Here is a 72,089-nt window from a genome sequence, read left to right as displayed (position 1 = left end):
CCGACAATAATTGAGACTTCATACTACTTTGAAGGACGTTGTTCTATATGTACATAGCAAACATCATATGTTAAGAGACTGAAAGAGAACGATTTGTATTAGCAAAGAATAAAATGGTCACGACTAGAATAAATTTCGGTCACGGTCAGAACGAGGTTGATATTTGCCTTAACCGCTGTCATAAACAAGAGCAGAAATCAGTGAGAAATGAAAGAAATAAAGAAATGATCCTTACCCATCCTGAACCCATTGTAAATGAACCGATAATTTTAAGTAATACTAATTCAGAGTATTCTCTATTAATGTTCCATATTCCATGAGTTGACGGAGAATGGCAAATTCCATTCAATGACTCCCATCGTGAGCGATTCTTGACAAACAATTCCACGGCACAGTGTGATCCACGAACCAATGTACAATGTGTGTAAAATACGAAGGAATATTACCACGAAATAAACACGACCCTGTTGAGCTTGTAGAGACATTGAAAATTTGGAAACCGTGTGAAAGAATAATGAAAATGTCTTGTCAATTTCATAGTTTGTAAGCATTTTAGGATTTTAGGAATTTCTATGTATATGTATTTTCTTTTCTCTGTGACAATGCCTGTCATCTCCACTTAATGTATATAGCTCTTTATTGTGAATAGTAATACTTTCCATGTTGATGTCGATGTTAAGAAACCCTGTGACCAAAACACAGATGCAGATGAACTGCACAAAAACAATTTTTACTAATGATCTTGTTGTTGTTGTTGTTGTGGTCTTCAGTCCTGAGACTGGTTTCATGCAGCTCTCCATGCTACTCTATCCTGTGCAAGCTTCTTCATCTCCCAGTACCTACTGCAACCTACATCCTTCTGAATCTGCTTAGTGTATTCATCTCTTGGTCTCCCTCTACGATTTTTACCCTCCACGCTGCCCTCCAATGCTAAATTTGTGATCCCTTGATGCCTCAAAACATATCCTACCAACCGATCCCTTCTTCTAGTCAAGTTGTGCCACAAACTTCTCTTCTCCCAATCCTATTCAATACCTCCTCATTAGTTACGTGATCTACCCACCTTATCTTCAGCATTCTTCTGTAGCACGACATTTCGAAAGCTTCTATTCTCTTCTTGTCCAAACTAGTTATCGTCCATGTTTCACTTCCATACATGGCTACACTCCATACAAATACTTTCAGAAACGACTCCCTGACACTTAAATCTATACTCGATGTTAACAAATTTCTCTTCTTCAGAAACGATTTCCTTGCCATTGCCAGTCTACATTTTATATCCTCTCTACTTCGACCATCATCAGATATTTTACTCCCTAAATAGCAAAACTCCTTTACTACTTTAAGTGTCTCATTTCCTAATCTAATTCCCTCAGCATCACCCGATTTAATTTGACTACATTCCATTATCCTCGTTTTGCTTTTGTTGATGTTCATCTTATATCCTCCTTTCAAGACACTGTCCATTCCGTTCAACTGCTCTTCCAAGTCCTTTGCTGTCTCTGACAGAATTACAATGTCATCGGCGAACCTCAAAGTTTTTACTTCTTCTCCATGAATTTTAATACCTACTCCGAATTTTTCTTTTGTTTCCTTTACTGCTTGCTCAATATACAGATTGAATAGCATCGGGGAGAGGCTACAACCCTGTCTCACTCCTTTCCCAACCACTGCTTCCCTTTCATGGCCCTCGACTCTTATAACTGCCATCTGGTTTCTGTACAAATTGTAAATAGCCTTTCGCTCCCTGTATTTTACCCCTGCCACCTTTAGAATGTGAAAGAGAGTATTCCAGTCAACATTATCAAAAGCTTTCTCTAAGTCTACAAATGCTAGAAACGTAGGTTTGCCTTTTCTTAATCTTTCTTCTAAGATAAATCGTAAGGTTAGTATTGCCTCACGTGTTCCAACATTTCTACGGAATCCAAACTGATCTTCCCCGAGGTCGGCTTCTACCAGTTTTTCCATTCGTCTGTAAAGAATCCGCGTTAGTATTTTGCAGCTGTGACTTATTAAACTGATAGTTCGGTAATTTTCACATCTGTCAACACCTGCTTTCTTTGGGATTGGAATTATTATATTCTTCTTGAAGTCTGAGGGTATTTCACCTGTCTCATACATCTTGCTCACTAGATGGTAGAGTTTTATCAGGACTGGCTCTCCCAAGGCCGTCAGTAGTTCTAATGGAATGTTGTCTACTCCCGGGGCCTTGTTTCGAGTCAGGTCTTTCAGTGCTCTGTCAAACTCTTCACGCAGTATCGTATCTCCCATTTCATCTTCATCTACATCCTCTTCCATTTCCATAATATTGAAGTACATCGCCCTTGTATAAACCCTCTATATACTCCTTCCACCTTTCTGCCTTCCCTTCTTTGCTTAGAACTGGGTTGCCATCTGAGCTCTTGATATTCATACAAGTGGTTCTCTTCTCTCCAAAGGTCTCTTTAATTTTCCTGTAGGCAGTATCTATCTTACCCCTAGTGAGACAAGCCTCTACATCCTTACATTTGTCCTCTAGCCATCCCTGCTTAGCCATTTTGCACTTCCTGTCGATCTCATTTTTGAGACGTTTGTATTCCTTTTTGCCTGCTTCATTTACTGCATTTTTATATTTTCTCCTTTCAGCAATTAAATTCAATATTTCTTCTGTTACCCAAGGATTTCTATTAGCCCTCGTCTTTTTACCTACTTGATCGTCTGCTGCTTTCACTACTTCATCCCCCATTCGTCTTCTACTGTATTTCTTTCCCCCATTCCTGTCAATTGTTCCCTTATGCTCTCCCTGAAACTCTCTACAACCTCTCGTTCTTTCAGTTTATCCAGGTCCCATCTCCTTAAATTCCCACCTTTTTGCAGTTTCTTCAGTTTCAATCTGCAGTTCATAACCAAGAGATTGTGGTCAGAATCCATATCTGCCCCTGGAAATGTCTTACAATTTAAAACCTGGTTCCTAAATCTCTGTCTTACCATTATATAATCTATCTGATACCATTTAGTATCTCCAGGATTCTTCCAGGTATACAACCTTCTTTTATGATTCTTGAACCAAGTGTTTGCTATGATTAAGTTATGCTCTGTGCAAAATTCTACAAGGCTGCTTTCTCTTTCATTTCTTCCCCCCAATCCATATTCACCTACTATGTTTCCTTCTCTCCCTTTTGCTACTGACGAATTCCAGTCACCCATGACTATTAAATTTTCGTCTCCCTTCACTACCTGAATAATTTCTTTTATCTCGTCATACATTTCATCAATTTCTTCATCATCTGCAGAGATAGTTGGCATATAAACTTGTACTACTGTAGTAGGCATGGGCTTTGTGTCTATCTTCGCCACAATAATGCGTTCACTATGCTGTTTGTACTAGCTCACCCGCACTCCTATTTTTTTTATTCATTATTAAACCTACTCCTGCATTACCCCTATTTGATTTTGTATTTATAACCCTGTAATCACCTGACCAAAAGTCTTGTTTCTCCTGCCACCGAACTTCACTAATTCCCACTATATCTAACTTTAACCTATCCATTTCCCTTTTTAAATTTTCTAACCTACCTGCCCGATTAAGGGATCTGACGTTCCACGCTCCGATCCGTAGAGCGCCAGTTTTCTTTCTCCTGATAACGACATCCTCCTGAGTAGTCCCCGCCCGGAGATCCGAATGGGGGACTATTTTACCTCCGGAATATTTTACCCAAGAGGACGCCATCATCATTTAATCATACAGTGAAGCTGCATGTCCTCGGGAAAAATTACGGCTGTAGTTTCCCCTTGCTTTCAGCCGTTCGCAGTACCAGCACAGCAAGGCCGTTTTGGTTAATGTTACAAGGCCAGATCAGTCAATCATCCAGACTGTTGCCCCTGCAACTACTGAAAAGGCTGCTGCCCCTCTTCAGGAACCACACGTTTGTCTGGCCTCTCAACAGATACCCCTCCGTTGTGGTTGCACCTACGGTACGGCCATCTGTATCGCTGAGGCACGCAAGCCTCCCCACCAACGGCAAGGTCCATGGTTCATGGGGGGGGACTAATGGTCTTAACAACGAATATTTTCTCTATTATGGAAACTTCATGAAACGTCAAGTGTATAGCACTAGACATGCATTAAAAGCCACTAATATTACGAGTGACATGAGGACGGAAGTAATACCTACGGTATTACTTCCCCCCTCCCCCCTCATGGGAGGCAGTGTAATATTAGTATCTGTTTCGATAGCTTAAATAAACTTACATTCGATAATCTAACCATGCAGGCTCATAAAAGCCATGAAATTTGTGTAAAAGTTTCTTAGATCGTCGCTGAGCAGCGACCACCCCATATTGCAAAGAATATCTATCTTACGCGCCACGGCGCAGAATACGAATTGTTCATAAATTCTGTCGATAGCGATATTTTGTGTTTCTTATTTTTTGACAGCTGAAGAATTGTAATCCTCTTCTGTTGCCACAGACGGCGGTCCGCAATCACTAATTAGTTATTATAAAATATTACTATTGTTCAATGATATGTAAGAATTTATGTGTGTATCTAAGATGAAATATTGACGTAGAACAATAAAACTGTACTGAGCCTATTGTTAGCAATACTGACTAAGGTAATTAAACTGGTTATTGTGTTCTCAAATGCTGTAGTGCTGTTTATTACTTAAAAGTATTTTTGTGCTATCCGTCTCCTATTAATGGCAACACAAATAACGGTGTTTATAGTTTTGGTACAGCTACCAGGGACCGATTGCATGTCAGCTAACGTCGTAGTTAAGGCAGAAGGCGCATTGCCATTTACCTTGTTTGTGATTTAAATGCAATTTCTTTAAACGTGTGGTGTAGTATAACAAAGAAAATTTCCAGCTCTGTCTGGTCCCTTAGGTTTCTCTGTTCGTAGTTGCTATGTCTCATATCCGGTCGTAGTCGAACATGATCACGTCAAAAATAAATTAAGTGGCAATGCGAACTCTATTCTTGATCTTGAGAACGCTACGCCTTCTGCAAACGATTTCAGGTGACATATAAACTATTACGTACAGTACTTAAGTTTTTTGAAAAGTCTTTGCTCTTCCCGCCAAGAAGTGGTGCAAAACTCACAACAGATTTTGAATTTTCGCAAGAGAATAATAATATAATCAAAATATAAATAATTTAAAAAAACACAAACACCGACTCAATTGAGCCTAGTCAATTCTTGGCGGCATTGAAATCGAAAATTATGGGAATTGTCAGGCATAATCTAAGAATACATCGCGGATTGAAAGTCGATTTTAAACTTTTTTGTGAGTACCAGATGCAGACAGACGGAAATGTTACAGAATTTCAGTTCCAGACAGAAAACTGTAGGGTTACAGATAAAGGAAAGCTAGCTAAAAATTTTAGGGTCGCTAAACGAACTATATTGTCAATAATGGATTATTTTCGAGCTCGCGGATCGGGATGCTCACTAAACAGAACTACTGGACTTCAATTAGGAATTAACAGATATTTTCCATTGAGAGGATCATCGTACATCGAGTTATAGGATATAATCAAAAATTAATGATCAGAAGTGTTTCTGTGGGCTATAACATCTGCGCTTTATACTGTAGGTAAAATTCAGAAAGGGTAATCAAATATAAAAATGTCGGCCTTGAGCTCGATCAGAAGCTTGAATATGTTCAATTTCCTGTACTGGTTAATCATATTCCAAAAATCGAGAGTATAATCGTCGTGTCCATCAACATCTATTCGTTTGATGACAACTATCAGGTGTATCCATTAAAAATTACGAAAAGCAAGAGAGAGAAACACGTAAATCTGCTTTATTTCAGGGATGGGGACAATTCGAATTATTGTACCATAAAAAATTTATCTCGGCTTCTGCCGAGTCAAATCAATAAACATGAAGAAGCAAAATTTATTTGTGGCATGTGCTTGCTTCACTTCACCAACAAGCGGAGGTTGCATGAGCACACACCAAATTGTTTAGTTCACAAGCCATTAAAAGTAGAAATGTCAGAGAAATGATCATATGTTAATTTTAAAAAATTGTCAGCACACACAGAAAGTTCCTTTCGTTATTTATACCGACTTTGAAAGTTTACTGTTGAAGATGGATAGGCCGGCCGGAGTGGCCGAGCGGTTAAAGGCGCTACAGTCTGGAACCGCACGACCGCTACGGTCGCAGGTTCGAATCCTGCCTCGGGCATGGATGTGTGTGATGTCCTTAGGTTAGTTAGGTTTAAGTAGTTCTAAGTTCTAGGGGACTTATGACCGCAGCAGTTGAGTCCCATAGTGCTCAGAGCCATTTTGAAGATGGATAACTGTCAGCCAAATCCGGAAAGCTCGAATACGATGAAATACCAAAAACACGAGCCAAGCGGATTCTGCTACTATATCAGATACGTAAATGGACACACAAAGACCCCGTCGTGTACAGAGGACCGAACAGCCATAAAAAATTCATAGAATTTATTAAAAAAGAGGTCGAAGAGATTGGAAGAATTTACTCTGAGGCTGAAGAAATGGACCCGTTGACTGCTGAAGAACGGAGAAGACACGACGAATCTCAAGTTTATATACACTGTGCGCATACCACTAAACGAGCAAAAATAAAAAGTCCTTCATCATGATCATTTGACGGCAAAATACGTCGCTCTATTGCGCAATAGTTGCAATCTTCAGCTGACACATCCGAAATTTGTAGCGATTTATTTGCATAAGTTATCCGGGTACGATTCCCATCTGTTTGTGAAAGAACTTGGCTATGACAAAAAGGAGATAGACTTAATACCACACAACGAGGACGGATACATCAGTTTTGGTAAAAGGACAGAAAGTCTGAAAATGAGATTTATTGACAAACTTTCATCGAATTTGACTAGACAAAAGCTGAAAAACATCAGAAAATTCTTCCCGAAAGAACTGTTCAACTTGGTAATCAGAAAAGGCGTATATCCATACGATTACATGGAAGAAATTCGAAGAGACAGAATTACCACCAAGAGAAGAATTTTACAACAAACTGAACGACTCTGAAATAAGTGATGAAGATTACAAACATGCAAAAATGGTCTCGGAAAAATTTAGCATGAAAAATCTTGGCGAATATCATGATCTGTTTCTTAAAACTGACGTGTTGTTACTGGCTGATGTATTTGAAAATTTTAGACACACTTGTATAAAGGCCTATGCTTTGAATCCATCTTGGTATTTTACTGCATCGGGTTGTCTTGGGATGCGATGTGAAAATTACCAGGCAGCCGCTCGATTTCTTACATGACTTTGACATGATTTTGATGGTCGAAAAGTGCATACGAGGAGGAATATCGCAGTGTTGCAAGAGGTACGTCAAGGCGAGCAACAAGTGTATGAAGGACTTAGATGCTAACAAGACGTCAAATTATCTGGCACATTTGGATGCAAACAATCTGTATGGTTGGGCCAGAGTCAAAATCTACCTTATGGTGGATTCGAGTGGGACGATCCAAAAAGCTTTAATTCTGCAAAAATAAGTGAGATGTCAAACACTTCTCAAGAGGGATACATATTCAAAAAAGACTTGAATATACGAAGGAGCTGCACGATTTACATAAAGATTTGCCACTTGCACCTGGAAATAAGGTTGTACCTGGAACTAAAGGAAGTAAGTTGTTGGCCACGCTAAATGACAAATAGAAATATGTGGTTCACTATAGAAATCTCAAACAGTGCCTGTCTCTGGGAATGAAACTCACAGAAATACACAGAGTTTTAAAATTTGAACAATCAGATTGGTTGAAGAAATACATTGATTTGAACCCGCAGATGGGGACCAAGACTACAGACTACTTCGAGAATTACTCCTACAAGCTGACGAAAAACTCGGTCTTTGGCAAGACGCTGGAAAATGTACAAAATCGAGTGGACATAAAATTGGTTTCAGATGAAGAGAAATGTGATATACTAGTAGCAAAGCCAAACTTTAAAGGAAGAACAGTATTTAATGAAAATCTGATTGCCATCCTCATGAACAAGACAAAAATCACATTTAATAAGCCTATCTATGTTGGAATGAACACATTCGATCTGTCTAAAGAACTGATGTACGACTTTCACTATAGCACAATGAAGCCGAAATACGGACAGAACATTGAGTAGTGCTACCAAGACATGGACAGCTACATATACTGAAGGATGAGATCAACAGAAGAATTATAGAAGAGTTCTGTGGTCTAAGGGCGAAGATGTACACTTACAAAGTTGGCGACAAGGTGGAGAGGAAATCAAAAGGAGTTAAGAAATGCGTGGTCAATAAGAGAATCAGCTTGGAAGATTATAAAGACTGCCTGTTCAACGACAGAGAACAGTACAGAAGGGTTAATATGATTCGAAGTGAAACACACGTTATTTGCACAGTTGAAGTAAACAAGAAGGCGCTGAACCCGCATCACAACAAAAGACATGTCCTGGAAAATCGAGTAGAAACACTGCCGTACGGACATTGCGCAGTCTGAGACTTTAGCCGGCGCTGCTTAAGCAGTCGCTGTCATCTTCTTCATAATCAGAATAGTCAACATCTTCATGATCATCGAATTCGTCTTCTGATTCAAAGAATGACCATAATTGAGGTGTGTTGCATATCATTTCTGCTAGCTCTTCGACAGTTAAAGTACTGCCATCGTCTTCTTCTTCAGGCCTGTTTGCCAGCTCTTCAACAGTGTTGTTGCCTGGGTCCATTTAAGACATACAAAAATTATTCTGTATTAAAAAATTTTCTATGTAAAATGGAGACTCTCATCAAAAAGCTCAACAATGCAAGCGGCTCGAAAGAGATTAAAAAATTGAGTGAGCTAGAGGCAGACGTTTTATATAACATTACTGGATGTGAATATCTAAACACCAGATACGGAGAAAAAACATGTGTAGAGCTTAATGATGATTTTTAAGTTATTTTGCCAGACAGATACGTAAATTGATTTCTAACTGGGATGTTCAATTTTTTGATGGTGGACAGATGAAAATGAGATGTAAAGGTATGAAGAAGCATAAAAATAAAAACAATGAACTTCACGATCTGGAATTCAGTATGTGAAACTTTTTTTCTTCTTCCACCATCGAGGCAGGATGGCGTGTTTCAGCCCGAAATACTGGTACACTGTTGCACTGACGTACATAACGCAGAGGCCTGAGTGGAAGGCGTTCGATAGGAGATATTTTGCAGTTTTTTCATACATTCACCTAGGGAAAAAGAGTCAAAAAATGGGTCAAATGGCTCTGAGCACTTTGGAACTTAACTTCTGAGGTCATCAGTCCCCTAGAACTTAGAACTACCTAAATCTAACTAACCACACACATTCATGTCCGAGGCAGGATTCGAACCTGCGACCGCAGCGGTCGCGCGGTTCCAGACTGTAGCGCCTAGAATCGCTCGGCCACTCCGGCCGGCCAGAAGAGTCATTTACTCTCGTTCACCCAGATGAGTGAGTTAGACCTGAATATTGGGGGAGAGTAGCTGTTTATTTTTTTTTTGGCTAATTATCTCGATTTTTGCATTCGTTACCATCTATTTATTTGGTGAACAATGGTGAATTTTGAGCTAAAAAATGGGTTAAAGTGTAGGTTTTGCAAGGGAAATGACTCCCTTGGTGAACGTAAGAAAATGAAGAGGTGAACGACGGTGAATTTTGAGTGAATTTGAGCTGATGGTTCAAATGGTTCTGAGCACTATGGGACTTAACAGCTATGGTCATCAGTCCCCTAGAACTTAGAACTACTTAAACCTAACTAACCTAAGGACATCACACAACACCCAGCCATCACGAGGCAGAGAAAATCCCTGACCCCGCCGGGAATCGAACCCGGGAACCCGGGCGTGGGAAGCGAGAACGCTACCGCACGACCACGAGATGCGGGCAATTTGAGCTGAAAATTGGGTTACAGTAGGATAATTCTGTAGGTTTTGGGTAATTAGCTCGACTTCTGGCAAAACCGAAGGTTGGGCCAGGAAGTGAGCTAGTGAGCCAGAACTTGAAGAATTATCCTGCTTACTGCTTGTGGCACAAAACGCTGGACTTCATATTGAACATGCCTTGCGCCAGCCTCACGACGGAAAACGGTGTCATTTTGCTTGTTATGCGGTTTTTGGCCTCAGTACATATAAAAACTCACTTTTCCCATGCGATGTGGTAGGGCCCTGCCTTGGTAGATGGGCTTACCTAACTAATAGTACCATAACTGTTGACCTCCGAACTTGTGCGGTTATGCACATGGAACAGTGTGGATGGTGTAACGCGCTTTCAAACCATGGCCGTCGTATTACAATTCATCTGTCGTTTGTAGCGGAACCCTTTTGCGTTTAAACGATCACAACATCATGCACTGGTAAAATTGTCGTTAGGCTTATTTTGTTCCATGACGTTTCCCCCAGTACCAATGACATGCTGTTCAAATTGGATGCCATTCTGAGCAGTGGTTCTCTTTCTACATCGTTTTGAAGCTGGAATTATGGACGCCTTGTGTATTCAGAGTCGGCCGCACACCGGTTCCCCAAGCCAACGAAATTGAGCTCTGTCAGGGTTGCCTAGCACTTGGATGGATCACCGTCTTGGTCTGCCGAGCGCTGTCGGCAAGCGGGGTGCACTCAAAATCATGAAAACTGTGCCGAGAATACTTAATTTGAGGCTTCTCACCACGGACAATGGTGCATTACTTTCTGGGAAACCCTCGTATTTGAAAGCATACACTGAGGTGACAAGAATCGTGGGATATGTCCTGATGTCGTGTCAGATTTCCTTTTGCCCCGTGTAGTGCAACAGCTCGATGTGGAATGGACTCAACAAGTCGTTAGAAGTCCCCTGCAGAAATACTGAGCCATGCCGTCCATAATAGTGAAGGTGTTGCCGGTGCAGCAGTTTGTACACGAACTGACCTTCGATGAGGTCCCATGAATGATCGATGGCATCCATTTCTACAGATCTTGCTGGCCAAACCATTCGCTCAGGATTACCCAGAATGTTCCGCAAACCAAATACGACTAGCTGCGTCCTGGTGACATGATATCGTTGTTTGGGAACATAAAGTCCATGAAGAGCAGGAAGTGGTCATTAAGCAGCCAAACATAACAAAATGGTTCAAATGGCTCTGAGCACTATGGGACTCAACTGCTGTGGTCATTAGTCCCCTAGAACTACTTAAACCTAACCTAAGGACATCACACACATCCATGCCCGAGGCAGGATTCGAACCTGCGACCGTAGCAGTCGCACAGTTCCGGACTGCGCGCCTAGAACCGCGAGACCACCGCGGCCGGCGCCAAACATAACAATTTCCAGTCAATGATCGATTCAGCTGGGGATGACCCAGACAGCCCACACCATTGTGGAGTCACCACCGGCTTTCTGAGTCCCTTCTTGATAAGTTAGATCCATAGCTTTGTGGGGTTTGCGCCACACTCGTACAATCTGTTCTTACCATCTCAGATCAGGGCTCATCTGACCAGGTCACGGTTTTCGAGTCGTGTAGGATCCATCCGATACGGTACGAGCCCACAGACCCTATGCTGATCCTTTCCGCCAATTTGCCGATCGGTTCGTTACGCGAGCACACCGAACGGTCTTGTTTTCGAAACAGAGCCCCAACATTACTCAGTACACATTTCGAAAGTGATGCCGAACGGTCCTAGCGAACCGAAACGCTGTTGCCAGTTCTCCTGGCGCCATCTAATGAAAAGCAATCTGCCTCAGATCCGCGCATGCGCACTGCAGCACTACAGGGTCACGAACTCGAAGAGGCTAGCAGATGACACAAGCATGTCGTTCTTCACAGTACCGAAAAGTGTGGTTAGAGTACGTAATACTGTTCAAATTTCGCTGACCACGGACTACCGCCGAAAACAAAGCTACGAATGCGAAACATTACATATGTATTGTTTGAAGTCTTCTGAGTGAGCGGGCTAAGTTTCCGCCATTTCCGACAGATAGCGTAACTGCAGGACCGTTTCAAAATGGCGCCTGTAGGTGATGTACGTTACAAGCCATTATTGAATTTCCCACTGCAGAGAAAGAAATTGTGAGGAATATTCAAAAACGCTTGTGCCAAGTCTATGGAGCATCTGGTGGCGACAAAAGTACAGTTAGTCATTGGGCACGGAGGGTGAGGTCATCAGAAGGCGGTTCGGCGGAGCTCCACGATTTGCAGCGGTCGGGGAGACCATCCACGGCTGTTGCACCTGACATGTTGCAGCGAGCTGATGTATCCATTTGCGAGGACAGACGCATTCGTAGAAAACACTTTGAGGAGGATGAGGAGGTGATTCGCACAGTGAAGCACTGGCTCCACCGCCGGGACAAGGGTTTGTACCGACAGGGCATAGACGTTCTTGTTTCGCCTTGGAGGAATGCCATAGAACGGGATGAAATTACGTGGAAAGACGAGATGTGTAGATAAAACACCATTCTTTAGTGTGTATAAATCTCATTATGTTCAATAAAGAATTGTTGAAGAAAAAAATGCAGCGCATTACTTTCTGGGTAACGCTCATACAACGGGTGATTCTAATGTTGTTGATGGAACAACAAGAATGTGGAGTGCAAGATAGGCAAATAGTGCAGTTTCTAGACTTAAACTGACAGCCTGTAGAAAATAAATTGATGGTAAATCACATTGAGACAAAGTTTTTACAGTTTCAAACGCGCAATTCAACTAAAACTGGCTTAGTGATTACACAGACAGGGCATGTGATTAGTTAGTCTCATAAGCGTAAATTCCTAGCTATTCAGATAGCTTGTTATTGAAAACCCATATTCACGAATATGTTCAAAAAAACTGAATTCTGCTATGTTTACCATTAGAAGAGTATGTGCAATAAGTCAGAGCTCAACTCGAAAATTAGTTTAGTATGTTTACTTACCACATACGACATGAACAAAGGGCATTGTTGGCCCACTAGCGGGCAGTTGGAGTAATATGTCGACCCTTGTTCAGGAGTATGGGAACTCCGACATTGGCCTCACAATACATGTTTTCTTTAATGGTGTTTGTTGTTAACAACACGAGCTTATTTCCAAGAATAAGCAGTTTTGATTCAGTTAATAGTAGGCAGAGATCCAGTTGTAAGTAAGCTGTTTAGGTTTTCATGTTGGTAACGCCACGTAGTGCTCTGTATGAAAATTACTGACTGTGCTGTGTGTAGTCTGCGGCTGGTTGGCATTGTTGGAATATTTGCTATTGTAGTTTTGGGCAGTTGGATGTGAACAGCGCGTAGCGTTGCGCAGTTGGAGGTGAGCCGCCAGCAGTGGTGGATGTGGGGAGAGAGATGCTAGGGTTTTGCCAGTGGACGATCTGGACGTGTGTCTGTCAGAAAAGTGAAATTTGTAAGACTGGATGTCAAGAACTGATATATATATATATATATATATATATATATATATATATATATATATATATATATATATATATATAATGACTTTTGAACACTGTTAAGGTAAATACATTGTTTGTTCTCCATCAAAATCTTTCATTTGCTAACTATACCTATCAGTAGTTAGTGCCTGCAGTAGTTAGAATCTTTTATTTAGCTGGCAGTATAGGCGCTCGCTGTATTGAAGTAGTTTGAGTAACGAAGATTTTTGTGACGTAAGTGATTCATGAAGGGTATAGGTTATTGTTAGTCAGGGCCATTCTTTTGTAGGGATTATTTAAAGTCAGACTGCGTTCTGGTAAAAAAAAAAAAGTATTGTGTGTCAGTTTACTATGGATCAGAATAAGTAAAGAGAGAAATGTCTGAGTACGTTCAGTTATGCTCAGCTGTTTGAAAATCAAATAACGTAGAGGTTTTCCAGCACTGTCATTTATAAATTTTTCTAAGGGGATGCTTCACAGTCTGCATTTGCATCGCACCTCTAAGACTCCTGTACAGAAAAGTGTGCAGTATTCTGCTACACGCGTTTCCAGTAAGATACCCTAAGATTTAAAAAATCTTAGCACTACTCCTATCACTTCCAAGTTTAAAATGAAGACTTCCTCATGTCTCCAATGGCTCACTCATTCTATTCTGTCGGAGAATAACCGGGAAAAATTAACGAGGTCCATCTGTTGTATTGTTAATTATACTACCACATACCCACCAGCTTGACATTATTCGAGTGAATTTTAATTTATCTATTATTAATTTTTCTTACATTAATTTTCATATACTGGCCCATTCCATGACCCTGCTCCTCAATTTGTTACAACCGAGGTACAGGTCTAAAATGACAACGAGTTCAGCTAACAGAAAAAAATAAATGGTCTTGGTTAAGGCGAAAACTTTCGCATATGGACCCAACAGATGGAGACCTGTGTTTCCGTAGTCTCTCTCTCTTAGTCATCTCTATGACAACTGCCAGCACTAGAGATGGGACAAACGATTATTTCAAAGTATCAGTTATAACGGTTACGGTTTTTTTTTTCGAGTTACTTTTAACAATTATTTATAACTATCAGTTATTTTTACTATCGAATTCGCCACATGCGGGTACAGTTAAATAAGTGAGCAAGTGGAAACCTTCAGTTTAGTTTACCGGTATGATTAAAACTCTCAGGAATGTCGGCTGAATCGTGCCATAACATTAGCCACTTAACTATCCATTACATTTCAGCTGATGTTTGACGGGTTATTGGTGTTTCATGTTACGTTTATGTAGGTTATCGGTCGCTTTCAGAAATTAATTCTCGAAGCTGCTGCAGAACCTGTAAATTTTGCCACAGAACTATCCAAGGTGAAATGTTAAAGACGGTCTTTTGCAAGTGTGAACTAATGTGTGAGCTGAATACGGTAAGCAAAATTCGAAGATTAATCTGGTGCTTCTTCACTCACCGCATTAAGTGTAAGGCGATGAAACACAACTCAAAAATGAACTTAACATCACAGACTCCTTTACACCAGTGCAACATGTTCCGTTTAAGAAAAGTGAGAGAGTGGTATTAAAGTTTTACATGAGATTTGAAAAACTGCCCGATTTCTGCAAAATTTCTTCGGTTACCGAAAGTTTTTTTGTGTTAGATGGACTAATTACGTTTCTCAAAGCCTGCAGATTAGACTTGGCCACTGTTTCTATGTTTCGATACAGTGTATCGATACGTGGAACTGTTTCAGTGTTTCGGAACGGCTGTGGTTCACTGTTTGGAAACAGTGGTGTTTCATTCCGTCCCTGTCTCGGATGACCGGACCAGATTCGATTTCGAGCCAGACACAGAAACTGTATCGTTGTTTCAAAATAAAGCTGTTTAAGTCCACCTGTGCTTAGAACGGACTAATTGTATCGAAACAGTGATGTTTCATTCCGCTCTGTGTCGGACGAGATTCGGGCTCGGCACAGGTACTGAAACACAACATACCACTTCATTAAACACTTTCAAGAGTGTCGAAATCTTTTTGACAAGCAATAGCATGAAGCTTAAGATATCCGCAAATAAAGCTTCGTTTCTAGCTGACTCTCCTATTCCGAAATGGGATAACATCTGCTTTATAAACACTAACCAAACAATAAAACAACGCATATTATTCACATTCAAAATAATAAATGTGAAAATCATTCAGTTAAATTACACCTTTTTTATAACATACGCTTCTCTGTTCATGTACAGTAATCATATTGAGAAACGCAAGTAAGCCTACAACATTTTGAATAAAAAAAGGCGTAGTTTGAAAGTTATTAGACATATATATAAATTTGATGTAGGTATAATTGCAAGCAATCTGTTTGACATATCACTGATAGTGTAATGGTGAACGGGAAGGGCTCGGAAGCATGGTGAATTTTAAGTAACGGCTCGAAACACCTTGCAAGACAAAATCTTTTTCTGTTGTATTTTGTTATTTATTCGAATTATTTGGCGTTATTTGTGAGTCTGTAGTCACTGTGCCTATTATCCACAATGATTCCCTTTGTGTGCATGGAAATCAGCAGGATGGGTATATTACCCATATTAACGGAATATGGGAATCCCAGTACCACATCCGTTGCTCCTGCAGTTTGCTCCCATTTCCAGTTCCGTTCGTGGTGGTTCTTGTGTCTTCAGCTATGGCTGTCCTCAGCCAATTGAAAAGTATGAAAGTCAACGACACGAAAGCACAGCATTTGCTGCAGGAAATACGAAACTGCCAAGACGCCTAAGTGATAGTTTCATTCTTTCTGCGATATGATTAGCGCTCTCGCACCTCATTTGTGTTTATATGGACATACTTATACAGCAGACATTCAAGATGATAAAATGTGTAGGTTTATTAGATTACAAAACACAAACTGTTTCACTGTTTCGAAACAGCGTATCGAAACATTACATTGTACTGTTTCATTTGTTTCGAAACAGTTACGTGTTTCAGTTTGCCCATCTCTACTGCAGATCCAGCAGAAGGCGTGTGCCAGTTATACTAAAGGAAGGTAAGGGCCTGCTACTGTCTCACACAATACGCGTCCTCATTACTCGCAATGTGTCGGCAGCTAAACGTTGGTTACTCAGTTGGTAACACTGCGTAAGGGACTTCACGTCACGCCCGATCGGCCTTGAGTCAAACTGTGGCGCGAAAATGTATCAGTCTGCGACCAGCTGTCGGCGAGTGCGTGCAGATCTGACTCCTCCTCCGCGGATTGTGTTCTTAATTCAGCCATACAGCAGGTAGGTCTTATGTTTTGTGTTTGTAAATGTCAGCTGCCCGTTGGTTTGTTGAGAGGAACCGGGAAAAGAGCGGTGCTGTTGTTACTTATGTACACAGAGCACGGGACATAAGGAGGGAGTCCCCTATCGAATCCTGAAACTACCATACAAGGTTAACTTCACAGCGGATTCGCTTAGCCGCTTAACATGAATGCTAGGATGGTTTCTTTACACAGGTCTCAACCGATTTTCTACCTCAAGATATGTGCTTCACTGCAGGGAAAAACGAGCAAGTGCATTTACCGTCACCATACACAAACTGAGTTTTATTTTCGTTCTTTGTTCGTGATTTAATAAATTAAACTATCAATTGGCACGTAAAATATTATTTCGTGCTATTCACTTGTGCTGCGGAAACGACCAACACAAGAACTACGGGCAAAATATATCTTTAACTTAGCCATAAAATTTTGCCATTAATAAAAATGTAGAATTACAGAAAATCTGAAGGTTTACTTTACTATTATTTTCAAAATAACAGTGGCCCACAGTGTACCTGGAAACCGTTTGGTTTAATTCTCTGACCGCATAATATTGCGTTAACTCTGTTGATCTTAGAAAAAGACGATCGGACTTCGAAGCAAAAGAAAGTGATTGCATGTTCAATTGTAATTAATGGCTGAAAGATAATATATCTGAACTTGGCAACTACAGTTAATTCCTATACCATACGAAAAGCTTCCGTATTTAAATATTTCATCTTTGTTTGACTGTTATGAACTTTTCTCTTTATAACAACTCACATGACGGCAATCTCGACGGCAAAGGAAAATCAGTTGAGAAACACACCAATAGCGAGACAATACAGCAATGGCCGATTTCACCACTGACTCGTCTTCATACAATCCGTAATGCATGAGGATCTTTGTCTTCTTCGTTCTCATTACAGTGATACTAGTACAATGTTTATAATGATCACTGGTCTACCGCAGACGAAAAATATCGTACACATTAATTATTATTTCACTTCGTGCGTACATGACCCTTTCATGACGACATTAATAATTTCAATGAAAAACAAAGGAAAATTCCTTTAATTTTGGCTGTAACGCTATATGCTCGTGGTGTTTTAGAGTCCATGTTTACTAGACTTTTTCCCTTTGAATGGTCGTTCCTGCCACATCTCGGAACACTGACCATTCCTGCTTGAACGCCCTGTATACATATATACGTTCTACGACTTCTAAACTGACTTACCCCGCTAACTGAAGGAGGACTAACAGTTTAAAATAGAATGAGAATCACATTGCAACCTGCAATTTTTCACGTTACGACGCAAGCGGCAAGTTACGGGACAAGTCCTGGGATCAAACGGGGATGGAACCCTACTCATTAGAGTTCGCAGCCTGTTAAACTCACTGTGATGGTTTGAAAGCATTACAAACATACGAAAATGTTTCGCACTGTGTGACATGAATAGTTGTATCATCACAGCTGATACTGCTCAGCAGTCTTATCGCGTTTTTTGTTTGCAGCTGGCGTGCGAAATGTTCTCTCCACAGTATCGTTTGTCTAGTGTTTGTGCAATAATTTGAAGTGTAGTTTAAAATGTAGTTGGTCATTGTATACGATGTATCATAATGTGTTACTACCATTCCATGCCTGAATGATTAATAACTTCAAAATAAGGTAGCCGTACTGGGCAGGGTAGACAGAATGAGAGCGAAGGTAGCATGACTGTTTTGCAGTCACAGTGTGTCACCATAGGTAATGTGGTGTCACCGCCAGACACCACACTTGCTAGGTGGTAGCCTTTAAATCGGCCGCGGTCCGTTAGTATACGTCGGACCCGCGTGTCGCCACTATCAGTGATTGCAGACCGAGCGCCGCCACACGGCAGGTCTAGAGAGATTTCCTAGCACTCGCCCCAGTTGTACAGCCGACTTTGCTAGCGATGGTTCACTGACAAATTACGCTCTCATTTGCCGAGACGATAGTTAGCATAGCCTTCAGCTACGTCATTTGCTACGACCTAGCAAGGCGCCATTATCATTTGCTATTTATCTTGTGATGCATGTACCGTCAGACCGGTGTTTACCAATTATGGATTAAAGTTAAGTATTCCAGAAGCTACGTACTTTTTTTACTAGACTCAACTCCTTTAACTGTTCCAGACCTCACGCCAGCCTGTGTGAGCTTAAACGCGTGCCTTTCGGCTATCTCATAGTGGCTGGGCTGTCTTGCCAAGTCACAACAGGTAACATGACCTTTTCATTCCCCCACGCACACACACACTTGTTTAAAATTAAAGATCGTAAATGTTTAGTTTAATTCTTCAAATGATTACAAAGGTAATTTCTAAAACTCTGAAAATTGTAAGTTGTCTTCAATTTTATGGTTTCCGGCCAGTGGCGGATGCATATGGGGGACGCCCGGGCGGTGGGACGCCCCCCCCCCCCCCTTTGCCGCCCGCATTTGCACCCACGCCGCCGACGCCAGTCAGCCCGCACACTATTCGTTCGTTTCTTTCGTCCGTCGACTCGAATGAATCGTTTCTGTCTGGCACATAGACAGCTAACACATACCTACGAGAAAACACGCGACGATTCTAGTGATCTCGATTCTGTCTGGCATATGTGTCTTGTAGATGTGTATAATCAGTTTAAATAAAACTATCTTAAACTTTGCATGTGATTTGACTATTTTTTATTACGGTAAATGTAAAGGTAGCTCAAGATATCTCTAGCGCCCCCTTCTTGAGGTTTTTGTGTATCCACCACTCTTTCCGGCACAAAACAAAGTGCGAGTTGTTGCACTGTAGTTGCATATCGGCGAGTGTAAAAGTTTTTCTGTTTTATCAACAGTATCTGCTGGAACTAGATTTAAAATGACACTTAGTTCACATACCTATTGTCAACTGGATTACATAGTGTTCGTTCTGTAGACCGTTAGTGAAAAGCTTGTTGAAGATGTGGAAAATGTCAGGAAAACAATTCATAACATGTGTTAACGCCGGCCGCTGTGGCCGAGTGGTTCTGGACGCTTCAGTCCGGAACCGCGCTGCTGCTACGGTCGCAGGTTCGAATCCTGCCTCGGGCATGGATGGGTGTGATGTCGTTAGGTCAGTTACGTTCAAGTAGTTCTAAGTCTAGGGGACTGATAACCTCAGATGTTGAATCCCATAGTTGCCATTTGAACCTTTTTTTGAATATGTGTTTACAAAAGAAGTGCTGTGCTAATGTTCCCTTCACAAAAATGGCTCTGAGCACTATGGGACTCAACTGCTGAGGTCATTAGTCTCCTAGAACTTAGAACTAGTTAAACCGAACTAACATAAGGACATCACAAACATCCATGCCCGAGGCAGGATTCGAACCTGCGACTGTAGCGGTCTTGCGGTTCCAGACTGCAGCGCCTTTAACCGCACGGCCACTTCGGCCGGCGTTCCATTCACAGACAAATGAGATGACCATCAATATTCTTTAAGTGATGTTCTGTAGCGCAGCCTGAAGCTTGGGCCAGGCTGAGAGGTGACGGTTTAGTCGTGACTTAGCGAGCGATAGTATTATGTCAACCGTTTTTGGTCAGATGTTTGAAGGGGGGACTCCCTAGGTGTTACACAGTGAATTATTGTCCGAATTTTCACAGGCAAACGAAGAGTGGGAAATGGACAAAAGAGGTATCAAATTGACGAGGCTGAATTCTGATTGAATTGAGAAAAACAAAGTAATTGAAACTAATCGGGCAAAGACAGAAAAATTGTTGATATGAGGAGAAAGTGAAATATTTCGCGAATAGCTGCTGCTAGCTACGTGAATGAAGTATCAAACAATATCAACTCACAGCATAAATTGGAACTGTTCTGTTTTCTCTTGATCTGCACGGTGTTAACGATAACAGAAAGCCGATCGGTATTTAACAAACTATATTTCATGCTCTCTGAAAAAGGCTTGAAAATAAAATATGTTCAGAAAACAGTCAAACATTTTATTCAAATGGTTCAATGGCTCTGAGCACTATGGGACTTAACTTCTGAGGTCATGAGTCTCCTAGAACTTAGAACTACTTAAACCTAACTAACCTAAGGACATCACACACACCCATGCCCGAGGCAGGTTTCGAACCTGCGACCGTATCGGTCGTGCGGTTCCAGACTGTAGCGCCTAGAAATAAGGTTTCAGTTAAATAAGGTTTCAATTAAGAATATAAAGTTGTTTGTTTAACAGAATTTTAAAGAGTACTAGAGGATTTTTGTTTGGTGGAATTTCGCTGAGTGGGCTCTTTACGTCATTAATGTACGAGAATCTCAGCTGCAGTGCATGACTTCGAGCATCACGGAATGGCGCGTCGGAAGTTTCTATAACCTATTTTATTTCGTACTTTTAGACAAAACCTTTCGAAGATTTTTCAAGTCTTTCATATACAGTGTGCATTCCATACTTACACTGACGTCCCTGATGAAAACCTCTTTTCGCACTGTAGTCAAATATTTTGATATCGTTAATACGCCTGTAAGCTTCCATAACAAGCAAGTACGCCACCTGTTCGCGTGCATGTCTCGTTAATTTCTCGGTTTTTATTTTCCCAATTTTTTTCGTGCCGTGTTCGACGTCATACAACAGTCCTTTCTGGAGGCTCATATTAGAGCCGTTCGAGGCCCACGAGAAAGACAGGCCGCGGCGCGTACGACACGAAGGTAGTCCTGAACTCGCTCGCTCGCTCAGCTCAGCTGACAATATGCGTTTCTAAACCTGTTAACTCGCAGCTGGGCGTGTAAGTACTAACGAGAATTGCTTCTTCCACTGAAATCTGCGATTATGAAGTCTTACTGATCAACAGCACTACAACAAAATTTAATTTCAGATCAATACTCGATATAAATGGTATAATGATTTTATAGCATTTAGTCTCTTCTGCTTAACAGTACTCATTACATGCTGGAAGTGGTGCCTTATGCAACTGATAATCATTTTAGCATTTTTTTTTTTTTTTTTTTTTACGCCAGTACAGCCGTAACAAATTATAAGTAGGCCCATGGACTACCCATCGTATAGGACTAATAACAGTGAGGTTCCAGCAGAAGATTCAGTTTTCGTTTGTACGGACACGCCTAGTTACGAATTAACAGGCGTAGAAACGTAGTTTGTCTGCTGATTTGAGTCAGCTAGCGAGCGCAGGACTACCTTCATGACGTACGCGCCGCGGCCTGTCTTTCTCGTGGGCCTCGAGAGCCGTTATAATGACGTCATCGGTGCTTCGGCGCGATATCGCGTTGTTGCGTCAGCCTGCTGCCACTTCAGGTCTCAACTTGCTCGCTGGCTGGCCGGAGCGCTTTATCACTGCTCTATTTATACGCGCGCCAGAGCGACTCGTTAGTATAACTGTGCTGTTGTTTTGCAGTTTTTGCGATGTATACGTAACTGTGTTGACCTTCCACCTCTGCTGTACTTACTCTGTGCGACACACTCGCGTTGACTGTGTTTTTAATGACGATATAACTCACTCCCGTCTGTATGAGAAAACTCTGATCTTCCTGGTGTGTTCATATCCGTGAAAAAGTGTTGTAACGGCAGTGTGCAAAGAATTTATATCACGAGATGCCGCTAAACAATTGATCAATTTGCATGTTTACTGGTGGACAATATTTGCATTATACCGGCTCACAAATGTCGTGTGGGCCGCAGTTATCGTAATGTGTTAATGCGGAACTGACTTACGCTGGAAAAGATTAATTTCTGGTGCTTCTTCACTCACCGCATTAAGTGTAGGGCGATGAAACACAACTGAAAAATGAACTTAACATCACAGATTCCTTTACACCAGTGCAACATATTCCGTTTAAGAAAAGTGAGAGCGTGGTATTAAAGTTTACGTGAGATTTGAAAAACTGCTCGATTTCTGCAAAATTTCATCGGTTACCGAAAGTTTTTTTTTTGTGTTAGATGGACTAATTACGTTTCTCAGAGCCTGCAGATTAGACTTGGCCACTGCTTCTATGTTTCGATACAGTGTATCGATACGTGGAACTGTTTCAGTGTTTCGGAACGGCTGTGGTTCACTGTTTCGAAACAGTGGTGTTTCACTCCGTCCCTGTCTCGGATGACCGGACCAGATTAGATTTCGAGCCAGACACAGAAACTGTATCGTTGTTTCAAAATAAGGCTGTTTAAGTCCACCTGTGCTTAGAACGGACTAATTGTATCGAAACAGTGATGTTTCATTCCGCTCTGTGTCGGACGAGATTCGGGCTCGGCACAGGTACTGAAACACAATATACCACTTCATGAAACACTTTCAAGAGTGTCGAAATCTTTTTGACAAGCAATAGCATGAAGCTTAAGATATCCGCAAATAAAGCTTCGTTTCTAGCGGACTCTCCTATTCCGAAATGGCGTAACATCTGCTTTATAAACACTAACCAAACAATGAAACAACGCATATTATTCACATTCAAAATAATAAATATGTGAAAATCATTCAGTTAAATTACACTTTTTATATACACTCCTGGAAATGGAAAAAAGAACACATTGACACCGGTGTGTCAGACCCACCATACTTGCTCCAGACACTGCGAGAGGGCTGTACAAGCAATGATCACACGCACGGCACAGCAGACACACCAGGAACCGCGGTGTTGGCCGTCGAATGGCGCTAGCTGCGCAGCATTTGTGCACCGCCGCCGTCAGTGTCAGCCAGTTTGCCGTGGCATACGGAGCTCCATCGCAGTCTTTAACACTGGTAGCATGCCGCGACAGCGTGGACGTGAACCGTATGTGCAGTTGACGGACTTTGAGCGAGGGCGTATAGTGGGCATGCGGGAGGCCGGGTGGACGTACCGCCGAATTGCTCAACACGTGGGGCGTGAGGTCTCCACAGTACATGGATGTTGTCGCCAGTGTCGGCGGAAGGTGCACGTGCCCGTCGACCTGGGACCGGACCGCAGCGACGCACGGATGCACGCCAAGACCGTAGGATCCTACGCAGTGCCGTAGGGGACCGCACCGCCACTTCCCATCAAATTAGGGACACTGTTGCTCCTGGGGTATCGGCGAGGACCATTCGCAACCGTCTCCATGAAGCTGGGCTACGGTCCCGCACACCGTTAGGCCGTCTTCCGCTCACGCCCCAACATCGTGCAGCCCGCCTCCAGTGGTGTCGCGACAGGCGTGAATGGAGGGACGAATGGAGACGTGTCGTCTTCAGCGATGAGAGTCGCTTCTGCCTTGGTGCCAATGATGGTCGTATGCGTGTTTGGCACCGTGCAGGTGAGCGCCACAATCAGGACTGCATACGACCGAGGCACACAGGGCCAACACCCGGCATCATGGTGTGGAGAGCGATCTCCTACACTGGCCGTACACCACTGGTGATCGTCGAGGGGACACTGAATAGTGCACGGTACATCCAAACCGTCATCGAACCCATCGTTCTACCATTCCTAGACCGGCAAGGGAACTTGCTGTTCCAACAGGACAATGCACGTCCGCATGTATCCCGTGCCACCCAACGTGCTCTAGAAGGTGTAAGTCAACTACCCTGGCCAGCAAGATCTCCGGATCTGTCCCCCATTGAGCATGTTTGGGCTGGATGAAGCGTCGTCTCACGCGGTCTGCACGTCCAGCACGAACACTGGTCCAACTGAGGCGACAGGTGGAAATGGCATGGCAAGCCGTTCCACAGGACTACATCCAGCATCTCTACGATCGTCTCCATGGGAGAATAGCAGCCTGCATTGCTGCGAAAGGTGGATATACACTGTACTAGTGCCGACATTGTGCATGCTCTGTTGCCTGTGTCTATGTGCCTGTGGTTCTGTCAGTGTGATCATGTGATTTATCTGACCCCAGGAATGTGTCAATAAAGTTTCCCCTTCCTGGGACAATGAATTCACGGTGTTCTTATTTCAATTTCCAGGAGTGTAACATACGGTTCTCTGCTCATGTACGGTAATCATATTAAGAAACGCAAGTAAACCTACAACATTTTGAATAAAAAAAGGCTCACAAATGTGAAGTGTGGGCCGCAGTTATCGTAATGTGTTAATGCGAAACAGACTTACGCTAGAAAAAAAGTAGTTCCAATTTTGGCAAACAGGTGCAACTTTAGCGCTGTGAATGCAAGCAGACGTTTAGAAACGTTTCCGTACGTGACGGATTAGCAGTGGGATGTGGGGAGAAAAGGTCAAACAAGTGAGAAAGCCATAGTGTTGATTTTATTTTTAACAGCCGCTTACGCAGTTTGTTCAAAATGAGCACGACGAGATGCTGCATCCGTAGAACGACCTTATCAACAGTTGTTCGCAGCGGCTCCGATGGAATGTGAGCAACGTGTTCGTGTAAACTGGGCTTCAGGTGAAGTATAGATCGAAAGTTGCAACGAAACTACTGTTGCTACGTTACGTGGGGAAGACAGTGAAATTTATTTGGGGCGAAAATTTTCAACATCGCAAAGAGATAATGTGATTTAAACAAACAAAGCTCTTAAATTTGTTGTTATTATTGTGTTCCATAGACATCAAAAAACGTGTCATCATGGGGGTGTTTCTTACTGATCACATTGGCCTCCACCACTCAAAGAATTACTTTCAGACAAATGCAAATGTTTACTGCTAGAACAGTTTCCAAAACATTACACTTTAGTAACTAGTTCTGCAGTGACACTTATATAGTTCAGGTGATTTCTTATACGTATCGTAGTTCTGTGTTATTGTTGTTGTTGTGGTCTACAGTCCACAGACTGGTTTGATGCAGCTCTCCATGCTACTCTATCCTGTGCAAGCTTCTTCATCTCCCAGTACCTACTGCAACCTACATCCTTCTGAATCTGTTTAGTGTATTCGTCTCTTGGGCTCTCTCTACAATTTTTACCCTCCACGCTGCCCTCCAATACTAAATTGGTGATCCCTTGATGCCTCAGAATATGCCCTACCAAGCGATCCCATCTTCTAGTCAAGTTTTGCAACAAATTTCTCTTCTCTCCAATTCTATTCAAAGCGTCCTCATTGGTTATGTGATCTACCCATCTAATCTTCAGCATTCTTCTGTAGCACCACATTTCGAAAGATTCTATTCTCTTCTTGCCTAAACTATTTATCGTCCACGTTTCACTTCCATACATGGCTGCACTCCATGCAAATACTTTCAGAAACGACTTCCTGACACTTAAATCAATACTCGATGTTAACAAATTTCTCTTCTTCAGAAACGCTTTCCTTGCCATTGCCAGTCTTCATTATATATCCTCTCCACTTCGACCATCATCAGTTATTTTGCTCCCCAAATAGCAAAACTCCTTTACTACTTTAAGCGTCTCATTTCCTAATCTAATTCCCGCAGCATCACCCGGATTAATTCGACTACATTGCATTATCCTCGTTTTGATTTTGTTGATGTTCATCTCATATCCTCCTTTCAAGACACTGTCCATTCCGTTCAACTGCTCTTCCAAGTCCTCTGCTGTCTCTGACAGAATTACAATGTCATCGGTGAACCTCAAAGTTTTTATTTCTTTTCCATGGATTTTAATACCTACTCCGAATTTTTCTTTTATTTCCTTCACTGCTTGCTCAATATACAGACATTACCATCGGTGAGAGACTACAGCTCTGCCTCACATCCTTCCCAACCGCTGCTTCCCTTTCATGCCCCTTGACTCTTATAACTGCCATTTGGTTTCTGTACAAATTGTAAATAGCCTTTCGCTCCCTGTATTTTACCCCTGCCAGGTTCAGAATTTGAAAGAGAGTATTCCAGTCAACATTGTCAAAAGCTTTCTCTCAGTCTACAAATGCTAGAAACACAGGTTTGCCTTTCCTTAATCTACACTCCTGGAAATTGAAATAAGAACACCGTGAATTCATTGTCCCAGGAAGGGGAAACTTTATTGACACATTCCTGGGGTCAGATACATCACATGATCACACTGACAGAACCACAGGCACATAGACACAGGCAACAGAGCATGCACAATGTCGGCACTAGTACAGTGTATATCCACCTTTCGTAGCAATGCAGGCTGCTATTCTCCCATGGAGACGATCGTAGAGATGCTGGATGTAGTCCTGTGGAACGGCTTGCCATGCCATTTCCACCTGGCGCCTCAGTTGGACCAGCGTTCGTGCTGGACGTGCAGACCGCGTGAGACGACGCTTCATCCAGTCCCAAACATGCTCAATGGGGGACAGATCCGGAGATCTTGCTGGCCAGGGTAGTTGACTTACACCTTCTAGAGCACGTTGGGTGGCACGGGGTACAGGCGGACGTGCATTGTCCTGTTGGAACAGCAAGTTCCCTTGCCGGTCTAGGAATGGTAGAACGATGGGTTCGATGGCGGTTTGGATGTACCGTGCACTATTCAGTGTCCCCTCGACGATCACCAGTGGTGTACGGCCAGTGTAGGAGATCGCTCCCCACACCATGATGCCGGGTGTTGGCCCTGTGTGCCTCGGTCGTATGCAGTCCTGATTGTGGCGCTCACCTGCACGGCGCCAAACACGCATACGACCATCATTGGCACCAAGGCAGAAGCGACTCTCATCGCTGAAGACGACACGTCTCCATTCGTCCCTCCATTCACGCCTGTCGCGACACCACTGGAGGCGGGCTGCACGATGTTGGGGCGTGAGCGGAAGACGGCCTAACGGTGTGCGGGACCGTAGCCCAGCTTCATGGAGACGGTTGCGAATGGTCCTCGCCGATACCCCAGGAGCAACAGTGTCCCTAATTTGCTGGGAAGTGGCGGTGCGGTCCCCTACGGCACTGCGTAGGATCCTACGGTCTTGGCGTGCATCCGTGCGTCGCTGCGGTCCGGTCCCAGATAGACGGGCACGTGCACCTTCCGCCGACTACTGGCGACAACATCGATGTACTGTGGAGACCTCACGCCCCACGTGTTGAGCAATTCGGCGGTACGTCCACCCGGCCTCCCGCATGCCCACTATACGCCCTCGCTCAAAGTCCGTCAACTGCACATACGGTTCACGTCCACGCTGTCGCGGCATGCTACCAGTGTTAAAGACTGCGATGGAGCTCCGTATGCCACGGCAAACTGGCTGACACTGACGGCGGCGGTGCACAAATGCTGTGCAGCTAGCGCCATTCGACGGCCAACACCGCGGTTCCTGGTGTGTCCGCTGTGCCGTGCGTGTGATCATTGCTTGTACAGCCCTCTCGCAGTGTCCGGAGCAAGTATGGTGGGTCTGACACACCGGTGTCAATGTGTTCTTTTTTCCATTTCCAGGAGTGTATTTTTTATAAGTCGTAGGGTCAGTATTGCCTCACGTGTTCCAACATTTCTACGGAACCGTAACTCGCAGTAATCTGCTTCCTGCTGCTGCTGCTGAAGTAGTCGTTGCCTCGGTCCATTTCATCTGCTAACTGGATCAAGTTACGTGAATTCCATGAAATAATCCAGGTATTAAGTCGTTTTTATCGTACAACGTGCCACACCATTTCTTCTTAGTAGGAGCCCACTCCACGCAAGAGGCTACATGGTCACAATACCGTGTTACAACAATTACATTATTGCACAGATATGCGACACAGTGGTTGTGTCTCAAAACTGTCTCCAACTGTCCATTCTTGAGTCTTGTGCTCCTCCTATTTATGCGTTTGTTAACAATCAAGTCAACAAAATTACAGTGTAAATTTATTAAATTAACACTTAAAAGTTTAACATTTTTATGAGTAACTATTCACAAAACCTTGCTTATTTTATCCTGAACCTGGCGAATACAATATAAAAGACTTTTACATAGGATATACATCATATTATATAAAATACTGAAAGAGAACAATGCTAACCTAAACTTTCTTAATTATGGCTTCATTTGTAAATGCAAAATATTGCGATCATATATTAGACAAGCATGACCTACTAGTAACCAAATGGAATAATAAATTTTATGAGATTTAATGTACGCTACTGGCCATTAAAATTGCTACACCACGAAGATGACGTGCTACAGACGCGAAATTTAACTGACAGGAAGAAGATGCTGTGATGTGCAAATGATTAGCTTTCAGACCATTCACACAAGGTTGGCACCGGTGGCGACACGTACAACGTGCTGCCAAGAGGAAAGTTTCCAACCGATTTCTCATACACAAACAGCAGTTGACCGGCGTTGTCTGTTGAAACGTTGTTGTGATGCCTCGTGTAAGGAGGAGAAATGCGTACCATCACGTTTCCGACTTTGATAAAGGTCGGACTGTAGCCTATCGCGATTGCGGTTTATTGTATCGCAACATTGCTGTTCGCGTTGGTAGAGATCCAATGACTGTTAGCAGAATATGGAATCGGTGGGTTCAGGAGGGTAATACGGAACGCCGTGCTGGATCCCAACGGACTCGTATCACTAGCAATCGAGATGACAGGCATCTTATCTGCATGGCTGTAACGGATCGTGCAGCCACGTCTCGATCCCTGAGTCAACAGATGGGGACGTTTGCAAGACAGCAACCATCTGCACGAACAGTTCGACGTCGTTTGCAGCAGCATGGACTATCAGCTCGGAGACCACGGCCGCCGTTACCCTTGACGCTGCATCGCATCACAGACAGGAGCGCCTGCGATGGTGTACTCAACGACGAACCTTGGTGCACGAATGGCCAAATGTCATTTTTTCGGATGAATCCAGGTTCTGTTTACAGCATTATGATGGTGGCATCCGTGTTTGGCGACATCGCGGTGAACGCACATTGGAAGCGTGTGTTCGTCGTCGACACACTGGCGTATCACCCGGCGTGAGGGTATAGGGTGCCATTGGTTACACGTCTCGATCACCTCGTGTTAGCATTGACGGCACTTTGAACAGTGGTCGTTACATTTCTGTGGGGAAAGTTGAAGGATGTTTGCTATCGTGATCCAGCGACAAAGCCTTACAACATGCATCAGCGCATTGTCAATGCATGTGCGAACATTACACGTATCACATTGGAACAACCGAAAAAAAAATGTTCAAACGTACCTACGTTCTGTATTTTAATTTTAAAAAACCTACCCGTTACCAACTGTTCGTCTAAAATTGTGAGCCATATGTTTCTGACTATTACAGCGCCATCTATCACAAACCGAAAAAAGTGGTCCAACTATGACTTTTATATTTCTTTACGTACTACATGAATAGGTAATAAAAAATGGGGGTTCCTGTTTTAAAAAACTAAGTTGATATCCGTTTGATCTATGGTAGCGCCATCTAGCGGACCAGCCATAGCGCCATCTGGTTTCCTCCTTCAAGCTAGACAAGTTTCGTACTTTGTAGTTTTTTCGTTTGACGCTTATTTCGTGAGATATTTGGCGCGGTCACGATCAATGGACCACCCTGTATATATATATCGGCAAGAAAAGACCTTCTGAGGACACTACACTTCCTTATAGATGCGGCCGCAAGATTACGACCGAGTCAGTGGCGCCAGAGAGAACAGTTATGCGATCAAGTTTTGTGTTATTCTTGAAAAGCTGAAACAGGCCTTATCAAGAGCATGAGTTTTTCGCTGGCGCAAATCATTTTTGGAAGGCGGAGAACACGTTGAAGATGAGCCTCGCTCAGGTAGCAAGATTGCTTTTCTGATTCCTTTGTTCCTCCAGGACAAACTGTCAACCAAGTCTTTTACTGGAAACGCTCGAGAAAAGGGTGAACCGATTGAGACCAGACATTACAGAGAGGTGGATGTTGCATCACGACAATGCCCCATGCCACACGACCACTTCCATCCGGTAATTTTCGACCTCAAAAGTCATTCCTGTTGTCTCAAGCCCCTCTCCCCTCCCATTCACCTAACCTGTGTCCTTTTGACTTTTTTGTTTCCCCGAAATTCAAAAATGTCTTAACAGGTCGTCAATTTGGAACTCTGGGAAAAATTCAAAGAATGTGACTGACATGTAATGGCTCTACCAGATGAAGCCTGTCAGCGTCGCAACCAAGACTTGGAACAACGACTTTACAGCTGCCAAAAGGAATCGCTTTGAAGGGGACAATGTAGTTGTTCAAAAAAATTAAATACTTTATTAGGTAAAAAAACCAGCCTTATTATTTTCCTCACACGTCTCGCATATTGACGCTAGATGTGATGAACGGTGATCATGTGCTAACGTGCTACGGTACACTGTAAATATCGCACTAAAATTATGCGATTTCTCTTCGAATGCGAGCCGGAAAACGCCCTAAAATCACGCCATTTCGCTTCGAATGTGTGCTGGTATGCAAATAAAACGGACGAAAACATGTTTGTAGCGATCCCTGCGCGATATCTAGAAACCTGTCACGAGTGCCGAAATGGTCAGCTGCGCAACGATGAAGGGTTGCAGCTGTCTGTTTCCCACTGCGCAAGCTCCGATGTGACGTCATTGGTGTCGTCACTTAGGGTGCTACATTGCTCACAGCACCAGGCCAGTATTTTTGTTCGAATGTGCGGATAAACTATTGTGCAGACTCTGTAGAAGATTTGCTAAAGAGGTCCTTTTCCACTAGATCTTTGGAGCGGAATGTGGGAGTTAAAAGATTTAGACAGACTTAATTCAAATATAAATCTTACAAGGGGCGGGAATGGGATGGGGCTCACTGATTTGGCTTAGACAATGAGTGGAAACAGATAGATGCACCTTCCAAATTCCCACAATATTTCACTTGAGTAGGTCATAGGAACAGTTAAAGTGCTCTCTACGTGTTTATGAGTAAGTATGTGGGACTTTTTTAACAGTACTCTACGTACAGGTGCTGTGGGGTAGTGGTCAAGCACGCAAACTGAAAATTCGATGGCTCGTGTGCGATTCATGCTGCTAGCTCATTTCTTCTTTTATTTTATTTTATTCCTCACAGTTTTAACAATTTATTATATCATTTAAATATATTTAAATAGTTTCATTTATTTGCATAAAATTATTATATTCAATCTCGGTAGGACTACTACCTTGTAAATCAAAACGCCATAGATGATAGTAAAAAACGCGAGTATACAAGGAAAATTAGTATGAAAGTGATGAAGAGAGTTGGATATGTGAGAGTGATGTTTGCAATGAACTCTTTTGCTTTCCATGTTTGTAACTTGGGAATAGCGATGCATGAGGTACAAGAGGATTAAAATATAGGACATATTATTGCATTAAATATTACATAGTGGAAATCCTAAACGAATAAGTAATACCTTTAACTTTGGTATTCCTGTTGTCCTCAGACACAAGTTATATACACACATCAGAAAAGGTTTTGCATCACCTCATTTCCGAGAGTTCCGGAACCTGTACATAAAATTTGAATAGAGATCAACCGCGCTTTTGGCTCATGGAAACCACACATTGCATGTTTTACCACCACACAGCGAGATCTTCTGAGGTGGTGGTCCAGACTGATGTACACAGCCGGCCGCTGTGCTCTAGCGGTTCTAGGCGCGCAGTCCGGAACCGCGCGACTGCTACGGTCGCAGGTTCGAATCCTGCCTCGGGCATGGATGTGTGTGATGTACTTAGGTTAGTTAGGTTTAAGTAGTTCTAAGTTCTAGGGGACTGATGACCACAGATGTTAAGTCCCATAGTGCTCAGAACCATTTGAACCATTTTTTTTTTTTATGTACACATCGGTACCTCTAATACTCAGTAGCACGTCCTATTGCATTATTGCATGCCTGTATTCGTCGTGGCATACTATCCACAACTTCATCAAGGCACTGTTGGTCCAGATTGTACCACTCCTCAACGGAAATGCGGCGTAGATCCCTCAGAGCGGTTGGCGGGTCACGTCGTCCATAAACAGCTCTTTTCAATCCATCCCAGGCAAGTTAGATAGGATTTATGTCTGGAGATCATGCTGGCCAGTCTAGTCGAGCGATGCCGTTATCCTGAAGGAAGTCATTCACAAGATGTGCACGATGGGGGCGTGAATTGTCGTCCATGAAGACGAATGCCTCGCCAGCATGCTGCCGATATGATTGCACTATCGGTCGGAGGATGGCATTCACGTATCTTACAGCCCTTACGGCGCCTTCCATTACCACCAGCGGCGTACGTCAGCCCCACATAATGCCACCTTAAAACAGCTGGGAACCTCCACCTTCATGCACTCGCTGGACAGTGTGTCTAAGGTGTTCAACCTGACCGGGTTGCCTCCAAAAACGTCTCCAACGGTTGTCTGGTAGAAGGCATATGCGATACTCATCGGTGAACATGATGCTAATTCTGAGCGCTCCATTCGGCATGTTGTTGGGCTCAACCGTACCACGCTGCATGGTGTCGTTGTTGCAAAGATGGACCTCGCCATAAACGTCGGGAGTGAAGTTGCGCATCATGCAGGCTATTGCGCACAGCGTGAGTCGTAACATGACGTCCTGTGGCTGCACGATAAGCATTATTCAAGATGGTGGCGTTGCTATCAGAGTTCCTCCGAACCATAATCCGTAGGTAGCGGTCATCCACTGCTGTAGTAGCCCTCGGGCGGACTGAGCGAGGCATGTCATCGACAGTTCCTGTCTCTCTGTATCTCCTCCATGTCCGAATAACTGCGCTTTGGTTCACTCCCAAACGCCTGGACACTTCCCTTATGAGAGCCATTCCTGGCACAAAGTAACAATGCGGACGCGATCGAACGACGGTATTGACCGTCTATGCATGGTTGAACTGCAGACAACTCGAGCCGTGTACCTCCTTCCTGGTGGAATGACTGGAACTGATCAGCTGTCGGAGCCCCTCCGTCTAATAGGCGCTGCTCATGCATTGTTGTTTACATCTTTGGGCGGATTTAGTGACATCTCTGTGTCTGTGATATAATATCCACAGTCAACGTCTATCTTCAGGATTTCTGGGTACTGGGATGATGTAAAACATTTTTTGATGTATGTAGAATAAATAGGATTCTGTTCGACAGGAGAAACAATGAAAAATGAATTAGTACAGTCATACAAATAGCTAGGAACAATGGGCGTATCACACATCAAAAAATAAAAACACAAATACAAAACAACATATCCAACATTTCGAGAATTCAAGAAAATTAACAAGCCACAAACCCACAAACACACGAACGCGATGACGGCACGACACAGAAAAGAAGCAGATGGTACACAATCACATACACACATAATTAACACACTGAGTTGCATATGTACTAAAGAAACAGGACTTCTAAATAGCATATAAAGTTTTGGAAACTCTCCAATCAAACTTAAGCCAACTAGCAATCAACAGTGAGAAGTTTCAGAGATCAGGATGAAAAAACTTGAAGGTCAAAGACAGTACAAAGAACACATCGCGTGTTTGAAGTACGAAAAAAGATCCATTCCACTTTTGCAGAGCACTTAAATCCTCGTAACCACCATCCTACGAACATGGTACAAGATGTAAAAATAATAGCGTAAACAACCATACCAAATGCCTTATACGAATGCAGAAAAGCTGTCTAAACCCATAAAGCCATTGCCGAGAGCAAACTTATCATAAATGATCAGACACACAGATTCTCTTCTAAACTTATTAAATGAAATAAGATAAAAATCATCCCACTTGTACATACAGCTAAATTAAAACACACATCCTGCCTCGGGCATGGATGTGTGTGATGTCTTTAGGTTAGTTAGGTTTAAGTAGTTCTAAGTTCTAGGGGACTGATGACCTCAGAAGTTAAGTCCCATAGTGCTCAGAGCCATTTGAACCATTCTCTCTCTCTCTCTCTCTCTCTCTCTCTCTCTCTCTCTCACACACACACACACACACACACACACACACACAAGGTGATTTTTTGCGCTCTGGGGATTGATCAATGAGAGGATATGGAACAATAAAGATGAAATGAACTTACGTCCAGAAATGCATGGTTTCCAGGCTAGAGACCATTTATTCAGTGACACATTGTTACAAAAAATGGTTCAAATGGCTCTGAGCACTATGGGACTCAACTGCTGTGGTTATCAGTCCCCTAGAACTTAGAACTACTTAAACCTAACTAACCTAAGGACATCACACACATCCATGCCCGAGGCAGGATTCGAACCTGCGACCGTAGCAGTCGCACGGTTCCGGACTGTGCGCCTAGAACCGCGAGACCACCGCGGCCGGCGATTGTTACAGAGACTGCGGCCTAATACACGCTGTACCATGCAACCACAGTTGCGGTATGTGTTGAACGTGGTTTCCATGTGCCTCAACACGTGCGTGCATGTGCCATAGCATGTTCTGTCTCACACATTCACATCGGACAGGCTGCATCCGAAGAGTGTCAAAGGATGCGTCCTTCATGATTTTCTGTTTTCTTAAAAACCGGCGAAACACTTTTACAAACACTGAATGCTGTGGTTGTTATCGGCGCCCGTTGCCATTTGCCTTTCTGTAAGTAAACACAGTGTTAGCGAGCTCTCGATTCGGGCACCATTGTGTACAATGCTGTATCACATCTATTACTAGGTGAGTCAGCAAGAGAAGTGAATCTAACACAACATTACCAATTTATACGGCAGTAGAGGACGCTAAGGCATGAAGGATGAGGAAACAGTACCATCCTCTAGGAAGTAACAATGGCTGCATGATATAGGGCGTATTAGACCACATTCTCCGTAACAATGTATAATTGAATAAATGGTCTCTAGCATGGAAATCATGCATTTCAGAACATAAGTTCATTGGACCTTTTTTGTTTCATATCCTCTTATCGACCAATCCCTAGAGTTTGTACACGGTGGAAAAAAATCACCCGAGAGAGAGAGCGACAGAGAAAGAGAGAGAGAGAGAGACCGACCGTCATCTAATCATACCAAAATAAAAACCGATTCATTCAGACACATACAAAAATAGATCACAGATATCAAGAAAACACATTCAATAGTTGGCAGTAACATTTGATCGTTGTCAATAACATTCGACAGTTGGCAAGACCAACCGGAACTTAACATCAAAACGAATGTTCAGTTCCTAGTATTGTGAAGTCTGAAAACAAATTTCGAATGGTAATTATAAGGAGAAGAACAGCGCAAGCAAGGGAATAAAAATAATTTTTAGAACAACATCCTCGAAACATGCAATCATTACTTAAAATACTCATCATAGAAAAGCAAACTGCCAGAACCGTTGATAACCTGGACATACAACGTCCCAAACGTAAACTAAATAGTGTAAATAATACTTTTGCAAAGTATAAAGGCGCAACGCATGTGGTACAAAAACTGTTTCATTCGCTGAAATTATATGGTCCAAAAGTAAAAATCATCAACATACTGTAATATACCGGGTGAGTCACTAACTATTGCCACCGAAAGTATGATAGTAGCAGCAAAGTTGGGACAAATTTTGTATGGGACTACGGGGGCCATAATATGACGTCGGTTTTTTGTTGCTGGGTGGGGTCGCGTCAGAAATATGAAGGTCAACTTTGCTTTCTTAAGTGATATGTTATAGTTTAGTTCTTATTTTCTGATAGCGGCTATTGAGACTAATCCAATGATGTGTAACAGTGAGGTCTTTGAAGGTCAGCGAGGGTCAAAATGGTGGCATGAACGTCCATTTACAGAAGGTGTTCGAAATGATGACCATTGGTATCAATGCAGTGCTGCAATCTTCTTATCATGGATTGAGTGGTATTCCTTATCACTTCGGCACTTATCGAAGCTTCTGTTCTTTCCTTGTCTGGAATGATTATCGTCCACACTGCACTTCGAGATGCCGGCCGGTGTGCCGAGCGTTTCTAGGCGCTTCAGTCTGGAACCGCGCGACCGCTACGGTCGCAGGTTCGAATCCTGCCTCGGGCATGGATGGCTCTGAGCACTATGGAACTTAACATCTGAAGTCATCAGTCCCCTAGACTAAATGAACCAAAAATATTGGCATCTTAACTAAAAAAGCAAGAATTATAAACACATAAAACATAAAATAATAAGAACTACTTAAACCTAAGGACATCACACACATTCATGCCCGAGGCAGGATTCGAACCTGCGACCGAAGCAGTCGCGCAGTTCCAGACTGAAGCGCCTAGAACCGCTCGGCCACCGCGGCCGGCGGGCATGGATGTGTGTGCTGTCCTTAGGTTAGTTAGGTTTAAATAGTTCTAAGTTCTAGGGGACTGATGACCTCAGATGTTGAGTCCCATAGTACTCAGAGCAATATTTTTTTTTTATTTTTTTATTTATTTTATTTTATTTTATTTTATTTTTTTGCACTTCGGGATAGCGATACATTTCAGACAAATGCCTTCAGAAAGAACTTTAGAGTGCTCAAATGTACTTCAGATGCTAGAATATTTCTCTTTTCCACAAACTCTTTTCTCGCTACTGCCAGTCTGTAGTTTATATCCTCTATACTTTGACTTTTGTCGGTTGTCTTGTCAGCAAAACTCGTTTATTTCATTCACTGTCTTATTTTTAACCCAATTTCATCAGTATCACCTACCTCAATTTTAATTACTCTTCATTACCTCTGTCTTTTTTTGGGTGATTTTCATCTTCGAACATGTTTCAAACAAAGTATCCATTCCCTTCAACTGATGTTGCAGGTACTTTGGCATCTCTGATTACAGATTCTCAATAACATCAATAAGCCTTAAAATTTTTATTACTTCTCCCAGATCTTTTATTAGCTACCTAACTTTCTCCTTGGTTTCCTTCATTTCTTGCTCAACATACAGACTGAGTTATATACAGGATAGGTCCACTGCTTCCTTTTCACGTACTTCAGCTCTTACGATATTGCAGTGCAGTTTCTCTGCAAGTTATAGATAACCTTTCACTCCCTGTATTTTATCCTTGCTATCTTCATCATTTCAAACAGTGTATTTTAATCATTTTTATCAAAAAATTTTATCTAAATCTAATAACGCAATAAACGTGAACTTGCCTTTCTTCAGGCAATCTTTACGTCGTTGAGTCAGTATTGCACTGTAGGTTCTTGCATTTCCCCAGAATAAAAATTGATCTTCACTAAGAGCGGATTCTACAAGTTCTTCCATCTTTCTGTAAATAATTCATGTCAGTATTTTGCAACCTGGTGAGCACCTGCCTTCTTTGGAACTACAATTTATTACATTCTGTCTGAAGCATGGAGATATTTAGCCTGTCTCACTTATGATAATGATGTAAGCCAAAGCAATGAATTAAAATTTGTACCTGCACCAGGAAATGATGCCAGGTCTCTTGTTTACTGGGTAGATGCGCTATTGTTATGCAACATTGGCACTACAGACACCACACCTGCACATACTGTCCCAGTACGTCTCCCTCACTGATAAAAATTTCAACTCACACCTCAGCCCATTGCTGTTCCCCTTCAAAACAAGCATCGGTGCTGCCAGTGCTCTCCAATAATGGAATGAGTGAAAGGGGGTACTGGCAGGATTAACCTCAATTCGCTAATTGCTAAAGTGCTGTTCCAGTATTGGAGAGTTTAGAAGGGGGATTTTATCCTCGAGGGAGACGTGCATCTGTGGTATATGAAGTACCAGTGTGGCTTAGTAAATAGCATACCTGCTTAGTAAGCAGGCGTCCCAAGTTCGAATCCTGGTGCCAGTACAAATTTTAATCCATTGCTTTGGCCTACATTATTATCGTAGATAAAGAAGCAACTTACTAAGCCTCAGGAATAACGACCATACACGATTAATATCTCATATATCTTGCACAATCTCAATAATTCTGAGAGGATGTCGTTTACTCCAGGGGTCTGATTTCAACTTAGGTCTTTCAGTGCTCTGTCAAATTCCTGTCGCAATGTCATATCTCCCATCTCATCTTCACCTATTTCCTCTCCTCTTTCTATTACATTTTCCTCAAGCTTGTCTCCCGTGTATAGACCTTCTGTACTTTCTTTCCACCTTTCAACTTTCTCTCCTGTGCTTAGTACTGGCTTGCCATCTGAATTCTTCATATTCATTCAGTTGCTTCTTTTTCCTACAAAAGACTTGTAGTTTGCTCTAGGCGCCATCTATCTTTCCCCTAGCTGTGCACACTTCTACAGCCTTGCATTTGTCCTGTAGCTATAATTGCATTGACTTTTGCACTTCCTGTCAATTTAATTTTTTAGATACCTGTATTCACTTTGCCTCCTTTATTTGTGCCATTTCCATACTGTCTCTTTCCGTCAGTTAAATGCAATACCTGCTGTTGTTATCCAGGAATTTCTACTAGATGTTGCCTTCTCTTTTGAGTTATCTATTCGTCTTCTATTGTATTCATGTCTCTCATTCGGTCCTACGTTGCCTTATGCTACTTCTGAAACTGTCAGTAGACTCTGGTTCCTTCATTTTTCCAGTATCCATCTCCAGAATTTTCTTTCTTTCTGTAATGTGTTCAGTTCTAATTGCGACTCATTAATAATAAATTCTGGTCAACAATTGTTCCGGCACATGTGTGCAGTTCAAAATCTGACTAATAAATCTCTGTGTTATCATTATGTAACCTATTTCAAACCTTCTGGTGGTTCCAGATCTCCTCCATGTACAGGACCTTCTTCCATGATACTTAAAGCAAGTATTATCAATGTTTACATTGCGTTCTACTTCATGGCTTTCAATTTTATTCTCCCCTCCCATGAACGTTCCCCTACTACTTTTCCTTCCTTCTACCAAAATTACATTTTCATCTTCCTTAACTGTTTAAATAATTTGTTTTATCTCGTCATGCAACAGTTCAATTTTTTCATCAAGCATATAAACTTTTACTATTATGGTGGGTGTTAGTTTTGTATTTGTAAGTACTATGACAATGCGTTCGTCATGCTGTTTGTACTAGCTTATCTGCATTCTGGTTTTCTTATTCAATGTTATACTCCTTCATTATCACTATTTTTTTTGTATTGATAATCATTTACTGACCTGACCAGAACTCCTGTTCTTCCTAACACCACACTTCAGCTCTACCACAATATCTAACTACAAGCTATTCATCTCGTTTTATATTCAGTAACCTACCTACCCAATTAATGGATGTGACATTTAGTGCTCTGAATAGCAGAAGGTCAGTTTTGTTTCTCCTAATGAGAACATTCTCTTGCCTCCTAATGGGTTGAGCAACATCAGCAATGAGGGTTGACCCTCTCTCAGTTTGCTTTCAGTTGTTGGCTCCCATTTATTTCCTTGTAACTGCAGATAACTTCTTTTTATAGTCATCACTATTTTGACTAGTTCAGTTTGTTCCATTATGATTTCGTCTTTTGTGCCCATTCTTCAACTCAGAATAGCACTTGCACCTTACATTCTGAATTATTTGTTCAATGCTTTCCGAACTCTGTCTTCTGCCACAGCTTTTACTCGGTACTAGACTCATATTTGATGGACGATTCACGTCCAGCCATTCTGATTTCGTTTTCCAGCTCCAGTTTCTGTCTTCCGTTACAGCTTTCACTTTTTACGACACTGGACTTGTATTTGAGCAGACGATTCACGTCCAGCCATACTAATTTCGTTTTCCATGGTTTCCTAAATCGCTTAAGGCAAACGTATGGTTCCTTCTTGATCATTCCTTAATCTGAGCTTTTCCCCCATCTCTAATGACTTCATTGTTGATAGGATACTAAAGACTAGTACTCCTCGCAATCTTACTTACTCTCTATAGCTCCCTGTACAGTTTCTTTACACATAATTACAATGTCAGTATTTATTCTGTTTTCTTCAGGGACGAGTCTGACAGCTTACAACAACATCATGGGTTTGAGTCTCCACAAGGCAGCAGCGTCTGGGGACGTGAGAGAACTCCAGGGCTTGCTGGATTCAGGGGTTGATGTTAACCACGAAGACCAGCAGAGGCAGACAGCACTCCACAAGGCTGCGGAGAGAGGCCACGAGGAGGCCGTCGTGCTGTTACTGAGAGCTGGCGCAGATCCCAGTCTCTGCAACAACTGGGGGAGGACGCCACTGCACCTGGCGGCCAGGGAGGGCCACGAGCGTGCTCTCAGGTTCCTGATCAGGGCCGGGGCAGCCATCAATGCGGTCGACTCGTGGCAGCGCTCTCCTCTCCACCTGGCAGCCATAAACGGCCATGAAAAGTGTGTCAGGCGCCTGCTGAAGGCAGGGGCCGACGCCGAGGTCGCTGACAACTGGGGGAGGACGGCTCTGCACATGGCGGCGAAGGACGGGCGCGAACCCACCGTGTGGTGGCTCCTGCACTGCGGGGCAGACTCCGGTGCTGCAGACAGCTGGGGAAGGACAGCGTTGCACCTGGCAGCCAAGCAAGGCCACGAGCAGACGGTGAGGTGCCTCCTCCACATGCGTGCCAACCATAGCCCTCGCGACAGCTGGCAGCGGACTCCACTCCACCTGGCAGCCAAGAATGGCCACGTGGAGTGTGGGAAATGCCTGCTGTCGGCGAGGGCCGACCTCGGCGCCGTCGACAACTGGCAGCGAACGCCTCTCCACCTGGCAGCGAAGAAAGGCTCTGGGCAGAGCATCCCCTGGCTGGTCCGATCCGGGGCCAATGTTAATGCGAGGGATGGTTGGCAGAGGACGCCTCTGCATCTGGCAGTAATAAATGGCAAAGATATGGCTGTCTTGAACCTCCTGTGCATGGGAGCTGATGCTACATTGTGGGATAGGTGGCAGAGTACACCTTTGGACTTGGCAACTGCCAATCGTGATGAAGTCCTCATTAGGATGTTGATGTATGCACAAGGAAACGCTGGAATCTGCGCTATGGATCACAATTAACATGCTTTTAACAGGGATAACATAATGACTGTGAGACCACAGAGACGATCTATGCAGTTTTCCATAGTCTAAGAACATCCAGTGTAAGTCTCCCTGTCAGTGCAGAGATGAATTGATTCTCCAGTGCTGACAGGGCAAGGTCATACGATTTTCAATAGCGCATCTCACACTGTTGCACCATGGTTTTGAAAAACAAGCTTCAGCTGAAAAATAAAATGTATGCACAGCTAGACATTATTATCACTTTTCAGAAGAATGTTCCTTGGCTATCGAAAAGATCTACACACAAAACCCTTCATTGCAATGAACACATTTATAAACGTCCATCCACAAAAATTCGTCGCTCTTATATCAATGTACTTAAGGTAAAAAAGAACACATTAAGTGTGGAAAAATAGATGAAGAATAGGTGTACAAAATGACACTTTTCTTTCACTCAGATGGATTCATTGTCCTGTTAACAATATACACTCAACTTTTCGCCACACATACGAATCTACCAAATTGCTGGGAAGTTTTCAAAAACCCTATTCAGTTCATGTTCACTACGTTAAGCAGTTTGCCACAAAGCCTTTCTATTTTCTAAGCAACCCCTCTCATGTACTACAGATAGAACCTTGCAGTACCTTACCTCTGTATTGTTCAAATGGCTGCTCACCTTTCATATTTACACTTCTTTTATTGATACTCTCTACCCTTCTCCACATTTTCACCACCACTGAACACATCCAGCAACTGCGATATTCTGTCTCTATCCATGCTAAAAATAGCATTTCGCAAGGAAGGAATGGAATGATGTAAGAATCATAGCAGTACATAGACTCGCAGTTCAGAAGCATAAACGCTGTGTAGGACCATATTATCCACGATGCAAACTTCCAGTTCCCACAATTTTATTGCTATATTTTTTGATTCTTATTAAAGTTTTATTCAATTTGTATAAGAAGAATTTCCAATCGCTTGCGAGAGCTAGTAATTTAAGAAGGACGATTATTACTTTCTGTTAAGAAGACAACTGTTTTGAATTTATTTTTCTCTTTGAAATATGCTTCTCGTTGTTTTATTACTTGTAATTACTTTTTGTTTCATTGTACTATGAATAGCTTTATATTTTTACTTAAAGTTTTTGAATGAAAAATATTTTATAAACGAAATGAAGTGTTAATAAATTGTTTAAATAAAAAATCCAAGTGTCTCTACCATCTCATGTTTTCCACCTTCTTGAACAATTAACAGTTTCCCACTCCATCCCACTCCATACCATAAAACTATCCTGTCAGCTGTCTCGGAACTGTTACTGACTCCTGTCTTCAAAACTTTCAAGACGACGTCCTTGGGATACGTAACTCCTTGGGACACATAACGGGCACTCTATCATAGTCCTCCAACTACAGAAAATCCCTAAACAAATTATACAATAATGGTTCCCTCTCATTAGCAGCATTTGGTGCTCGTCTGCATGACTTTCTGTTTAGTGCAAATAATGTCGTGTAACTTCCTTCAAGTTTGTCCGAGGTTATACGGCATGTTGCTGCATTACCAAAAGTGAGTGTTGTTTTGGTTTGGGCGGCGAGATTTGAAAGAAGGGGAATAGTCAGTTGGGCTAAGAGAGAGGGAGTTAGAACTCCCTTATTAAGAAAGGAAAGGCTTGGAATCAATCATTTTGAATAATTTTCGAATATTAAGTTCTTATTGTAGTAAAACACTAAATTTCTGATGCGTCTGTAGCATTCGGCTAGCACATTATCAAACACTGACAAATCGTATTAAAGTGTCAACTAACAACGTCTATTTCTTTTTTTTCGTTCATTGTTAGTTATCAATTTACCGTCAATTGTTGGACCGCGCGCGAATAGACTAGTTTTCATAATTTAGAATACTGAGTGCTAAGAGTGAAATGAACAGACAGTATCTAAGCTCGTTCAATTAATAATGGTTACAGGACGAAAATTGCAAGGAATGGTTACAAAAAGTTGGTCATTATTAGTGTATGTGTAAGTGCAGAATAAGCAGTACTTCACTTACCGTTAAATATGTCGTCATGAAGGATGTGAATAAACATAATCAGAAAGGCACAAAGCGAAATAATGACACAAAAGAGAAGTCAGACTCTTCTTAAATTCTTGCCAAAACAATTTCCTGCAGAAGACGACAAAATCACGGTAATAATTATCTTTGACTCATCATTCCTACAGTTCTCGAGATTGTGGTGATAAGCGATATTCACATGTTTCCACAGACTCCTCTGTCGTAACGAAAGCAAGATGCGGCCGAACTGAAAGTGTGGCGTTACTGAAAGATGCGATTCAACCTTCGGCTAAAGAGAAGCTACTAACCGAATAAAAACAAATAATTCCGTTTTCATTAGCATCAGACACTTCAAATATGAACAATAATAAATATTATCCAATTGTTGTGACACACTTCTCCAAACACAAGGTATAACGTAACGAAGTTCTTGTGTTCCATGAAGATATACACTAAAATCTTCAGCCAACCGGTTGCACACAACTTTTTTAAAAAACACATTAACCAGGTTTCGATACTTCTAAGACTATCTTTATCGGAATGGTAAGAGTTGCATGAAATCACATAACAACTTTTAAATTTCAGCAACAGTGTTATCGTCAAATGACATGTTTGTGTTCAATGAGTCAAGAATAAAGGTCATAATAAAAAAGAAAGTTATCACAGAATGATAAAACCATTGTTGCAACTGTCGGCACAAGTTAACTGCTGTGGCCGGCTAAGACCGGCACACAGACAGCAACCGTGTGCTGACTGTTACATTTTGTATAACTGCATATACGGTTGCTGAGCGCAGAGCCACAAAATGTGTAAAATATCAAGCTAAAATCTCTTTTATTGGAAAAGGATTTAACACTAAGGAATGTACTGTAGTTTCTTATTCAGCCGCAATGTTTCAGTTAATTTCGGTAAATATAATTCTGTCTTTATTAGATTAAAAGAAGAAAACACAAACTTAAAGCCAATTGTTGTTGTCATACGTCACATAATTGTGCTAAGCTCCGATTCAAGATTCTAAGATAAGTCTAGTCTAGTTCTTAAAATATCCTCAGACGTTCCTTCCTCATCAGAAACTTCCAAGGAAACGAAACCATTTTGCGAGTTTACTCAGCATGACTATAGTGAAAAATTGCCACACACTGTTGTGTGATTGTTTTGGAGAGCCTTGTTAAGATGTGGAGAATTTTGAATGATGTATTACGTAGCACAGGGTGAAGAAAATACACACGCCCTAAGTTCTCAATAAAACCAAATAAACGGGTAATCACCAACATTACCAGACTGTTTCCCGTATTTTTTAAAAAGCAATGTAAGCTGTATTTTCTAAAGCAATTAGACTTTTGGGAAAGGAGGACGGACTTTCCACATATGTTCACGAGGTTGTGTTGGGAGTGAAGAAACAAATAGAAAGTCATAAAGAAAATAAGTTTTACGGATTTGAAGTTAATATGTCTTTAGAACACCTTGCAGATTAATAAAACAATATTCTAATAAAAAACTGTACATTTGTTTACGACAGCTGATTAAACTATCTTAATATATGGTACAACCTTAGTGGAAATGAAAGTATGGATATAATTGTGTCCTTGCTTGATTTACCTCAACCAAAACTATTTTCATTTAATAACTTGGCTGAAGTGGGAAAGAAATTGAAAATTAGTTTCGATGTAAGCGACCTCTGTCAAGAGTATTCTGTTTTGAAATCGGTAGTATCAGATCTTGATGGGAAGGATAATAATTTTTGTAAAGTGTGGAGTGAGCTTTTCGAAAAGCAAATGCACCAAATTTGTTCAAAATATGGAGCATGTCCTCGCAATTCCTGATAGTACAGTTCCTGTCGTGAACTATTTGAACGAGCGATTAGTGTAATGAGTCCGTTATGCTCGGATGCTAGTAACAGAATGCCCGTTGAACTTGTGAAAGCCGAGACATGTGTTCAGATGTATTTGAGACTCACATGTAAAGGTTTCTACAGCGTGGTTCTTAAAAAGAATTCTGTTCTTAATGCAGAGAGATCCTCAAGAAAATATAAATAATAAGGTACACTTTTATAAAAGTATTTTTTTACTGCTATTCTTTTTATTTGGTTAGGGACTGGTTTGACTATTGTTAATGGCGGCATTAGCAGGCGCTTAGTCGTCGCAGTGGTAATAGTTGTAGCATTAACAGTAGTAGTTAACTTTATTATATTATTAAAAATTGTAACCGTAATAATACATAAAAATCTGTTTAAAAGACGGTGTACCCAACTACACCAATGTCCATGGCCCATTGGTTGGCCTCTGGGCCTACCACGAGTTCAGTCTCGACACTGTGGGTGCATATGATAATTCAGCGTGGCCATCCATCAGCAAGTAGAAAATAAGCATAGAACTTACTTACATTGATCACACTACAGTACGTATGTGCAGAAATCAGATTATACATGACACATTATATGATCTCATTAACAATACGTGCAACTAAATTGGTTCCTCTAAAAATTCATCAGTGAAGTAGAAGGAGTTGGCTGCCAATAAAAACTTTCATTTCCTTTTAAACTAAACTGTGTTGATAGGTTTTGTGGCCCCTGGCGAGTTACTGAAAATGTGTGTTCATTAGTTATGGACTCTTAGACTTGCGAGCTGTCAGCTGCCATGCAAGTAGATATAAATGCTTGAGTGAGGACCAGTTGTTACAGGATCACTATATGCACAAACTTAAGCGCTACAAATCGTGTTCACAGCATTTAGCACACTGGACTCGCATTCGGGAGGACGACGGTTCAAATCTGCGTCAGTCCATCCAGATTTCCGTGATTTTCCTAAGTCGCTCCATGCAAATGCCGGCATGGTTTCTTTTAAAGGGTGTGGCCCATTTTCTTCACCATCCTTGACAAAATCCGAGATTGTGGTGTGTCTCTAATGACCTCGATGTCGACCGACCGTTAAACCCAATCTTCCCTCCTTCCTTCTTCCTTACTAATCATGTTATAATGGAAAGGTAGGTAATAGACCACACCTCTCCAAGTTCACGCATGGTTATGGCATAATGCGGTTACTACACATATTAAAAAAGTTTTCATAACTCCCGTTCCCAGTAATCCTGAAGATAGAAGTTGACTGTGGTTATTGTATCACAGACACAGTCCCTTTGACAAATGATGTCACTAAACCAGACCAAAGATGTAAATAACTATGTAAGAGAAGCGCCTGTTAGACGGAGGGCGTCCGACAGCCGATCAGTTCCAGTCATTCCATCAGGAAGGAGGTAAGCGGCTCGTGTTGTCTGTAGTTCAACCTTGCGTAGACGGTCAACACTGCGGTTCGATCGCGTCCGCATTGTTACTTTGTGCCACGAAGTGAACCAAAGCGCTGTTATTCGGACGTGGAGGAGATACAGAGAGACAGGAACTGACGATGACATGCCTCGCTCAGACCCGCCAAGGACTACTATTGCAGTGGATAACCGCTACCTACGGATTATGGTTTGGAGGAACACTGACAGCAACGCCCCCGTGTTGAATAATGCTTTTAGTGCAGCCAGAGGTGGTCGTGTTACGACTCAAACTGTGCGCAATAGGCTGCATGATGCGCAACTTCACTCCCGACGTCCACGGCGAGGTCCATCTTTGCAACCACAACACCATGCAGCGCGGTACAGATGGGCCCAACAACTTACCGAATGGACCGCTCAGGATCGGCATCACGTTCTCTTCACTGATGAGTGTCGCATGTGCCTTTAACCAGACAAATGTCGACGTGTTTCGAGCCAACCCGGTTAGGCTGAAAGCCTTAAACACACTGTCCAGCGAGTGCAGCAAGGTGGGGATTCATTGCTGTTTTGGGGTGGAATAATGTGTGGCCGACGTATGCCGCTGGTGGTCATGGAAGGCGCCTTAATGGCTGTTCGATACGTGATTACCATCCTCCGACCGATAGTGCAACCATATCGGCAGCATGTTGGCGAGGCATTCGTCTTCATGGACGACAATTCGCACCCCCATCATGCACATCTTATGAATGACTTCCTTCAGGATAACTGCATCGCTCGACTAAAGTGGCTAGCATGTTCCCTAGACATGAACCCTACCGAACATGCCTGGGATGGATCGAAAAGGGCTGTTTATGGACGACGTGAGCCACCAGTCACTCTGAGAGATCTACGCCGAATCGCCGTTGAGGAATGGGTCAATCTGGACGAAAAGTGCTTTGATGAACTTGCGGATAATATGCCACGACGATTACAGGCTTGCATCAATGCAAGAGGACGTGCTACTGAATATTAGTGGTACCGGTGTGTACAGCAATCTGGACCACCACCTCTGAAGGTATCGCTGTATGGTGGTACAACATTCAATGTGTGGTTTTCATGAGCATTAAAAAGGACGGAAATGATGTTTATGTTGATCTCTATTCCAGTTTTCTCTACAAGTTCCGGTACTCTCGGAAGCAAGGTGATGTAAAACCTTTTTTTCATTTGTTTATCTTCTCGCATGGTTATTCAAATGCTGGTGCAGAAAGCAAAGTAGCCACCTAAGTTAAATCTCGCCCATATTTGACTCTACTGCATGATGAAACCTTTGGTGAAGATAACCTGGAAAATGTGACGAACAACTCCGTATCACATTTTTGTACTCATTTATTTATGTGTTTTTGTACATTAATTCGATTTTAATTAATATTATCTGTATTTACGGTATTCTGTATTTTATTTGCTACTTTTTATTTACTTAACCACAATGCTCTAAAGCTCAAAACAAAGTAAATATAACATTGATTTATTTTCATAAGTAATTTTTTATGTCCAGCTATTAGGTTTTCTTTTTTGTGTAAGTGCTGTTACGTAACATGCTTGTATATTGGAGATGTTCAGATATGCAAAGCATCATGCGTAAGTAGCTAAAATAAAAAGTAAAAATATAATAAAAAGAAATATTAATGTAATATAATAAGCACATACAAGAAGAAAAAAATAAAATGATATGTCATATCTGAAATCAATAAAAAGTTATTAAAAATAAATATAACAAGAAAATACTAAGTACATACGAGAATAAAGAAATATTTAAATAAACGTTCTTGACAATGTGCTACACATCTTCACACAGAATGAGTCACGCATATCGTTAAATTCAGTTATTGGTAGACTGATTAGTGAGACCAGAAGAAGATGTTCAGTATCTGAAAGTTACAGTTGATCTATATTTCACTGAACATTTATTTTTTATAACTTTATCAGCTGAGCCACTAAACACTGCACAGTCTTTCACGTTCAAGAAGCTGAATTCTTCAAGAGCCTTTGCAAGCTCGCGATAACATCCTACAACGATGTCTGTCGCTAAACTCCACATTCGTTTACGGAAACTGGTACGTAATGTGGGTGCTTACGTTGAATTTCACCAGTGCATAACAACTCTGCGACTGTAAGGGACAAAATGTTTTTTTGTTTCATGAAAACTGGTTTTCTGAAAGGTGTCCAACTTTGCTTCCGCCGTTTGCCGACAACGGTAAGTAGCGGTCGAAAGAAACAGACCGCAGACGTCAGGCAGTTAGCTTGGACCTCTGTCGACATAATCTCATTCAAACATTAGTCGATTTGTGTCTGCACCATAAAGTTGTTCTTGATTGAAAATGTCAGTTTACGAGCCTAATTCTCGTCCTTTGCGGGAGGTGCTACTGTTTTGTTTCAGTATGAAGAAAACATTGGCTGAGTATCACCGAATGGTCTCAAGTACGTATAGTAAGAACGCTATTAGTGAAAGAACGTGTCGTGAGTGGTTTCAACGCTTCAACAACGGTGATTTTAACGTCGTAGACCGGCATAGTGGTGGAAGAGAGAATGTTTTCGAAGATGAAGAACTGGAGACATTTCTGAGTGAAGACTTGAGTCATACTAAAAAAAAAGTGGCACGATTTGTGGGAGTGACACAGCAAGCCATTTAAAAACGTCTCAAGGCTATGGGCATGATTCAGAAAGAAGAAACTTGAGCAGAAACCAAGAGACGTTGAACGGCGTTTGCGTGTTTGTGAACAGTTGCTTCAGAGGCAAAAACGGAGGGGATTTCCGCTTCGCACTGTGAGCGCGGACGAAAAATGGATTCATGAACATAACCCTAACGCAGAAAATGACGGGAATATCCCGGCCATGCTTCCACGTCGACGGCAAAACCGAATATTCACGGGTGGAAGATCATGCTCTGCATTTGGTGGCACCAGCTCGGCGGCGCGTACTGAGAGGTGTTAAAACCAAGTGAAACAGTCACATGTGCTCGTTATCGAACGCAATTAATGCTTTTGAGCAGAGCATTAAAAGACAAACGGCCGCAATACAGCGAGAGGCTCGATAAAGTGATTTTGCAGCACGACAACGCTCTACCACACGTTGCAAAAAGGTCAAAACGTTAAAATGGGAAGCCCTACCCCGCCCGCCGTATTCTTCAGACAATGCTCCCTCTGACTATCACCTGTTTAGATCAATGGCGCATGGCCTGGCTGACCAACACTTCCGATCTCATGAAGAAGTCACAAATTGGATCTATTCGTGGATCGCTTCAAAAGATGAAAGATTTTTTCGACGCGGGATTCGTACTCTGCCCGAAAGATGGGAGAAAGTAGTGGCCAGCGATGGCCCCCGGAGTAGACAACATTCCACTAGAACTACTGACAACCTTGGGAGAGCCAGTCCTTACAAAACTCAACCATCTGGTGAGCAAGATGTATGAGACAGGCGAAATACCCTCAGACTTCAAGAAGAATATAATAAGCCCAATCCCAGAGAAAGCAGGTGTTGACAGATGTGAAAATTACCGAACTATCAGTTTAATAAGTCACGGCTGCAAAATACTAACACGAATTCTTTACAGACGAATGGACAAACTGATAGAAGCCGACCTCGGGGAAGATCAGTTTGGATTCCGTAGAAATGTTGGAACACGTGAGGCAATACTGACGCTACGACTTATCTTAGAAGAAAGATTAAGGAAAGGCAAACCTACGTTTCTAGCATTTGTAGACTTAGAGAAAGCTTTTGACAATGTTGATTGGAATACTCTCTTTCAAATTCTGAAGGCAGGGGTAAAATACAGAGAGCGAAAGGCTATTTACAATTCGTACAGAAAGCAGATGGCAGTTATAAGAGTCGATGGACATCAAAGGGAAGCAATGGCTGCCAAGGGAGTGAGACAGGGGCGTAGCCTCTCCCCGATGTTATTCAATCTGTATATTGAGCAAGCAATAAAGGAAACAAAAGAAATGTTCGGAGTAGGTATTAAAATCCATGGAGAAGAAATAAAAACTTTGAGGTTCGCCGATGACATTGTAATTCTGTCAGAGATAGCAAAGGACTTGGAAGAGCAGCTGAACGGAATGGACAGTGTCTTGAAAGGAGGGTATAAGATGAACATGAACAAAAGCAAAACAAGGATAATGGAATGTAGTCGAATTAAGTCGGGTGATACTGAGGGAATTAGATTAGGAAATGAGACACTTAAAGTAGTAAAGGAGTTTTGCTATTTGGGGAGCAAAATAACTGATGATGGTCGAAGTAGAGAGGATATAAAATGTAGACTGGCAATGGCAAGGAAAGCGTTTCTTAAGAAGAGAAATTTGATAACATCGAGTATTGATTTAACTGTCTGGAAGTCGTTTCTCAAAGTATTTGTATGGAAGGGAAACGTGGACGATAAATAGCTTAGACAAGAAGAGAATAGAAGCTTTCGAAATGTGGTGCTACTGAAGAATGCTGAAGATTAGATGGGTTGATCACATAACTAATGAGGAGGTATTGAATAGAATTGGGGAGAAGAGGAGCTTGTGGCACAACTTGACTAGAAGAAGGGATCGGCCGGTAGGACATGTTCTGAGACATCGAGGGATCACCAATTTAGTATTGGAGGGCAGCGTGGAGGGTAAAAATCGTAGAGGGAGACCAAGAGATGAATACACTAAGCAGATCCAGAAGGATGTAGGTTGCAGTAGGTACTGGGAGATGAAGAAAGTTGCACAGGACTGAGAAGCATGGAGAGCTGCATCAAACCAGTCTCAGGACTGAAGACAACAAAAATAACTCCAGAAGAAATGGACAATATTTTTTTAAAAAATCAATCTTTTGTTCTACATGTTTGGAAGTTTTACAGTGTGTAGATACATCCTTTAGGAACAATATTTTCATTTCTCCACACAATTTTCATCCCTCTCAACTGCCTTACGCCATCTTGGAACCAGCACCTGTATACCCGCATAGTAAAATTCTGGACCAACCTGTTGGAGCCACTGTTTGGCAGCGTGCACAAGGGAGTCATCATCTTCAAACCTTGTTCCACGAAGAGTCTTTTAGTTTCCCAAAGAGATGATAGTCACATGGAGCCCGGTCAGGACTGTAAGGCGGGTGTTTCAGTGTTGTCCATCCGAGTTTTGTGATCGCTTCCACGGTTTTTTGACTGACATGTGGCCGTGCATTGTCGTGCAACAGCAAAACATCCTGCTTTTCCCGATGTGGTCGAACACGACTCAGTCGAGCTTTTTCTTCAGTGTCGTCACATATGCTTCAGAATTTATGGTGGTTCCACTTGGCATAATGTCCACAAGCAAGAGTCCATCGGAATCGAAAAACAACGTAGCCATAACTTTTCCAGCAGAAGGTGTGGTTCTGATTTTTTTTTCTTGGGTGAATTTGCATGATGCCACTCCATTGATTGCCTCTTCGTCTCTGATGAAAAATGATGGAGCCATGTTTCATCACCTGTCACAATTCTTCCAAGAAATTCATCTCCACCATTCTCGTACTGTTCCAAAAGTTCGCTGCATACCGTTTTTCTTGTTTCTTTGTGAGCTACTGTCAACATCCTGGGAACCCACCTGGCACAAACCTTTTTTAACGCCAACACTTTCAGTATTCTGCAAACACTTCCTTCCCCTATCCCAACGTAGCGTGACAATTCGTTCACTGTGATGCGTCTGTCAGCAGTCACCAATTCGTTAACTCTCTGCACATTGTCTGGAGTGTGTGCAGTACGAGGCCTGGCGCTGCGAGGACAATCCTCTATATTGACGCGCCCGCTTTCATCACGCAACGTGCTTGCCCACCGACTAACTGTACTGCGATCGACAGCAGCATCTCCGTACACCTTTTTCAACCTCTTGTGGATGTTTTGCACTGTCTCGTTTCACAGCACAGGAATTTTATTGCAGCACGTTGCTTCTGACGAACGTCAAGTGTAGCAGCCATTTTGAAGACATGCTGTCAAGGCGCCACCCACGGGAACAGGTTGAACTAAGTTTGAAAATAAGTGGGAAGGATGTATCTACACACTGTAAAACTTTCACACATACGGAATGAAAACTGTATTTTTACAAAAAATAGTGTAAATTTCTTTTAGAGTGGCCCTCATACTTTGAATGATACATGTGTAACCAATTTGTTTCATTAAAGCCTCAAATGTTGGGGAAAAAACGGAGGAAGCAAAGCTGTACTACTTGTATTGATGGAGCCATGTTTCATCACCTGTCACAATTCTTCCAAGAAATTCATCTCCACCATTCTCGTACTGTTCCAAAAGTTCGCTGCATACCGTTTTTCTTGTTTCTTTGTGAGCTACTGTCAACATCCTGGGAGTTAATAGGGAGTTAATTCCCACCAGCAATGCAATTGTCAGATTCGTGATATTTTTTATCCCCAGACCAGATTTTATTGGTGTACATCAACAGCTTCAAAAGGCAGGACGAATTGCCTGAAACCATCCCCCACAAAACCTATTGTGTCACTGGTCTTGATTTCCAATACGTGTTTGTAAATCTGGGGCTAGTTTCTAAAAGAGAAATCAAATAGAAAAATTTGAAGTACATGAAGAAGTCTGACGAAGTAAATATAAGTACAGTCGACACCAGTTCCTGTCAGATCACCGAAGTTAAGCGCTGTCGGGCCTGCGTAGCACTTGGTTGGGTGACCCTCTGGGTCAGGCAGTCGTTGTTAGCAAGTGGGGAGCACTCAGCCATTCTGAGGCCAGTTGAGGACATACTTGACTGAGAAGTAGCGGCTCCGGTCACGAAAACTGACAACGACCGGCGGAATGGCGTGCTGACCGTATGCCTCTCCACACCAGCATCCAGTGATGCCTATCGCCTAAGAATGACACGGCGGTCGGTAGGTACCGTTGGGCTTTCCGAGGCCTGTTTGAACGGAGTTTACTTTTTTTCAGATATAAATAAAAAGATCATTGTGGAAACCACCGGATAGTTTCTAACAGTCCTGCGTAGTGGCTGAAGTGTCTGTTACGTTAGTCCCAAGTTTTATAAATCAGAATTTAAGTTATGACGAACAAAGCAGTTTTCATTTGAAACAAACGACTTGTAATAGATCGATTGGTCGCAATCGTTTTCGGATTTATGATAAGCGCGGCGAGCTGATTAGAATTATATCATAAAGCACAGTATATGGCATTTACATTCACCCAAACACTGGCTTCATTTGACTCATTCAGCCGTTATTTCACCAAATCATTTATTACGAATCCCTCTAAATTCGACATACTTTCTTCTCGTGTATGGTTCTCGCTCCATAACACTGCTTGTACGAGAGTGAGTCAAATGAAAGCCTTAAATTTGTAATAACAAATCGAAATGTCGCGCCGTTATCCTGTAAGTTGGTAAGCGTGCTACAAAGAGCGTGCAGAACGGCCTGTAGGTGGCAGCATAGTGCACATGCGCACATACCGTCGCAGTATCAGTATGAAGATGGCCGCCCCACTTGCGACTTGAACCAGGGAAGAACAGCGTTATGTTCTTCGGTTTTTGCATAGTGAAGAAGTGAAACCTACTGAAATTCATCGACGAATCAAGGTTCAGTACGGTGATGCATGTTTGTCACAGCAGCAAGTCTACGAACGGAATAGGAAGTTCGCAAATGGTCGCTTCAGTGGAAGATGCTCCTCATCCAGGTCAGGCACAACGAGTTGTGACTCCACAGAAGCCATAGTGAAGGAAAACCGCCGAGTGACACTGAATGACAGTGTAGCATGTTTACAGGTTAGTCATGGGTCAGCACACCACATTGTGCATGATGTGCTCCAGTTTCACAAAGTGTCTGCAAGATGGGTGCCACGGCAGCTGACTCCTCAAATGAGAGAACGACGTGTTGATGCTTGTGGAGAACTTCTTCGGTGCCAGCCGAAGTGGCCGTGCGGTTCTAGGCGCTGCAGTCTGGAACCGCGAGACCGCTACGGTCGCAGGTTCGAATCCTGCCTCGGGCATGGATGTGTGATGTCCTTAGGTTAGGTTTAACTAGTTCTAAGTTCTAGGGGACTAATGACCTCAGAAGTTGAGCCCCATAGTGCTCAGAGCCATTTGAACCATTTGAACTTCTTCGGCGCATTGAACGAGAAGGTGATGGCTTCCTTGCAAGAATCGTTACTGGGGTCGAAACCTCGGTTCATTTCCACCAATCGCAGACGAAGAGAGCGAGCAAGGAATGGCGCCATTCCTCATCACCAAAACCAAAGAAGTTTGGAACAGAACCATCAGCAGGGAAGGTTATGCTGACTCACTTTTGGGACGAAAAAGGCGTCATTTTGGAGCATTACATGCCTAGAGGGACCACTGTCACCAGTGCATCATATACAGATCTCCTAAAAAATCATCTGCGGCCTGCAATCAAATCAAAGCGACGCGGATTGCTGTCAGCAGGTGTCCTTTTGCAACATGGCAATGCACGGTCCTACACTACCCGTACAACAGTTGCAACAATCACAGACCTGCATTTTGAGTGTCTTCCTCATCGACCATACTCATGAGACCTTGCCCCAAGTGATTTCCATATGTTTAGACCACTCAAAGACGCAATGGGAGGAAAGAAGATCCGTTCTGATGGAGAGATACGCCACGCGGTGCGTGAGTGATTCCGTTTTAAATAACGTTCTTCCCCGTTTGATTATCACAACGGATACACACGCACCTCAGCAGTTCCTGTTAAACGCTACTTCTACAGGGAACACTCACTTTAAACTATGTTGGGCATAGATAAATGTTAGTGTCAGTTTCTACAGGGCCTCAGAAAAAGTCTGAACAGCTTGAAAGGGTGTTGCTGCGCAGCTTCTGTGGAAAAACAATCATTAGAAAAAAAAATTCGATACGTTGCGCCGTTTGCGAGATAATTAGCATCGAAGTTAGCCAATTAGTCCATGGCGCCGGCCAGAGATGCTGTCGCAAAACGTGTTCTCCGCCTGGTTTCCTAAAACCGAACAAGAGAACAATACAAAAATTGCTCATAGGACGGCAGTAAGGGTCGAACCCGGGCCAAAGATACACCAGTGTCGTGCGCTATCATCTACACTATGACAACAATCGACACTAAATCTGGCAGGCCGCTTGAATTTGCGTGCACATAGGCCTGATTGGCTAACTTCAATGCTAATTAACTCGGAAACGGAGCAAGGTCTGGAATTTTTTTCTTAACACTTCTTTTTCAGCATAACCTGCCGTGTACCACTATTACTAGCTATTCAGACTATTTCTGACCAGCCCATATGATATTTCTTGCTTCTGTGGTGAATCGATCATTAATCAGCCCTAAAAAACGGCATTACACGTTCTTCCACACACACCTATCAACCCTGCACTAGTCTCGTGTATTTTACTTTGTTTTTAATTTCTCTGGTCATGGAACTTGGATTAGACAACAGATTCATGCACAAGATTTAATTTAACACGTGCACATTTCAGATAACATAATTAAAGATAACTAAAAATTACAAATGGCAAATAAATAAACGCGATAAGAAAAGTTATCTCTAAACATTACACCACCTACTGACATTGTATACTCCCGCCAGCCTTTTCTCTGTCCAGCATGCCCCTTTGAGAAGGCAACCACACAAACTTCAGAGACGACGAGGTTGCCTGCCGCCCAGGCGTTATCGTAGCCCTTCAGAAGAGTGCTCTGGAAATTGGAAAAAGTGTTTAAGTGTTTAGTATTTTAGACAAGCAGTGTTGCATAGCTGTTAAATACTTCAAGCAAAGTGTCCCAAGATGAGTCGCTTAATTTCGCTACCAGTTCCGACCATTAACTGATAGAAACGATTACCTCAGTATCTCAATGAGTAAATTGTCTCGACATCGGCAATTATCAACAAGCTCATTAAAATTATTTACCGTCGATAATATCAGATTCAACGTCTTTAGCAACGCGTGCTAGATTAGAACTGTTGCTATCGGAGGTTTAATAATTATCTTTCACCGAACGAACAATTGCGACAACATAATTGTTGGTGTACAAAGATACTCAGGTGCTGATTTCTGTCACGTAGGTTGATGGATTTTGATTAAAATGGAGCCAAAAATAAGAGTTTCATTCAGCGACCGTCGATATTTTCAACGTGATTTTCGTTAAAGATTTCCTTGTCAAACGCGTCACATTGCATATCATTATTACAAGTGACGTAACACTGAGACAAACACGCCTCGTTCTTTAATCGCAGTTTGTGGCAGTTGTTACACTTCAGAACGGTTGGGGTTAAGTTTTTCGTGTCTTCTGAAATGTTTTACATGATTTTCCCCGCTTTCACCAAAAGCATTGGTTTGTTAATGTGTTGTTGTTGTTCCGGCTGTTGTCTTCAGTCCTAAAACCTGTACGACGCAGCCTCCATGTTAATCTACAGAGCCCGCCAGAAAAATGCATACACTCTTTGACAGGCTCTAACGAGATATCGATATTGGCGTTCGATTTGATTTACGAGTGTATTGTAGTATGGTCTTTGGCTTAACGGACTCGAGTACTTTCATCTCGGTATTGAAAAAATAAGATGCATTGAGCACGCCTGACATTCGAGCAACGAAAATGTATCTTGAAGTGGTTTTTCAAGTTTTATAATGACGCTGAAGTTGGGAGTTTGAAACAGAACCGACAACCCGCCTAGCAATTAAACGCATCATTGACAAGTTTGAACTGCGTGGAACGATTTGTGATATTCACAGAGGAAGATCACGAAGACAGCGTACAGCTACAAGTTTTGCTTCGTCGTCTCTCGTGTTGGAAACGTTTGTTAATTCTCCACAGAACTCTGCTACGCAATGTGTACGTGAAGTGGGAGTTAGCAGTAAAAGTGTACGAAGAATTCTGAAAGCTGCAAAGTGCAAAGTTTACATTCCACGATTACTGCACGTGATTAATGATGACGATCCTAATCGCCGAATTGAATTTTGTGTATGGTATTAGCAAGCCGTAACTGATGACGAACAATTTGTGACGAAGGTAATGTGGAGTGACGAGGCACAATTTAAACTTAATGGAACCGTGAATCGGCATAACAGTGTGTACTGGGCACTGGAAAATCCGAATGTGTAACTGGATAAAGCTGTCAATCTACCAGGGGTTGATGTGTGATGTGGACTATCATTTAGGGGCTTAGTAGGACCCTTTTTCTTTGCTGTTACTGTCACTGGAGAAGTGTACCTGGAAATGTTAAGCACATCAATTTTGCCAGGTAAGTACTCTTTATGGAGCTGATGAAGAGATCTTCTACCAACAGGACAGGGCGCCACCACACTACCACCTAGCCGTACGAGCTTTCGTGGATGACAATTTTCCGGGGCATTGGATGGGGCGAAGAGGGCCCAGTGAGTTCCCTCCACGGTCTCTCCGGACAGTGGTGGGGCGACCAACGTGGCCGCGTAGCTCCTCGATTGAGAACGCTTGGAGCATTATGGGCAGGGCCGTGCAACCTGTTCCCGATTTTCACGATCTAACTCATCGATTGAACAGAACATGGCACCATTTCCCTCAAGAGACGCCAGGAAGGCATCTGGCCCAGACGGTATCCCCGTAAGATTTTATGTTGACTATGCTGTGGGAATTTAAGGAGATGGGACCTGGGCAAACTGATTAAACCAGAGGTTGTACGGAGTTTCAGGGAGAGCATAAGGGAACATTCGTCACAAATGGTGGAAAGAAATACAGTAGAAGAAGAATGGGTAGCTCTGAGGGATGAAGTAGTGAAGGCAGCAGAGGATCAAGTAGGTAAAAAGACGAGGGCTAGTAGAAATCCTTGGATAACAGAAGAAATATTGAATTTAATTGATGAAAGGAGGAAATATAAAAATGCAGTAAATGAAGCACACAAAAAGGAAAACAAACGTCTCAAAAATGAGATCGATAGGAAGTGCAAAATGGCTAAGCAGGGATGGCTAGAGGACAAATGTAAGGATGTAGAGGCTTATCTCACTAGGGGTAAGGTAGATACTGCCTACAGGAAAATTAAAGAGACCTTTGGAGAAAAGAGAATCACTTGTACGAATATCAAGAGCTCAGATGGAAACCCAGTTCTAAGCAAAGAAGGGAAAGCAGAAAGGTGGAAGGAGTATATAGAGGGTCTATACAAGGGCGATGTACTTGAGGACAATATTCTGGAAATGGAAGAGGATGTAGATGAAGATGAAATGGGAGATACGATACTGCGTGAAGAGTTTGATAGAGCACTGAAAGACCTGAGTCGAAACAAGGCCCCGGGAGTAGACAACATTCCATTAGAACTACTGACGGCTTTGGGAGATCCAGTCCTGACAAAACTCTACCATCTGGTGAGCAAGATGTACGAGACAGGCGAAAACCGCTCAGACTTCAAGAAGAATATTATAATTAAAATCCCAAAGAAAGCAGGTGTTGACAGATGTGAAAATTACCGAACTATCAGTTTCATAAGTCATAGCTGCAAAATACTAACGCGAATTATTTACAGACGAATGGAAAAACTGGTAGACGCCGACCTCGGGGAAGATCAGTTTGGATTCCGTAGAAATGTTGGAACACGTGAGGCAATACTAACCTTACGACTTATCTTAGAAGAAAGATTAAGGAAAGGCCAACCTACGTTTCTAGTATTTCTTGACTTAGAGAAAGCTTTTGACAATGTTGACTGGAATACTCTCTTTCAAATTCTAAAGGTTACAGGGGTAAAATACAGGGAGCGAAAGGGTATTTACAATTTGTACAGAAACCAGATGGCAGTTATAAGAGTCGAGGGACATGAAAGGGAAGCAGTGGTTGGGAAAGGAGTAAGACAGGGTTGTAGCCTCTCCCCGATGTTATTCAATCTGTATATTGAGGAAGCAGTAAAGGAAACAAAAGAAAAATTTGGAGTAGGTATTAAAATCCATGGAGAAGAAATAAAAACTTTGAGGTTCGCCGATGACATTGTAATTCTGTCAGAGACAGCAAAGGACTTGGAAGAGCAGTTGAACGGAATGGACAGTGTCTTGAAAGGAGGATATGAGATGCACATCAACAAAATCAAAACGAGGATAATGCAATGTAGTCGAATTAAGTCGAGTGATGCTGAGGGAATTAGATTAGGAAATGAGACACTTGAAGTAGTAAAGGAGTTTTGCTATTTGGGGAGCAAAATAACTGATGATGGTCGAAGTAGAGGGGATATAAAATGTAGACTGGCAATGGCAAGGAAAGCGTTTCTGAAGAAGAGGAATTTGTTAACATCGAGTATAGATTTAAGTGTCAGGAAGTCGTTTCTGAAAATATTTGTATGGAGTGTAGCCATGTATGGAAGTGAAACATGGATGATAAATAGTTTGGACAAGAAGAGAATAGAAGCTTTCGAAATGTGGTGCTACAGAAGAATGTTGAAGATTAGGTGGGTAGATCACGTAACTAATGAGGAGGTATTGAATAGGATTGGGGAGAAGAGAAGATTGTGGCACAACTTGACTACAAGAAGGGATCGGTTGGTAGGACATGTCCTGAGGCATCAAGGGATCACAAATTTAGCATTGGAGGGCAGTGTGGAGGGTAAAAATCGTAGATGGAGACCAAGAGATGAATACACTAAGCAGATTCAGAAGGGTGCAGGTTGCAGTAGGTACTGGGAGATGAAGAAGCTTGCACAGGATAGAGTAGCATAGAGAGCTGCATCAAACCAGTCTCAGGACTGAAACCACAACAACAACAACATACTACAAATATAGCACCATTCTTATCCGTCATCTATCAGAGATAATTGCAACGGCGGAAAGGTCCACGGGACTGGAAGAAGCCCCAGGTCACAGCAATCTATAAAAAGTGTAGAAAATCGGATGCACATAATTACCGGTCAATTTCACTGACATCGATTTGTTATAGAATCATGGAACATATTTTGTATTCAGACATAATGGCCTTTCTAGACTCTGAGAAGCTCATCTGCAGAAACCAGCACGGTTTTAGGAAACAGCGGTCATGCGAGACACAGCTGGCCCTCTTTGTGGATGATATACAACAGGCTCTAGATACCGGCTCCAAGGTTGATGCCATATCTCTCGACTTTCGAAACGCGTTCGACTCAGTTCCGCACTGTCGCTTGCAACAAAAAGTGCGCGCTTACGGTCTATCTAGTGACATATGCGGTTGGATAGAAAGTTTTCTAACAGACAGGGAGCAATATGTCGTCCTCAACGGAGTGACCTCAACAGAAACCTGAGTAACTTCAGGTGTGCCCCAGGGCAGCGTAATAGGTCCTCTGCTTTTTACGATTTACATAAACGATCTGGTTGATGGTATTGACAGCGGCCTTTGACTGTTTGCGGGAAAGTAGTATCACACGAAAGTTGTGAACAAATCAATAAGGATTTGCAGAAAATAAATGCGTGTTGTAATGACTGCCAGTTATCTTTCAATATTAGAAAGTGTAACCTACTGCGTATAACAAGGCGAAAATCCCGATTAATGTATGAGTACAAAATAAATGATCAGTCTTTGGAAGCGGTAACATCAGTCAAATATCTGAGTGTGACTATTCGAAATGATCTCAAATGGATTACACAAGTAACGGGTAAGGAGAACTCTAGATTGCGGTTTATTGGTGGAATCCTGAAGCGATGCAGACCTTCAACAAAGGAAATAGCTTACAATACGTTAGTTAGTCCAGTCTTGGAGTATTGTTCGTCTATAGGGGACTCTTACCAGTTGGGTCTGAAGCAAGAGACTGAGAAGGTCCAAAGAAGAGCGGCAAGATTCGTGACTGGTACATTTACTTATTGCGAGAGCGTTACAAATCTCATAGAAAGTTTGAAGTGGAACACACTTGCAGATAGACGACGAGCTAAACAGAACGGGCTGATCACTAAATTCCGAATCCAATCTTCACAGTGGATGTAGAGCATATATTATTACCACCAACTTTCAAATCGCGTAATGATCACCATTCAAAGATAAGGCAAATTAGAGCTCGTACTGAGGCGTTCAGACAGTCGTTTTTCCCTCGCGCGATCCGCGGGTGGAACAGAGGGAGGGAAATATGACTTTGGCGCGAATTGTGTCCTCCGCCACACATCGCTTGGTGGCTAGCGGAGTATATATGTAGATGTAGAAGAGGACATCCATCAACTCCGTCAATCAATCCCAAACCGGATAACTTCTTGCATAAGGACCAGAGATGGACCAGCGCGTTATTGACTTGCTCAATTTATGAAGCTCTTTCCCTTGAATAACTCAACCAGTTATGTTGGAGTTATTATCATTTGTTTGTCTGTACTTGTACATTACATCTACTGATTTCCGTCCTATTCGGATGATTCCCTCGTGGTGCGTCCTTTTTTTTCTTAGAGTGTACTCGAGTTTTACTCTCCCCTACAACTTTAATGACATGCACTCCCTTCAATTACCAAACTGACTACTCCTTGACGTTTTAGAATAGGTCCTATCTACAGAGCCCTTCTTTTAGTCCATTCAAATTAATTTTTTTCCCCATTTCGATTCAGTGCCTACTGATCATTCGATCTACCTACCTAATCTTTAGCTTTCCTCTGTAGCACAACATTTCAATAGCTTATGTTCTGTTCTTGTCTGAACTGTATAATGTCCACGTTTCTCACCTATAATTCAAATGCCACCAGAAAATATATTGTAATGTTTCAATTTATTTTCGATGTTAACTAATTTCTCGTTTCCGTTAATGCTTCTCTTTCTGTCACCTGTCTGCATTTTATACCCTCTCTATTTCGACCACCGTCAGCTATAATCCCGAACAAACAGTAAAGGTCGTAGATGACTTTCAGTGTCTCATTGCCTATTTCCTCAGCATCAGCTGATTTAATTGGACTCCATTTCGTTGTCCTTCTTTTACTTTTATTCTTGTTCATCTTAAAAACAAGTTAGTAAAAATTATCTATTCCATTCAACTCATTTTCCAAGTCCTTGGCCGTCTCTGACAGATTCACAACGTCGTCGGCAAACCTCAAAGTTTTTATTTAATGCTCCTGAACTTTAATCCCCCTTCCACCCTTCTCCTTGGTTTCCTTTACTTCTTGCTCAACGCGAACACTGACAACATCAGTTATAGGATACAACCCTGTCAGCTCCCTTCTTAACAAATTCTTCCTCTCGTACCATTCGACTCTTGTAACTTCAGTCTGCTTTCTCTACAACTTGTAGATGATTTTTCCTTCCCGTGTTTTATCCCTGCTATTTTCATACACACCTTACTCTATTCAACATTGTCAATAGCTGTTTTTGAATCTAAAAATGCTATAACGTGCAGGGTGGCGCAAGAAATGTGTAACCACCCTGTTTTTGAATAAACATTTTATTGTCAATATAAACGCAAAGCAACGTACACTACAATGGAAAACACCCTCTGGAGAATTTTTCTGACTCAGCTGAAGCCCAGCATGTCCACCATTTTGATTCCTAACGTGTTTCAAAGTTTTGACGATCTTCAAAGTAGTCACCAGCATTGTGCATAACCCGTTGCCAGCGATGTGGAAGTCGTTGGATACATTTAGCAGTGCCAGTTGTGTTGACAGTTCGAGCGGCGCGGTCTATTGCCCGACGAATTTGTAGCAGTTCTAAATCGAATGCCGTGAAGTGTGTCCTTCGGTTTAGGAATCGAGTTGAACTCACGAGGGCTGAAGTCAGTGGAGTGCAGTAGATGGTATAGCACTTAGCAGCCCCATCAGTCAGACAAATCAGTAACAGCTTGCTCTGTACGTGCTTGACCATTGTCCTGCAAAATGATGGTCAGGTCCTGCAGAAAGTGTCACCACTTCTGTATCTATGCTGTTCATTTTTGGAACACAACCTACGACATCTGATCTCTAAATCCAGATGGACCTTTCAAAAATATTTTTGCTTCTGTGCATCAGCGAGGTTAAAACTGCTTTGTTTATCCTGGACTACGAAAGCTTTGGGTACTGAGATATACTGGAAGCTGTGGGGACTGGTCGTGAGTCGTGTTTTGGTAGCTCCGATTGTCAACGGTGGGATGATGGGTTAGTCTTCCCGTTCAGAATTTAATATTTGTTTGTGTTTGAATTAATTTGTTGATTTTCTTTTGCAGCTGATACTAAATGATGATTTGACTATGGTTGTCTGATTTTCATTAAAATACCAAGTCAATCTGATAATAAAAAAAAGACGGTAGAGAGCTTCCCCGCTAAAGGCATAGGTCCAGAGTTCGAGTCTCGGTCCAGCACACAGTTTTAATCTGCCAGGAAGTTTCATATCAGCGCACACTCCGCTGCAGAATGAAAATCTCATTCTGGAAACATCCCTCCCCCCACCCCCGATGTGGCTAAACCATGTCACCGCATATCCTTTCTTCCAGGAGTGCTAGTTCTGCAAAGTTCGCAGAAGAGCTTCTACGAAATTTGGAAGGTAGGGGAAAAGGTACTGGCAGATCTGAAGCTGTGGGGACGCGTCGTGAGTCGTGCTTGGGTAGCTCAGATGGCAGAGCAGTTGCCCTTGAAAGGCAAAGATCCCGAGTTTTAATCTGCCAGGAAGTTTCATATGTTGTTGTGGTCTTCAGTCCTGAGACTGGTTTGATGCAGCTCTCCATGTTACTCTATCCTGTGCAAGCTTCTTCATCTCCCAGTACCTACTGCAACCTACATCCTTCTGAATCTGCTTAGTGTATTCGTCTCCCTCAAAACATGTCCTACCAACCGATCCCTTCTTCTAGTCAAGTTGTGCCACAAACGTCTCTTCTCCCCAGTCCTATTCAATACCTCCTCATTAGTTACTTGACCTACCCACCTTATCTTCAGCATTCTTCTGTAGCACCACATTTCGAAAGCTTCTATTCTCTTCTTGTCCAAACTGGTTATCGTCCATGTTTCACTTCCATACATGGCTACACTCCATACAAATACTTTCAGAAACGACTTCCTGACACTTAAATCTATACTCGATGTTAACAAATTTCTCTTCTTCAGAAACGATTTCCTTTGCCATTGCCAGTCTACATTTTATATCCTCTCTACTTCGACCATCATCAGTTATTTTACTCCCTAAATAGCAATACTCCTTTACTACTTTAAGTGTCTCATTTCCTAATCTAATCCCCTCAGCATCACCCGATTTAATTTGACTACATTCCATTATCCTCGTTTTGCTTTTGTTGATGTTCATCTTATATCCTCCTTTCAAGACACTGTCCATTCCGTTCAACTGCTCTTCCAAGTCCTTTGCTGTCTCTGACAGAATTACAATGTCATCGGCGAACCTCAAAGTTTTTATTTCTTCTCCATGGATTTTAATACCTACTCCAAATTTTTCTTTTGTTTCCTTTACTGCTTGCTCAATATACAGATTGAATAACATCGGGGAGAGGCTACAACCCTGTCTCACTCCCTTCCCAACCACTGCTTCCCTTTCATGTCCCTCGACTCTTATAACTGCCATCTGTTTCTGTACAAATTGTAAATACCCTTTCGCTCCCTGTATTTTACCCCTGCCACCTTCAGAATTTGAAAGAGAGTATTGCAGTTAACGTTGTCAAAAGTTTTCTCTGAGTCTACAAATGCTAATCTTTCTTCTAAGATAAGTCGTAAGGTTAGTATTGCCTCACGTGCTCCAACATTTCTACGGAATCCAAACTGATCTTCCCCGAGGTCCGCTTCTACCAGTTTTTCCATTCGTCTGTAAAGAATTCGCGTTAGTATTTTGCAGCTGTGACTTATTAAACTGATAGTTCGGTAATTTTCACATCTGTCAACACCTGCTTTCTTTGGTATTGGAATTATTATATTCTTCTTGAAGTCTGTGGGTATTTCGCCTGTCTCGTACATCTTGCTCACCAGATGGTAGAGTTTTGTCATGACTGGCTCTCCCAAGGCCATCAGTAGTTCTAATGGAATGTTGTCTACTCCCGGGGCCTTGTTTCGACTCAGGTCTTTCAGTGCTCTGTCAAACTCTTCACGTAGTATCTTATCTCCCATTTCATCTTCATCTACATCCTCTTCCATTTCCAGAATATTGTCCTCAAGTACATCGCCCTTGTATAAACCCTCTATATACTCCTTCCACCTTTCTGCCTTCCCTTCTTTGCTTAGAACTGGGTTGCCATCTGAGCTCTTGATATTCATACAAGTGGTTCTCTTCTCTCCAAAGGTCTCTTTAATTTTCCTGTAGGCAGTATCTATCTTACCCCTAGTGGGACAAGCCTCTACATCCTTACATTTGTCCTCTAGCCATCCCTGCTTAGCCATTTTGCACTTTCTGTCGATCTCATTTTTGAGACGTTTGTATTCCGTTTTGCCTGCTTCATTTACTGCTTTTTTATATTTTCTCCTTTCATCAATTAAATTCAATATTTCTTCTGTTACCCAAGGATTTCTATTAGCCCTCGTCTTTTTACCTACTTGATCCTCTGCTGCCTTCACTACTTCATCCCTCAGAGCTACCCATTCTTCTTCTACTGTATATCTTTCCCCCATTCCTGTCAATTAATTGTTCCCTTATGCTCTCCCTGAAACTCTCTACAACCTCTGGTTCTTTCAGTTTATCCATGTCCCATCTCCTTAAATTCCCACCTTTTTGCAGTTTCTTCAGTTTCAATCTGCAGTTCATAACCAATAGATTGTGGTCAGAATCCACATCTGCCCCTGGAAATGTCTTACAATTTAAAACCTGGTTCCTAAATCTCTGTCTTACCATTATATAATCTATCTGATACCTATTAGTATCTCCAGGATTCTTCCAGGTATACAACCTTCTTTTCTGATTCTTGAACCAAGTGTTAGCTATGATTAAGTTATACTCTGTGCAAAATTCTACAAGGCGGCTTCCTCTTTCATTTCTTCCCCCCAATCCATATTCACCTACTATGTTTCCTTCTCTCCCTTTTCCTACTGACGAATTCCAGTCACCCATGACTATTAAATTTTTGTCTCCATTCACTACCTGAATAATTTCTTTTATCTCGTCATACATTTCATCAATTTCTTCATCATCTGCAGAGCTAGTTGGCATATAAACTTGTACTACTGTAGTAGGCATGGGCTTTGTGTCTATCTTGGCCACTATAATGCGTTCACTACGCTGTTTGTACTAGCTAACCCGCACTCCTATTTTTTATTCATTATTAAACCTACTCCTGCATTACCCCTATTTGATTTTGTATTTATAACCCTGTAATCATCTGACCAAAAGTCTTGTTCTTCCTGCCACCGAACTTCACTAATTCCCACTATATCTAACTTTAACCTATCCATTTCCCTTTTTAAATTTTCTAACCTACCTGCCCGATTAAGGGATCTGACATTCCACGCTCCGATCCGTAGAATGTCAGTTTTCTTTCTCCTGATAACGACGTCCTCTTGAGTAGTCCCCGCCCGGAGATCCGAATGGGGGACTATTTTACCTCCGGAATATTTTACCCAAGAGGACGCCATCATCATTTAATCATACAGTAAAGATGCATGTCCTCGGGAAAAATTACGGCTGTAGTTTCCCCTTGCTTTCAGCCGTTCGCAGTACCAGCACAGCAAGGCCGTTTTGGTTAATGTTACAAGGCCAGATCAGTCAATCATCCAGACTGTTGCCCCTGCAACTACTGAAAAGGCTGCTGCCCCTCTTCAGGAACCACATGTCTGGCCTCACAACAGATACCCCTCCGTTGTGGTTGCACCTGAGGCACGCAAGCCTCCCCACCAACGGCAAGGTCCATGGTTCATGGGGGAAGAAGTTTCATATACAGGATGTTAAAAAAAGTATTCCATGTTTTGATGGGTTATAGTATGTTCGATGAGGATCAGTTTGGCTGTAGGAAACGTAGATGCACCAGGGTGGCACTCCTGACGTTGCGTTTGATAATGAAAGCAAGACGGAAGAAAAATCAAGACACGTTCATAAAATTCGTCGACCTAGAAAAAGTGTTCGACAGTGTCCAATGGTGCAAGATGTTCGAAATTCTGATTAAAATAGAGTTAAGCTATAGGGAATACACATAATACACAATATGTAGAACAACAAATAGTGAACAAGAAGAGTCGAAGACCAAGACCTAAGTGCTCAGATTAAAAAGAGTGTGAGACGAGAATGACAGGGATGTAGTCTTTCATCCCTACTATTCAATCTACACATCGAAGAATCAATGGCGGAAATTAAAGGAAATACAATAGTGGGATTAAACTTCACGATGAAAGTATATCAATGATAAGATTCGCTGATGACATTGCTATCTTCAGTCAAAGTGAAGAAGAATTACAAGACATGCTGAACGGGTTGAACAGTTTAATGAGTACAGCATATGGATTAATAGTCAACCCAAGAAAGACGAAAGTAATGAAAAGTAGCAGAAATGTGTGAGAACTTAATATCGGAACTGGGGATCACGAAGTAGACGAAGTCAAGAAATCCTACTACATAGGGCACCAAAATAACCTATGATGATACAATGAAGGCTTTCACGGCCGGATGTTTCAGCTGCCGAGATTCTTCCGGGTTGTATGGCCGTGGTCCATGGAACTCTTCTGTCCCTGACGTTTCGTCCAAGACTACTTTGAACATCTTCGGAGGTGCTCCTGGTTGTGCTGAGTCTTGCCGACTGACGAGTCGGACGTCGAAGAACGGCCTAAATACCGTGAAAAGTGGGCGTGGTCTGGATTTCACGTGGTAGCAGAGATAAACCCTGTCAAGGATAAAATATAACTATCGACCATAGTACGTCAAAGATAGAAACCTCTCATCGATTCTGTAGCGCCTCAGACGAAATATCGCGGAGTTTCATAGCTTCTTCTTTTCTGTTAAAATTATCCCGTGTTTATATATTTCGATGGCTTCTCTACAGAGCGGTGGATAATAGTTCGTCATAGTACATAAAACTTCAGTTTCCGAAAATTTCAAAATGGCTCTGAACACTATGGGACTTAACATCTTAGGTCATCAGTCCCCTAGAACTTAGAACTACTTAAACCTAACTAACCTAAGGACATCACACACATCCATGCCCGAGGCAGGATTCGAACCTGCGACCGTAGCAGTCCCGCGGTTCCGGACTGCTGCGCCTAGAACCGCACGGCCACCAGGGACGGCCCGAAAATTTCACTACGTGGTCACACGACTGAAGAGCATGTTCCGCCACGGCTGACTTGTCTGTTTTCCCTAGTCGTCAAAGACTTTTATTTTCCTTCAGCCGTGTAATCACACTTCTCTTTGTAGTTCCAATGTAGACCCTACCACATGTACATGGAATCTTGTATACACCACTAGCAGACAGAGGGGGCGTTTATCCTTAACGGAACGAAGTGCTTGGCCTATTTTCTTAGTTGGTCTGAAAATCGGTCGAACGTTATTTTTCCTTAAAATATTGCCTAGTTGATCCGTTACTTTTTTGATGAAGGGTAAAGAAACCGTGTTCTTCCATCGCTGTGTGCTGTCGTTGTCCTTAGGCCTCCTGTTATTCGGTAGCAGCCCGCATCTCGTGGTCGTGCGGTAGCGTTCTCGCTTCTCACGCCCGGGTTCCCGGGTTCGATTCCTGGCGGGGTCAGGGATTTTCTCTGCCTCGTGATGGCTGGGTGTTGTGTGCTCTCCTTAGGTTAGTTAGGTTTAAGTAGTTCTAAGTTCTAGGGGACTTATGACCACAGCAGTTGAGCCCCATAGTGCTCAGAGCCATTTTTTTTATTCGGTAGCAAAACTCTTTTTATTTCCTTACTAGAATACCCATTCTTCTCTAAAGCCTGCTTTAGATGTTTTAACTCGGCGTCCAGGTATTCCGTCGCACAAATCCTTTTAGCTCTGACCACTAGACTTTTAATTACACCTCTTTTCTGTTGTGTAAAGATGATTGGAATCCTTATGCAAGTATCTGTCTGCATGTGTAACCTTCCGAAAGACTTTATCCTTCAGTCTACCATCAGTCTGTCTCATAACGAAGACATCCAAGAAGGATATTGCATTGTCTTTCTCCATTTCCATGGTGAACTGGTTTTTAGGATTTATACTAGTTAAATAATAAAAGAATTCCTCTAAAGCTTTTTTGCCATGTGAGCAAACCAAAAATGTAACATCCACGTATCGATACCATCGACATGGTTTCTTATTCGCTTTTTCCAGAGCTAATTGTTCGAATTTTTCCATGTAAAAATAGGCGATCGTAGGACTCAATGGGTTACCCATGGCCACACCATCAACCTGGTACCACATGAAATCCAGACCACGCCCACTTTCCACGGTATTTAGGCCGTTCTTTGACGTCCGACTCGTCAGTCGGCAAGACTCAGCACAACCAGGAGCACCTCCGAAGATGTCCAACGTAGCTTTGGACGAAACGTCAGGGACAGAAGAGTTCCATGGACCACGGCCATACAACCCGGAAGAATTATCGGCAGCTGCAACCTATGATGGACGGAGCAAGGAGGCCTTAAGAAGCAGATATGCACTGGAAAAAAGGATATTCCTGGCCAAGAGGAATGTGCTAGTATCAAACATAGACCTTAATTTGAGGAATAAATTTCTGAGAATGTAGGTTTGGAGCAAAGCATTGTGTGGTAGTGGCCGGCCGGTGTGGCCGTGCGGTCCTAGGAGCTTCAGTCTGGAACCGCGTGACCGCTACGGTCGCAGGTTCGAAACCTGCCTCGGGCATGGATGTGTGTGATGTTCTTAGGTTAGTTAGGTTTAAGTAGTTCTAAGTTCTAGGGGACTGATGACCACAGATGTTAAGTCCCATAGTGCTCAGAGCCATTTGAACCATGGTAGTGAAACATGGACCGTGGGAAAAGCGGATCAGATGAGAATCGAAGCATTTCAGATGTGGTGCTACGGACGAGTGTCGAAAATTAGGTGCACCAATAACGTATTGAATGAGGAGGTTCTCCGCAGAATTGACAAGGGAAGGAGCATACGCAAAACTCTGACAAGAAGAAGCGACAGGATGATAGCAAATATCTTAAGATGTCAGGGAACAACTTCCACGGAAGTAGAGGGAGTTGTAAAGGGTAAAAACTGTAGAGGAAGACAGAGATCGGAATACATCCAGCAAATAACTGAGGAAGTAGGCTGCGACTCCTACCTTGAGATTAGCATAGGAGAAGAATTCAGATAAAAGGTTGGCACAGGAGAGGAATTTGTGACGGGCCGTATCAAACCAGTCAAAAGCTAGGTGACTCAAAAGAAAATATGGACCAGAACAAGACAATAACGTCCAGTAAACAAGAACTCAAAAATGCATGCCTTAAGAGCCATTAGCCCTTCAGAAACCCCTCTCTTGTACTGAATAACTGCTCATTGTTCTTAACGTACTCATTTTAGAGCCTATAGAACATTTTTGTTTCTCTGCCTCGTGATGACTGGGTGTTGTGTGCTGTCCTTAGGTTAGTTAGGTTTAAGTAGTTCTAAGTTCTAGGGGACTGATGACCATAGATGTAAAGTCCCATAGTGCTCAGAGCCATTTGAACCATTTTGAACATTTTTGTCTTGCGTTCGCGTAGGCCCACACCACCAGCTCTCAAAATATGGAATACTTTTTTACCGCCCTGCAAATCAATATGTGTTGGCTTCCACTAAGAGACTAGCCTAGGCGACTATCTCGTTTTATTTCAAGCAGAACAACCAAAAACGGTAATGTTTCTTGTTCCTCAGTGGTGGGACTCGATATGAGCGTGCATACTACATTGATACTCATAAATTAAGGATAATTGCAGAATGTGGTGCAACAGAACGTGGCAATACACAAAACTGGCACTAATAGCATAGGCACATAGGGAACACACACGACACTGATCTGTAAGTGCACGGTATTGGTGATAAGCTGAGAAAACCGTCCCGAAACACATGTGCTACAAAACGCCACTGTTTCCTGCGCATGTACCCCGACATCAATATGGGATATGATCACCACGCACACGTACACATGCCGTACAATGGGTTGGCAATCAGGTGGTCGAGCAGCTGCTGGGGTATAGCCTCCCATTCTTGTACCAGCGCCTGTCGAAGGTCCTGAAGTGTCTTAGGGGTTTGAAGACGTGCAGCGATACGTCGACCGAGAGCATCCCAGACGTGCTCGATGGGGTTTAGGTCTGAAAAACAGGCAGGCCGCTCCATTCGCCTGATATCTTCTCCTTCACGACGGCAGCTCGGTGGGGCCGTGCGTTATCATCCATCAGGAGGAAGGTGGGACCCACTGCACTCCTGAAAAGGCGGACATACAGGTGCAAAATGACGTCCCGATACACCTGACCTGTTACAGTTCCTCTGTCTGAGACATGCAGGGGTGTACGTGTACCAATCATAATTCCACCCCACACTATCAAACCATGATGTCCATACAGGTCCCTTTCAAGGACATTAAGGGATTGGTATCTGGTTCCTGGTTCACGCCAGATGAAAACCCGGCGAGAATCACTGTTCAGACTATACCTGGACTAGTCCATGAACATAACCTGGGACCACTGTTCCAATGACCGTGTACTGTGTTCTTGACACCAGGCTTTAGGGGCTCTCCCGTGACCAGGGGTCAGTGGAATGCACCTTGCAGGTCTCCGGGCGAATAAACCATTTCTGTTCAGTCGTCTGTAGAGACAACTGTTCCAGTGGCTGCGGTAAGGTCCCGAGCAAGGCTACCTGCGGTACTCCATGGCCATCTGCGGGCAGCGATGGTGAGATATCGGCCTTCTTGTGGTGTTGTACACTGGAC

The 72,089-nt window shown here is 42.5% G+C and overlaps 1 protein-coding gene across 1 annotated transcript; it reads left to right on the top strand.

Moving 5' to 3' along the window:
* Positions 1-16,509: 16,509 nt before the first annotated feature.
* On the top strand, positions 16,510-41,570 carry LOC126210331 (ankyrin repeat and protein kinase domain-containing protein 1-like). Its single transcript, XM_049939533.1, has 2 exons — positions 16,510-16,605; positions 40,167-41,570. The coding sequence occupies exon 2, from the start codon at positions 40,196-40,198 to the stop codon at positions 41,192-41,194; it is 999 nt and encodes a 332-aa protein (XP_049795490.1). The 5' UTR covers positions 16,510-16,605; positions 40,167-40,195; the 3' UTR covers positions 41,195-41,570.
* Positions 41,571-72,089: the final 30,519 nt, after the last annotated feature.

Source organism: Schistocerca nitens, chromosome 10, assembly GCF_023898315.1.
Source record: "Schistocerca nitens isolate TAMUIC-IGC-003100 chromosome 10, iqSchNite1.1, whole genome shotgun sequence".
NCBI classification, from domain to species: domain Eukaryota; kingdom Metazoa; phylum Arthropoda; class Insecta; order Orthoptera; family Acrididae; genus Schistocerca; species Schistocerca nitens.
Note: the sequence above shows the minus strand (reverse complement) of the source record. Positions and strands in the feature narration are given on the sequence as shown.

Bases quoted from the DNA above. Each gene is read 5' to 3' on its own strand.
- LOC126210331 (XM_049939533.1), top strand. From the start codon at position 40,196: ATGGGTTTGAGTCTCCACAAGGCAGCAGCGTCTGGGGACGTGAGAGAA.